This window comes from Notamacropus eugenii, chromosome 1, assembly GCF_028372415.1.
Source record: "Notamacropus eugenii isolate mMacEug1 chromosome 1, mMacEug1.pri_v2, whole genome shotgun sequence".
In the NCBI taxonomy this organism is placed as follows: Eukaryota; Metazoa; Chordata; class Mammalia; order Diprotodontia; family Macropodidae; genus Notamacropus; species Notamacropus eugenii.
Window position 1 is genome coordinate 404577029 of NC_092872.1, and position 72089 is coordinate 404649117.

At 41.1% G+C, this 72089-nt stretch overlaps 1 long non-coding RNA gene across 3 annotated transcripts; it reads right to left on the minus strand.

The window, feature by feature from the left end:
• Window positions 1-10913: 10913 nt before the first annotated feature.
• On the minus strand, window positions 10914-42962 carry LOC140518646 (uncharacterized). Of its 3 annotated transcripts, none has more exons than XR_011971974.1 (6): window positions 42410-42962; window positions 25546-26344; window positions 23703-23858; window positions 16646-16749; window positions 15803-15923; window positions 10914-11401 (listed from the first exon to the last, which is right to left on the minus strand). It is a non-coding gene; the product is annotated as an uncharacterized lncRNA (long non-coding RNA). The 3 variants fall into 3 exon arrangements; XR_011971972.1 differs by having other exon boundaries at window positions 10915-11401; window positions 15803-15971; XR_011971973.1 differs by having other exon boundaries at window positions 10917-11401; window positions 15803-15971; window positions 23703-23792.
• Between the last annotated feature and the right edge of the window lie 29127 nt (window positions 42963-72089).

The following is a 72089-nucleotide window of genomic DNA, read 5'->3' on the forward strand; positions in this document are numbered from 1 at the left end:
AGTGGAGTTAACTATCTGTGAGAGCAGGCTTTATATTAAGCTATTTCTATTAGCCATAAAACCTTATGGTTTTTTACGTCACATGTTCATGGCCACTGATCGGCTATGGCATCAGCACCTCCAATTGACTAAGGGGCTAAGGTGACTCTACTATGAATATAATAGGGTGAAGGAGGGTCACTGGACAGAATGTGGACATTGCACTTTGAAAGATAACCTTCCAAAAGTGAATCTTTCTAAGGATTTTTAAAGATGGTCCACTAACACCAACAAAGTATGGGTGAGAAGCTAAGTCATTCAAAGTGATTAAGGGAGAATAGGAAAGAAGATGAATGGGGCAGCCAAGTGGCCCAGTGGATAGAGAATCTGCCCTGGAGTCAGGAGATCTGAGTTCAAATTCTATCTCAGACACTTACTAGCTGTGTGACCCTGGTCAAGTCATTTAACCCTGATTTTCTCCATAAATAATAACTTTTTAAAAAGCAGAAGAAGATTAAGAAAGGCTTTCTTTAGTTATTGAGTCTAAAGGAACATTTAAGAAAATTCCCTTGGAACCTGCAAGGAAAAGGAGAAAGTAGAGACTGAGAGAATTAGAAATAGCTAATAAATTTGGTTTTGAGTTTCTGTGTGTGTGTTGGTCCTTCATTGCCTAAGAAGACCATGCCATCAGAGAAATAATGACATGACTTACACTTGACTTTGTTTTGAGTGAGGGAGGGCTGTGCAGGTCACCAGGCTCACTTCTCCTCCAGAGACGTCTGAGTCCAGTGACCAGATATTCATCAGGATGACTGGAGATGACCCAGGATGAGGCAATTGGGGTTAAGTGACTTGCCCAAGGTCACGCAGCTAGTGAGTGTCAAGTGTCTAAGGGGAGATTTGAACTCAGGTATTCCTAACTCCTGCACTAGTCTCTATCCACTGCACCATGTAGCTGCCCGAGTTTCTAACTAATAAATTCATCAGATAGATAGATAGATAGATAGATAGATAGATAGATAGATAGATAGATAGATAGATAGATGATCGATAGATAGATGTACAACTGAAAAAAAGAACTAGAAGACCTTCTAGTCCAATCCACTTCATTTTACAAATGATGAAACTGGGACCCAAAGAAACTAAATTACTTTTCCAAGGTCATATATGTAGTGAGTAATAGATCCAGGATTTGAACAAGGGCCCTCTGACTCCAGATCCATCACTTTTCACGCCCCTGCTACCTCTCCATTTTTCATAACCTTCACTAAGGTCTTTCTCAGATTCTTGCTTTTAGAGTAGAGCTCTCACTCTTGGATCTTCAAAAGATAGCCCACTGAGAACATAGACTGGCAGGCCCTACCAAGCCAGACCAACATTGAGTTTAGCTCAGCATCAAATTGTGTCTGTGGCTCAGGGATCAGCCTTGCTAAGTGCAGAGAAGTTCATCATGAATGAATTTCTCTGACCACAGCAACTTATGAAAAAGTCTACTAAGATATTAGAATCTGTATTGGTGGAAGGGGTGCCTGAAATGATGAAAATATGAGCTGTCTTTAAGTAGGAACCCCTGGGGGCAACTACAGTGGCCTTGGGCTGGCGCTTCTGAGTTTTCACTGAAGCCAGAGAAAAGAAGTCAGAAGATCTGGTTCAAATCCCAGTTCTGATAAAGCCCAAGACAAGTCATTTAAATACTCTGGGGTTTTTATCTGGGAAATAGAGCTGGATTTTGCCTTTCTTTGTATCCCCAGGGCTTGGTACAATCTCTGGCACTTAGTAAACATTTAATGAATCCTTGTTGATTGACTAATGAACCTCTAAGTCACTATCAGCTCTATATTCACGGTGTTATAAATTCTGTTCTTCAGAAACCCATGAATCTTGTCTGTTCTATACTAGTTGGACCTGCAAGCCAGGATCTTTTTTCAAAGGTGTCTTAAGTATCTTAAGTACCTGTCTTCAAAGTAAGCTTCTTTTCAAATAAAAGTAAATTCACAAACATTTATTAAATACTTGCTCTGTGCTAAACACTGGAGACACAAAGACAGGTTCAAACAGTCCTTGCCTTCAAGGAGTTCTCTTCCAATGGAGGAGACATGCAAATCACTATGTAACTACATGATATTGGTGGTGGTGTTCCTTCCTTTTCAAAGGGGCTAATTGGATTTAAGTGAGTCAGAGTTGTACAAAGTCATCAACCTCACTCTCTCTTCCAGAGCTATCAAAGTACAGGGACAGGATAAAAACGAAGATGACTGGCGATGGGATGCAGTGAACGACCTTGGCGTCTTTGTTATCTGACCAAGCTCTAAGCACTCCACAGTGCCTGCTTCAGACACCCTCAAGGCTGTTGGAACAAGTTGTTCTCTTCCACCTATTCTGCCAGGAGAAGTCTTCACATGCTTGGGATAAACACCCCCCCCAAATTACCAAGGCGTCTGAGGCCCATTGGTTACCCTCAACCTAATTTAGCCCATCTGCAGAGAGGGTTTATCAGGGTATGGTCGCTGCACATGCTACAGCTTCTTTGAGCCACAGGTTGGATGAAAGGTGAACCTCAAGAGGGGATGAACAGCCCTGATAAGGGCTTGGCAAGATGTCATACCAGAAGCACTAGTCCCCCTGAAACACCCCATATATCCCCAAATACTTGTGTTCAGAATATGGAAGAAGGATAACCTGGTAGGTAGGGTAAGACACTAGAAGGTAGGACATGTGGGAAAGGTCTCCTGCAGAAGGGGGAATTCAAGCTGAGACTTGAAGGAAGGGAGGGAGATGATGAGAGAGAGTATTCCAGGCGTGGAGGAGAGAGCCACAGCAAAAGTACGAGGCTGAGCTTGTACTCAGGTAATAGAAAGCAGGTCAGGGTAGTTGGATCATAGAGGATGTGGAGGAGAGTAACTATAAGAATATTGGAAAGGTACAATAAGATCAGGTTATAAAGAACTTTACGTGTGAAAGAATGGGCTTTATACAGAGTGGCCCAAAAGTCTTAGTGCCACTTTGAGCTTTGATAAGCTCACAAACGCACTAAGACTTTTGGGACACCCTATATAAGGTAATAGGACTCCTTTAGAGCTCACCAAACAGGGCATGAGATAGTATAATCTGTGATTAGGAGCATCACTGTAGCCCTAAGCCTTTTATTATAGGGATTTGTTCTGTGAAGTTTGGATTCAGTCAAAGGGTGGCACTTGAGGACCCAGAGGGCCCGATGTGGCCCCAGGACCACAAGTTCCCCACCCTTGGCTTAGGGTAAGAAGAAATGATCAGGGAGATCAATTTGGAGGCAATTGCAATGGTCCATGCCTGACAAGGGCCTCAGTTATAGTGACAGTTATCAGAATCAGGAGAAGAGTGTGTATACGAGACATGTTGACAAAGTAGAAACAAGATTTGGCAATAAATCAAATGTATTGAGTGACGAAGAGTGAGGAGTCCAGGAGGACATCAAGGTTATAAGCCTGGGGAACTAGGAGCATGATCCAGCTCTCAAGAGTAACTGGAAAGTTTGGAAGAGGAGAGAGATTGGGAGGGAAAATAACGAGTTTTGTTTTGGACATGTTGAGTTTGAAATGTCTCCTTTATTTTGGGGTGTTTTATCCTCGTCACGCCTAGCACAAAACCTGGCACATAATAGACACTTAATAAATGTTTTTTAATTGATTATTTGACCTGAGTTTGAATATTAGCACTTCTATTACTACCTTTGTCACTTTGAGCAAGTCATTAAATATTCCTAGTCACCTTTCTTCATCTGTAAAATTTAGGAATTGAAATGATGAGATCTCCTCCAGCTCTAAACCTATCCTCCTCTGATCCTGTGATCCCAAGTCATTTAGCTTCCCTATAGCCTCAGTTTTCTGTTTTCCAAATAAAGGAGTTAGATTATAATGTATGAAGTCTCTTCCAGATCTAGGGCTAAGATGCTATGATCCCAAGAAGGCCATCCCCTGGTGGCTCCTGAGTCTGGCATCTGGCACAAGAGAAGATTCATAGGAACAGCCTCAAAGAGAAACTTGCCTACTGTGTACTAAAGAGTAGAGGGCCAGAGATGCCTCCATCCTTTTCCTAAAGAAGCCTGAGGGAAATTGGCTTCACCTATTGCCACTAGGTGGGGCAAGAAGCCTATTCTATCTGTTGTGTTCCCTTCCTCAGTAGCTACAGTGCCTCCTCGATTTGGAAAATCCACCTAAAATTTTTTGGCCCTTCCTTCATACCAGAGAAATCTGAACTTTTTCTTTTTTCATTTATGGGGTAATTTACAGTACATTATTATAAAATTGGGATTAAATAATTTGATCATAGGCTCTGTGTGGTCTGTGGCTTCCACAAAACTCCCCCCCAAATTCCCGTTTAGCTTCTTATGCCCACCTGAAATATATCAAAAGCACAAAGGGGAAAGTCATGATGTGGAAGGGATAACTGTACTATATTCCAGATCCCCTGAACTCTGAGGGGCTCAGTTTGGAGGTATGGGGTGATAGTTCTGTCTGAGCCTGGGGTCCGCTAACAATCCTTTCTTCATCTAACTTTGGTCCACAGAAGGAAATCAATGCCTGAAAACCATTACCTGCCCCAACCATCTTCTGCCTGTATCATGTGATGTCAACCTTGACCCTAATAACTGGGGCAACAAACTCAGTGCGGCAGAGTGAAAAAAAGCACTAGACTAGAAGTCAGGAAACAAGGGTCCCAGTTTTAGAGAAATTGCTTAGCCTCTCTAGGCCTCAGTTTCCTCATCTGTAAAATGGGAGGGTGGACTAGAAAACCCCTGAGGTCCCTTCCATCTCCAGAGCTTTCATCCTATGACCCTACAACCTTGGGCAGGGGACAACTTCATCTTCCTCATTTGTGAAATAAGGAAGTTGAACTTAGAGATGCTCTGACATTTGGCTTTGATTTTCTGCCATTTGGCAGCTCTGCCTTCCTTGGAAAATAACTCTGGGGAGAAGAAGCATTGTGATGGGGGGGAGGGCATATAGTTAATTCAATAATAAACACTTATCAAGTGCCTATTTCCTACAGTACCCTGGGCTGGGGGTGAAGGAAATAAAACTTAAAATGTGGTCTCTTCCCTCTGAAAGTTTGCCTTTGAAGAAAGGGAGAAGACAGAAATACAGATAACTAAGATACACAATATTATCGATCAATCAACGAAGGTTGATTAAATACATATTTTGTGCCGGGTTCCAACAGGAGTTAAAAGCAGAAGAGTGATGCGAGGTCTGAGTGGGAAGGCCGTCACATAGCAGAGGTGTGTCCAGCTGGATGAGATAAGGTACCTTAGATAGAGAGTCCATTGTTTAATTATCCGTGTAAATAGACCTAACAAATCAGCAAACATTGCAAATCAGGGCTTGCTTTTTGCTTTTCTTGATTATCTAGACTTAAGAATGTGTTGGAGAAAATGTTAACAAAGCGGATTAAACTTAAAAATGTGTTTTAAGTCCATTTGGAGAGCTGGTTGTTAAATATTAACCAGCACATAACTGAGGGTTCAGGAAAGAATCACATATTTCAGAAATGAACAGGACTTTAGGTCTGTCAGATGGCACCCACTCTTTTACATGTGAAGAGTTGGGCAGGAAAATCTAAACAATCTGACAAAGTTAAAGGGATACGGTCATTGTCTGGGACCTCGATTATGTGTAAAAAGATCTGAGCCTGCTGCATAACTGCTACATGTCTCCAGAGGAAGATGAGAAGGATTTTGGCAAATATTTTAACAACCAGCTCTTCAGATATACGTACAACACATGTTTAGGATTAATACACATTATTAATATTTTCACCGTAACTTTCTTAAGTTTCCTTCACTTTCTGAAGTCTAAACAATCAACAACTAAGCACCAATTTACTCAAACTGAAAAATTAACAACCCATTAACAAACTGACTCCAGCACAAGCTTTCTGGAGCAAAGTGGTACTCAGTGAAATGTCAAGTCTTAATTGAGAATGTTATTGATTGACAATAAGCTAGTAGCAATCCTCTGAATTGTTTTGCATTTTCTGTGTGGTGAAATAAAGTTCTATTTCAGTTCTTGTTATGGGGTGCTTGCAGAGGAACTGGGACCTTTTCACTCAGAGATAGGGAGACCTATATAAGAACTATATTCTGACATTCCCAGAGGAGAATCTTGATACGAAAAAAATGAGTCAATGAGGAAAATCCAGGGATTAGCCTCCCCAACACTGAAACTAGTCCAATAAAAATCAGCAATCAATGCGCTGAACTATTGTTTACGTACAGATGAGAAAACCGAGACCCAGAAAATTGAAGTGGTATGTACAAAGTCACTTAGAAAGCAGGGAAGACACTTCTGTCTGCCTGAGGTTTCCTTCACAACTTCTGAACAGTAGCACAAGCTAGATCTGATATATCAACATGAAAAACAACCATACTAATATACAGTCTTTTCCAGGGGTAGGGAACCAAATCCAGTATTTGTTCTGTGAGGTTTGGACTTGGTCAAAGAGCCACACTTGAGGACCTAGAGTGCCACATGTGACCTTGAGGCCTCAGTTTCCCCACCCCTGGTTCTCTTCGAGTCCATTTAACTAGTCATAACCAGCGATGATCTTCAGATTCCCTTTTCCATTGTCACAATCTCAAAAAATCAACACATCCTAGGAAATTCATACAAAAGAAAAGAGGACTCTTCTCAAAATAGAAAACATTTCTATAAAGAGACTCCAGGGAAGAAGCTGTCGACGGAAATTCTGAACAAAACCATAGTTTTTGTTGCTAACAGGTATGCATAATAAAGGCAAAAATGTAGAATAAAAGCCTTAAGGCAAGGTAAGACCTTGCTGTCATCACCTATCCCTTTCTTCTTGTTCTCAAGTTTGATTCACATTATTATTGGCTTTACCTTATCTATTTCTTAACTTTTCCTTTAAGTATCCAGATGCTCTACAGTTAGGTTGATAGATATTAAGTATTCATGTTGAGTCATTATCCATGCCTTAAGCATTATGTGATTTCCCTTCTTATCTCTTTTTATCTTCTTTAAGTGTTCTGTAGATTTATCTGAAACCATTATTACTACCTCCCCTCTCCCCCTTTTGAGTTAAGCTTGTATGAACAGATTTTGCTCTGGGGCCTGATTTTTCCCCTACCTTAACCTTTGTGTTTTAGGTGTATTTCATAAAAAATATTGTCAGATTCTACTTTTTAATATATTCTGCTGTTCTCTTTCATTTTCTGGGTGAGTTCCTTTTGTTCACTTTCACAGTTATGGTTGTTAATTGTGTATTTCCCTCCATCCTCATCCTCTTGCATTTTTTCCTCTCTTGGCTGTCATCTTTACAAATAAGAAGAAACAAAGTTTGCCTGATACTTGTGATTTTATAAGTGAAACATCTTATTTCCTTTTTGTTACAGCTCTTCCCTTGCCCTTACCCCACCCTGGGTTCCAGATCTTTCCTCTTTTTATTTTTAATCCTTTCTTCATATTTCTTTCTCCCACATTTGAATGTGCTTTGTTTATGACTTATTCCCTTATCTATCCTGTCCTCTCTTTTAGACTCCCTTCTTTTTAATTTCCCTTTTGAGGTTAATCATATTTCTATACCAATATCTCTATGTAGATGGGAGGGGGGGTGTGTATGAGTAGGTGTAATTGTTTTCAGTCTTCTTTTTCTGTTTCTGATGAAGGTGAAGTCCATCCACCCTTTCCTCTATGACTATGTTCTTTTCATCTTACGCACATTTTTATTATACAATGTGATTTCCCTCTCCTTCTTCCTCTATTCTCCCCCATCGTGTGTGTGTTCATCCTTCGTGGCCAAAGAAGACCATGCCATCAGAGAAATAATGACATGACTTGCACTTGACTTTGTTTTGAGTGAGGGAAGGCTGTGCAGGTCACCAGCCTCACTTCTCCTCCAGAGACATCTGAGTCCAGTGACCAGATATCCATCAGGATGACTAGAGATGACCCAGGATGAGGCAATTGGGCTTAAGTGACACCCAAGGTCACACAGCTAGTGAGTGTCAAGTGTATAAGGTCAGATCTGAACTCAGGTTCTCCTGACTCCTGCACTGGTGCTCTATCCACTGCACCACCTAGCTGCCCACCACCTAGCTCTCCCCCATTATAGTCTCTGTCACTCCCATTTTTGTCTTCTTATATGACCATTAAAATAAAACAAAGCTACCTACAGACTCCTCAATCACTTTAACTGTTCACTGTGACCCTTAAAGATATTAGGGTTCTGAGGGACATTTGTTTCTTATTCTCTTAGCATGTAAACAATTCAACCCCACATATTCCCTTTCAAGTGAATGAATACATGTGCTTTTCTATGTCTCTTGGCTCCTGCACATCCATTTTGAAACATCTACTCAGTTCTATTATTTTAGTTCTATCTTTTTTATCAGTTCTATCTTTTTTATCATAACTGCTTGGAAATCTTCTATTACATTAAAGTCTCATTTTCCTCCATATGATTATATTGAGTTTTGCTGGATAGATTGTTCTTGAATTTTGAAATATTGTATTCCAAGGCCTCTTTATAGTGGCAGCTACTAAGTCCTGTGGATTTTTTTTTTTGGTGGCTTCATAGTTCTTTTTTGACTGCTTGTATTTTTTTATTTGACCTGGAAACTCTTGATTTTGGCTATGATATTCCTTGAAATCTTCATTTTGGAACTTCTTCTCAGGGATGACCAGTGTATTCTTTCTATTTTAACTTTTCCCTCTGTTTCTAACAGTTCTGGAAAGTTATTATTTATAATTTCTTTAAATGGGTATTCAAACATTTTCTCTCTGATCATAATGTTTTGATAGTTCAATAATTCTTAGATTATGTCTTCTTGACTAATGGGGGGGTCAGTTGTTTTTTATATTATATTTCTTACATTTCTTTTAGATCTTTTTATTTTGTTTTTAATATTCTTGGTTTATTACTGAGTCATTGTTTTCTGACTGATCCATTCAAATTTTTCACTTCATTCATTCCTTGGATGAGGTTTTCTACTATTTGCTCTAGAGTGTCAATTTTCCTTGCCATTTTTTCCTTCATAATTTTCATTTTATTATTTTTACTTCATTTCTTTCACATACCTGTCCCCTGTGGTCAAGAGATTCTTTTTTTCCTTTGCATTTCCACCTGGACTTGTGAGGTCACATTCCTCTTTAGGGTTTGCCCCTTAGATATTTCTCAAACCAAGTTATTTCTTCATGGTATTCAGAGTTTTCCTTGGTTTGATAATCTTATCCACTTCAGTATGTAGATAGAGGGGCATGTTCCTGAGTCAAGCTCCATAACTAAATGCTATGGGCAGGGCCAGCCTGGTCTCCTCAGTAAGGTCCAGATTAAGTCCTTCCTTTAAGAGCCTCTGTGCTTCTACAAGCTGGACTCTGCCTATGGGCTTCCTGTCACAGAACTTCAGGACCTAATACTGCTGTTGGCTCTGTCAAGGATCCTTCCCCTCCCTTGCTGATATCCTCAGAGGCTTGAATTCCCACCATAGGCTTCAGGGATGACTTGGGCTGGATTTTGCCAAGGGCTTTTCTCCTTCAGGGGCTCTTACCACTAGTTTCCAGCTGGACCCTTCCCAGAACATGTCCAAGCTGCTTTTGACTACTCACTTTCAAGCTGGGTGCACACACAGGCGCAGGGAAGGCTCATACTGAGCTCAGGCAGCAAAAAGGATTTAAGCTAGGAATTTAGGACTTGCCCTGAAGCTTCCAGAGGTTGCTTGTAATTTCTACCCTCCATCATCTGTCCCAGTCTATCACAGGATATCTGCAGGATTCTGGGGCTCCCTCTGTGGATTCCTGGGTTGGTGGGAGGATTGTAGAGATGAACCTTTCTAGCTCTTATAAAAATGGTGCATCTCTGAGAGATGGTGGAATGTTTGTGACTTCATACCACACCAGGACTTGGCATCTGCTGCACCTTAGAAAAATGCCATCTTCTCACAATCTCTCCCTGGGCCCCTGGGTGCCACACACAGAATATAAAAGCTTACCAAAAGAAATGACTTTTGAGTGAGAATGTATAGAAATTCAACAAAGATGCAGTATATACAATAGCTGACATAACATCCTATTCTGAGTCTTCCTTTTCATTAATTTATTCTGAGCCTTTATTTAAAGAATAAAACAGAGCAGGGAAGTCCATATAGGGAATATCCAATTGGCCATGATCTTTCCAAGTAGAAGAGACATTAGCATGATCTGGAGGAGGAAAATGAATCCCAAGAAGGCTAAATGACTTACTCAAAGTCATCTATGTAGCAGTAAGTGTCAGAGTCAAGGTTTCAAATCTAGGTCCTCTGACACTAATACCATACTATTCACATTGTACCAGGTCTTCCTCTATATGGGGAGTCTGAAGGAGAATGTTGAGTTTACTAGCCAGAGTATGTTTAACAACTGGCTCTCTAAGGAGAAAAAAAATGAAGTACAACACACTTTTAAAGTTTAATCTGCTTTCTTAGCCTCTTTTTTTCATCCTTTTCTCGTCAATAAATAGACCAAAAAATAAGTCAAACCCTAGTTTGTAGCTTTTACCATTTCTAAGGTGCTGATTTAACAATCAGCTCTCCCTAACCTGGTTGAACTGGCTCCAAAACATGACAAGTTACCGATCACTTGGCAACTTCTCCAATGGAACATTGTTCTTGTAAATGGCACAGATACAGTTCTTTAAAGGATAGAAATGTAATAAATAATAATGTATTAATAACATATACATATACAATATTATAAATATAATATATAAATGATATTACATAAAATAAACGATCATTGTTTGACCAAACCCAGGTCCTTCCAGTGATGTGCCTGAGTGGAGTCCACTCCTACGTCTCATCTTAAGCCCATTTCTTGTCTTTGGGAAAGACCAATGTGAAATGACAAAAATCCAGTGTTTATGGAGACAAGACAAGGTGCTAAAAATCAAAACCATAGTGTGGCAGATGGCCTGCAACCCCACGTGGCTCGGTGACAGGGGTGAAAAAGAAAGACACACAGGCAGGCCAGGGAAGATAGGCCAACTCCATTTATTGATCCGAGGGTCAGGGTGTATATAGACAGAAACTGCAAGTCTACAGGACATTCTGCTCATCTCCTGTCCCAGAGACTTGGCCAGTCTTATTGTCTTTAAAGACTATTAGCCTAGAGGGCATCTATTTTACATATCCTTTGTATTCTGTAGTCTTCTTGTCTATCTCACAAAGGCAGCAAACATCTGGGGGGCATGGAGAGCCATTCAGATGAGAATGAGCACAGTCTCAAAGAACAGTGTTCCCGAAGGTCTATCCTGAACTTGCCAACCACACTCCATCCTGGCCTTCAACACCACAGCACAGAAGTTCCAACAAGAGAATCTGGTACTCCAAAGGAAGAGACGTAGCCTGGATGGTTTGGAGGGGTTTTGTCAGAAGTCAAACACAAGAGGGCGCTTTCTACAGAGAAATAACCAAAAAGTCACTGGGCTGGTACCACAAGCAGATTGCATTGGAGAACCAGAGAGGAGTAGCATTCATTCGTTGATGTTACAAATATTTATTGAGTCCCTACTGGGCTAGTTTTTTAAATCATGTACAATAATAACAACAATGTTATAGCAAGAGAAATACAGCTGAAGTCTTTTTGATAACTTTTTAAGTAACTCAAATATTGCTGCTTATGTAAATACAATCTGCGTATTTACATCTGAGATTTTTCTACCAGTGGCCAGCCTCTTAATTTTTGGAAAGTTTAGACATTAACTCTTTCATATTCAAAGGCTATCATAGAAGAAGATTCAACATGGTAGAAGGGAAAGCATCAGAGATCAGAATTCAAAGGACCCGTGTCCAAATCCCAATTCTGCTGCTACTTGTAGGAATCTGGGCAGATCACTTCACCTTGTGGACTCAGTTCCTTATCACCCTTCGGATGAGAAGCCCCAGCTACTATTCCTGTGTTTCTTGGGAAAGATGAGTACCAAGAGAAATATGAGTTCAACTCCCAGCTTTGCTCTCTAGAAGACATGGACCTTGATGGAAAGGTTGCAGAGCTGAGGTAAAACGTGAAGTACCAATTTGACAGTCCTGCAAACTGCTTTATATTTTTATGATTTCAAGTCTCAACCGCCTAGGAGCATTTCATAGTAGTAATAGTTTAAGATATGCTATTTTGTATTTATTAACGCATACTTGTGAGTTTCTTATATTAAACGTTCTTTCGTGTGAAGGAAAAAAATAGCTATCCTATTTATAATTTGAGTACCTTTCTACTTCCCCCTCCCCTTTTGAGGAGACCCTAGATATAAGTCAAACTTAAAGTTCTAGATGATTATTCCTAGGGCTCTAGGAAGGTGATGTAAAGAGCTAAAGTGTGAGGAAAAGGGTCTAACCCTTCTCTTTTGGACCAATCTCCTTTTCTACCCTTCAAATTAAAATTTGTCTTCATTTGTGAAACCAGAGCTTAGAGAGCCCATTGGTGTAGAGGAAGAGAGCAAGTTCCCCAGGCCCCCTGGGTCTATTAGTTGTTATTATTGTTATAATAACATATAACATCATCAGAAAAAGAATGCTCACATTAAAAAGAGATGTGTGTTGGCAGCAGGAAGCAGTTTGATTTCATCAAAAGCACTGCACAATATCCTCAAATGCAAACCAGCCCACTCTCTTCCTCTTAATTCAATTCTGAGCCCAGGTCATCGTTCATCTGCAGTTCTCACCCCAGATAGAGACACTGATGGACTAACCTAAGGGACCATCCATCCAATTACATCTCATAATCAGGGCAATGTGCAGGCTTCATCTACTTGGTTTTTGCTGTGTTGATTGCTAGACCATTTTCTTTTAAGGTACAGATATTAAGGAGGAAGTTTTGCAGTATCCCGAGGTTTAATGTAATATGGAGAGATTGCTAATAACAGCTGAAATTAGCATCACCCACTAAGGTCTGCAATGCACTTTATATATGCAGTTTCTTTTGACCCTTGCCACCAGCCTTTGAGGAGGCATGATAGATATCATTTCCCTCATTTTGTAGATTAAGGCTCAGTGATGTTAAGGGGCTAGCCCCTGGTCACACAGCTAGGAAGTATTGGAGATGAAATTTTAATCCAGATCACTCCCAATTCCAAAATCCAATGCCTCTTTCCATTGTTGTGATTGTGTGGTTTGTCCTTCATTCTCAAAGAACCATGACACACAATTGAATTGGATTTCAGTGAGAGAAGGCTCTGCAAGGTCTTCAGCCTCACTTTCTCCTCCAGAGCCATTTGTGTCCAGTGGCCAGATATAGATCAGAAGGACTGGAGATGGCCCAGTGCCTTTTTCCATTACATCATACTTCTCATTAACTAAAAGGGATCTTCTTCCATTGGGATTTTTCAGCCTCCCTAGAGGATATCCAGCACAAAAGCCTTTGGCCCCTATTTTTTCCTTATTTTATACCTTGCTTAATATTGATAACCAGGGACCACTGAATGAAGTCATCTCTATGGTGACACCTATCATGGAATCCTTTATGATCTTAGTCTATTCAGGGAAGATACTTTGTTGTTAAGGAGAAAATGCACAGCCTTAATTCACTAAAGTGAATCAAATGAACGCCATATAGTTATGGGTAGAGATATATTAGTGGATGGATATTAATAAACACAGCATCACATTCCTGATGTCATGGTCCTCTTCCAGAACAAAGGAGAACAGCAACGTTTGTGAGTAGAAAAGGAGTTGCCCACTGGGGACCCAACTGGAACTTTTTCTTTCTTTTTAACTTTACTTCTTTTCTTCCTTCTTTCCTCCCTTCCTTCCTCTCACCCTCTCTCCCTTCCTCTCTGTCTCTCTTTCTCTCTTTCTCTTTCTCTCTCTCTTTCTTTCTTTTTTTTTCTTTCTTTCCCTCGGTTCACATAGGATATCACACCCTTGCCTATAGGTGATCTGCCCAAAAGGAATGTAAATCTTTAATCTCAGAAACTTTTTTTCCCTTCTCTCTTAAATCATTCTGCCTTTCGAAATCACACTAACTCTTATTGATTGGCTAACAATAGGTCCCAGATCAAGTCCTATTTAGTCATTGTTGGGGCCATGATTGGCTCAGAATGAATAAAAATAGCAATTATTTCTATTTTAGCCAGAAACCCTAAGGGTCTTCCCCTTCCAGATCTATTTGTTTTTCAAGAGGCTACTCTTTGCCTCATTGTCATATTAAGCCTTAATCACCGAATAGACTTTGCCTCAAACTGAGATCTGTTAAAGAAGTTAGCTTGAAAGGACCGAGGCTTCCCACAGCACCTTGGCTCATGTCTAGTCCTCCTGATCTACATTTTGCCACTGAACCCAGAAGGCTCCAGAGGTAAAAGTGAGGCTAGTGACTTTGCACAGCCCTGCCTCACTTAAATCCAATTCACTTTCCTGTCATGACATCACCTTCCTGATGGCATGGTCCTCTTCAAGAATGTAAGATAACAGCAGCAGCGGCAACTAACAACAAATAGAAAAATAAGTTGTTTGTGTCTGTCTAGACTGAGTATATGGATGAATTGCCTCCTACTAATCCAGTTGCTACAATAAAATGGACAATTGAGAGGGTATAGAGAGAAGATCTCTTCTCCCCGACTTGATGCCCTTTGATACAGGGGCAGGGATATATTCTGCATCTATCCTCAGCTCTGGACCTTTCAAATTTACCCATGGCTCAACCATTAACTCCCCTGCAGACATGGCTAACCTGCTTGCTCAATCAATTGTGTTGTTCTCTTATTGACCCAACCCTAGAAGAATTCTTTTTGTATTTGCCCTACATCTGAGGCAATTATGTAGCTGTTAAGATGTGATCTGCTGTAGAGAAACGTGTGAGAAAGCCTGCCTATTCTCTTCTCATGTTTCATCAAAGATATCTTCAGTGTGCATATGGTCCAGTGTCAAAGATTTCATATAGGCAAAAAGTAAGCCTATGGGTCAATAGTTACTAATACCTTCCCGGTCATCTATCTTTGTCAACAATACCATATGTGATATTTTCCCATTCCTTTAGAATTTTTCCCTCTATAGTATTCTGACTATCTCAGACACTGATGATTGGAAAATAAGAGACTGGAAATAATTTGTTCTATACAAATGTCATGCAATATCACTGTGTCTTTAAAAACACAACAAATATGACAAATTTGGAAACTCAGGAGGAGACTGACAAGAACTGATTCAGAATGAAATAAGCAGAGCAGGGGAAACAACGAACATTATAACTACAGAAATATAAAGAGAAAGAACAAGAAAGAAAAACTGAATTCTGGATACTTATAATGACCAAACTTGGTTCCAGAAATGAGAAAATATATCTCTTTTCAGAGATGAGGGGGTAGAAAAGGGTGGGAAAGGAGGTTCCTATGGGTATGAAATATATTATGTGTTCCGTCTCACAAAGTTAATATGTTAATTAGGGGGATGAATTTGGAAATGAAAGTTATGGGAGCATAAAAGATATCTGAAAAGAGAAGTTAAGATGGCACCTCCATAGCATGGCTCCCAAAAGCAATGTTAACAAGTCTAAAATTTCATGATTACCTGAGGGTAGATTTGAAGCTCACTGTGAGCAGAAACTGTGTCTTATATTTCTTTTGTTTCCTTTTCAACAGTCCCTTGCACATATTTAGATGCTCAATACTGTTTAAAATGCTCCATAATACTTTTTTTTTTAAGTTGTCATTTCCCAATACCAGCCTACTGGTAGAACCTTCTCTTGTAACAATCGAAACAAATGGATATGTTGACCATGTCTGACAGCAGAGGCTCCATTCAGATCCCCCCATTCAGTGGGGAGGCATGTTTCATCATGATTCCTCTGGAATCAAAATTGATTATTACCTCAGTTTGAGTCCTGATGTCTTTCAGGGTTTGTTTCCTTTTGGCTATCATAGTCACTGTTGTTCTCTTAGGACCTCTTACTTCACTCTGTGTTGGTTCATATAAGTCTTCCCAAGTTTCTCTGAAATCATTTTCATCATTTCTTATGGTCAATAATATTCCTCTTCCTCTGTAAGTTATCATTTATTCAGTCACTCTCTGATCAATGGACACATACTTTGTCCCTAGTTTTTTGTCTTGTTTTACCACCACAAAGACTGTTGCTATGGTTATTTTATTATTTATAGGACCTTTATTTCCATCATTAACTTCTTTGGAGTATAGTGTATGTCAGTAGTGGGAAGCTTTGAATCAAAGGGTATGAAAAGCTTAATGACTTGTTTTCTGTAAATATTTGAGAGTAGATTTCATTCCTCTATCTAAGTAGTCCAGTGTCTCATCATGGCGTGGAGTTGACCCTGAGTTACTAAAGACTATGTCGGTCAAGAACAGGTTCTGCCATTTTCAGCTAATCAAGCTAAAAATGTGTATGAGTATGGCTCACATGGTAAGTGGTGTGTCTGGACCCAAGGACCAGTCTGGCTAAATGTAGAAAACTCCATCTATCACCAGAGATTGGTGATTAGGTGATCATTTTCTTTGGCCTAGTAATTAATGATATCACCTAGGAGCTTAGAGGAACCACCCACATTGATGAAATCCCAGGTTGATTGATAATCATTGGGTTTGAAAAATCTTTACATCCTGGTAGCCTTGGGGAAGTTCTGCCTATGGCTCATCTTGTTTTCATGATGTCACCCATGGGTGTGCCTAAGAATAAGATTTTTCTCCTACTGTCCTTACCCAGTCCTCAGGGAATGGGTGGCTGGCAAATCCTCTCTCAGTTCAGCAGCCCATGCAGGAAATGGCCTTCTTACTTAGGGCTCATCTCTTTGAATCCATTCTCTCTGAAATATAGGAAAGAACTTGGGTCCTGGCAGGGAGGCTTCATCTCAATCAATGGAGGGTCTCTCTTGAGATGTGAGCCTCTTAAGTTAAGTCTGAGGAGGAGCCTCAGAACAGTTGCAGTTTCCTAAACCTACCCTAATCACCACTGCATTCAAAAAATCTTAGAACTGGCTCTGTGACTCACCACCAAAATAACCTTGGGCAAGTCATTCCCCCCAAAGACTCAATTCCCTCATTTGAAAATGAGAGTGTTAGCTGCAATGATCTCCAGTGTCTCTTAAAGTTTGAAATCCTATGAACTATGCACCAAAGAAGGAATCTAGTCCAACCTGTATGTCGACAGGAATCCCTTCTATAAGTGGTCAGTTATGCTGTCTTCGAGGATCTTCAGTAATGGGACACTCACCACCTTACAAAGCAGCCCATTCTACTTTGGATACCTTAATTTTTAACAAGTTTTCCTTACATAATTCTATGTGAACTTTCGAGAGTCAAGATTGGTCATTACCTCAGTTTGAGGTTTGGGGTTGTTTTCTTTTAGGTATTGTAGTGACTGTTCTCTTAGGCCTTCTTACTTCACTCTGTCTTGGTTCATAGGCGTCTTCTCAAGTTTCTCTGAAATCTTTCTTTTCGTCATTTCCTATGGTCAATAACATTGCCCTACACGTGCATATCGCTATTTATTCAGTGATTCTCTGAACCACGGACACACAGTTTGTCTCTAGTTTTTTGTCTTATTTTACTACCACAAAGAGTGTTGCTAGAACTGTTATTCATATATTTTATTTCCACCATTAACTTCTCTGGGGTGTAGTGTATGTCAGTAGTGGGAATCTTTGAGTCAAAGGGTATGAAGAGCTACTGGCTAAGGTCAAAATGAACACACTCTGTGGGCTTGGCTCAGTCACTTCCTGATTCTGTGATTCATTTTACCCATCTATAGAAGGGCATATACCAGTATATGCTTCTTACTTTCACAAATATGTTGTGAAAGTTCTTTGGTACATGACTCTGAGAACTGAGAAATACCATAGGAGCACGTACCATTTTTTTTTAAACCAAGCCCTTTCAATTCCACCTTCAAAACATCTATCAGTCTAAAGTCTCCTCTCCATCTGTGCTTCTAATACTCTAGGCCCTCCGCATCACACTGAACTATTGAACAGTTTTCTCATAGATATTTCTACCCCCACACTCCACCCACCTACCTATACCCTATGTAAGCCTCTTACTGCTACCACTAGTAGAATAATCTTATACATACATCTGAGAGGCAGTGTGACATAATGGGTTATGCTGGACTCAGGCCTGAATCATTCCACCCAACCCCCTTGTACCCCTCCTCCCCCTGCCCCTGCTATGAAAATCATGATTTCCATTTAATAAACTGAGTCCCAAAGAGGTTAAATGAATTTCCCAGAGTTACACAGTTTGGCAATGGAATTAGGATTTGATCCCAAGTTCTCTGACTTCAAATTCGACATGCCTTCTGCTGCATTTATGTAATCTTAGAAATCATATTCAGATGTGCTTAGGCCTTCTTCCCCATCTAGATTATGACTACCAAGAGGATAAGACTGTGTCATAGCTCAGTTCTGTATTTCCTCCCAGTGCCTAGCATAACGCTCTAGACATGCTGAATAAATCTTTGTTATACTGTGCTGCCTTTTCCATTTCAGAGAGGATATATGAAATAAAAAGTCAGATCTGTTGGAAACAATGGCATTCAGCAAACATTTATGAAGTCGATGCCTATCAGTTGGGGAATATCCAAACCAAGTGTGGCACATGGATATAATGGAATATTACTGTGCTCTAAGAAATGTGTGTGATGAAGCCAGGGAAGAATGGAAAAGATCTACGTGAATTGATGCAGAAGGAAGGAAGCAAAGCCAAGAAAACAGTGTAACTACACAAGGTAAATTGAAAGAACTACGCCCTGCCCCCTCCCAATCAAAAGTAAATGTAACAAAATTCGAAAGATCCAACAGGACTCAAAGAAAGAGATATGAGAAGGTACCTCCCACCCACTCCTTTCTGGAGACAGGATGCCCACAGGTTTTTACACATTGCACAGGTCTTCAGACTTTTTCAATCTATTGACCAATTTTTCCTGACTTTTTTTTCCCTCTCTAGAAAATATTTGTTCCTTGGGATGGCTTTGGTGGAGGTGGAGTGGGGTGGATACTTGGGATAAATGTGGTGATAAAAGAAACAGAAAATGTCAACAAAAACTTATTTAAAAAACAAACAAACATTTAATAAGAGTCTGAGGTGTGCAGCACATAGGACTAGGCTCTGAAGAAGCTAAGACTTTGTATTGACCCCAATGTATCCTACAGTCTAGGTTGGGAGGAGCAGAGGAAGAATGAGAGAAGGGACAGAACCGGAGGTCTGAACTACACAGGAATATTTATGGTACAAACCAATCCGTGGCAAGTGCACTAAAGAGATGCAAAGTATCCTGTCAGGGGGGCGGAGCCAAGATGGCGGAGTAGAAACACACAAATACGCTAGCTCCGAACCCACAGCCCATGAAATATCCGTAGTAAAGAGCCGCCAATAAATTCGGGAGCAGGAGAAGCCACATAATAGTGGAGCGGATAAGATTTCTGTTCCAGAGGGACCTGCAAACCTCTTGCAAAAGGTCCGTCACACTGCGGACTCGGAGCCCAGCCCAGCCCTGCACTGGCCCGGCAACGAGAGGAACAGATCCAAGCGGACTTCAGGGACGGGATCTCCAGCAGCCGCACGGGTCCCTCCACCCACAGGTGACGGGGGTCGGTGAGAAGGTCTCTTTGGTGGGTCGAGAGGGGGGTGGGGTGCTCCCATACTCAGGCCCCCTCGGAAGGCAACAGCGGAGGTGGGAGCAGACCGGGGCTCCCCAAGCAGGCAGGAGCCTGGATCCATTGTTGAAGGTCTGTGCATAAACCCCCTGAGGGAACTCAGCCTGTGAGGCGGCCCTGCCCCCACCTGAGCACCTGAACTTAATCTCACACTGAATAGTAGCCCTGCCCCCACCCAAAGCACTGAGGCTGGGAAGCAGCATTTGAGTCTCAGACCCCAAGCGCTGGCTGGGAGGATCAGGAGGCGAGGTGGGTGTGAGGAGAATATTCAGAGCTCAAGTCACTGGCTGGGAAAATGCCCAGAAAAAGGAAAAAAACCAAGACTATTGAGGGTTACTTTCTTGGTGAGCAGGTTTCTCCTCCCCTCCCTTCTGATGAGGAAGAACAATGCTTACCATCAGGGGAAGACACGGAAGTCAGTGCTTCTACATCCCAGCCCACTCAATGGGATCGGTTCTGGGAAAAGGTCTTAAAGAGCCCAAACAATTTTCAAAATCATGATAGAGAGGTGGAGGAAAAACCGGGAAGAGTAATAAAAGACTTGCAAGCAAAGTTTGAACAACAGATCAGCACCCTGCTAAAGGAGACCCCAAAAAATGCAGAAGAAAATAACACCCTGAAAAATAGGCTAACTCAATTGGCAAAGGAGGCTCAAGAAGTCAATGAGGAGAAGAATGCTTTCAAAAGCAGAATTAGCCAAATGGAAAAGGAGATTCAAAAGCTCACTGAAGAAAATAGTTATTTCAAAATTAGAATGGAACAGATGGAGGCTAATGACTTTATGAGAAACCAAGAAATCACAAAACAAAACCAAAAGAATGAAAAAATGGAAGATAATGTGAAATATCTCATTAGAAAAACAACTGACGTGGAAAATAGATCCAGGAGAGACAATTTAAAAATTATGGGCCTACTTGAAAGCCATGATCAAAAAAAGAGCATAGACATCATCTTTCATGAAATTATCAAGGAAAACTGCCCTGATATTCTAGAATCAGAAGGCAAAATAAATATTGAAAGAATCCACCGATCACCACCTGAAAAAGATCCAAAAAGAGAAACTCCTAGGAATATCGTGGCCAAATTCCAGAATTCCCAGGTCAAGGAGAAAATATTGCAAGCAGCTAGAAAGAAACAATTCAAGTACTGTGGAAATACAATCAGGATAACACAAGATCTAGCAGCTTCTACATTAAGGGATCGAAGGGCATGGAATAGGATATTCCAGAAGTCAAAGGAATTAGGACTAAAACCAAGAATCACCTACCCAGCAAAACTGAGTATAATACTTCAGGGGAAAAAATGGTCTTTCAATGAAATAGAGGACTTTCAAGCATTCTTGATGAAAAGACCAGAGCTGAAAAGAAAATTTGACTTTCAAACACAAGAATGAAGAGAAGCATGAAAAGGTAAACAGCAAAGAGAAGTCATAAGGGACTTATAAAAGTTGAACTGTTTACATCCCTACATGGAAAGACAATATTACTAACTCTTGAAACTATTCAGTATCTGGGTACTTGGTGGGATTACACACACACACACATGCACACGCACACACTCATAGAGACAGAGTGCGCAGAGTGAATTGAATAGGATGGGATCATATCTTAAAAAAAAAAATGAAATCAAGCAGTGAGAGAGAAATATATGGGAGGAGAAAGGGAGAAATGGAATGGGGCAAATTATCTCTCATAAAAGAGACAAAGCAAAATTTTTTTTTTTAGTTTGGGGAAAAAGAGGGGAGGTGAGAGAAAAACATGAAGCTTACTCTTATCACATTCCACTAAAGGAAGGAATAAAATGCACACTCATTTTGGTATGAAAACCTATCTTACAATACAGGAAGGTGGGGGACAAGGGGATAAACAGGGTGGGGGGGATGATGGAAGGGAGGGCATGGGGAGGAGGGTACAATTTGAGGTCGACACTCACAGGGAGGGACAGGATCAAAAGAGAGAATAGAAGTAATTGGAAGCAGAATAGGATGGAAGGAAATATAGTTAGTCTTATATAACACGACTATTATGGAAGTCATTTGCAAAACTACACAGATTTGGCCGATATTGAATTGCTTGCCTTCCAAAGGGAGGGGGAGAGGAGGGAGGGAGGAAAAGAAGTTGCAACTCAAAGTTTTAGGAATAACTGTCAAGTACTGTTCTTGCCGCTAGGAAATAAGAAATACAGGTAAAGGGGTATACAAAGTTATTTGGCCCAACAGGACAGAGGAGAGGATGGAGACAAGGGCAGAGAGGAATGATGGAGAAGAGAGCGGAGTGGAGATGGGGGCAATTAGAATGCTCGGTGTTTTGGGGGGGGAGGGGACATGGGGGGAGAAAATTTGGAGCCCAAAAATTCTGTGAAAATGAATGTTAAAAGTGAAATTTAAAAAAAAGCATCCTGTCAGGTCCAAAGTGGGGAAGGGGGGAATTGGAATCAAAGAAGATTTCCTGGAAAAGGTAACTTTTGAGCCTTAAAGGACACATAGGAATTCATTAGGCAAAGGAGATAACAGGGTATTCTAGGCACGGGGAAGCAAGGTCATTGGAGGCGGAAGAGCAGGGGGCAGGGATAAGGGACAGATACAAGACTAGGGACAGATTGTGGAGAGTTTGAATGCCAGATAAAAGTGTCTGCATTGCCCTCATTAGTAAATAAGGAACCATTGTTGGGTTATGAGCAGGGAAGTGATATGGCCAGGTGACATGATGACAGGTATGAAGGATGGATTGGCGGGGGAGAGAGTGGAGGTGGATGACGCATTAGGAGGCTATTGCAATCATTCAGGTAGGTGAGTTAATGAAGGCCTTTACTGGGTGGTGGCCATGGGAATAATGAGGAATGAATGAATGAATGAATGAATGAATGAATGAATGAATGAATTGAATAAGTGAGTGAGTGATGCATCTATCTGGAGAGAGCTCCTGTTTGAAGCAGGGCAACAGCAACGTTATTCTTATGGGCCCAGTAGATGGCAGAAAAGGATATTATTTAATTGCACTAAATAACAATTTGGTCAATGACAACTTTTCTCCCTCTAAGGACATCTGACTTGTAAAGGGAATAATATAGAGCATCTTCCAGGGTACCAGGGCATCCCAGAAGCTTTCTGGCATTCTGGCTAAAACAATCCAGATCTGCCTCAGTCTTCCTGGGGCTTTATGGAATGAAGGGATAGGGAGGAAAATAGGCCTGAAAAAATTGAAACATCTTGGTAAACTTTGGAGAAGTCATTTAGCATTTCTGAACCTCAGTTTCTTCATCTGTAAAATGACTGGGATTTGGGGGAAAGGTTGGACTAAAAGATGTCTATGGTCCTATGTAGCTCTAATTCTTATGATTTTCAAACTTATTCGTTTTTTTTACTGACTTTTCTGCATCACCTTCATTTCTGAATATAACTCTGCCTCTCTCCTTTCCAACAAGTCCTCCCTTGTAACAGATTTAAAAGAAAAGAGAAAAGAGTTACCAAAAGAAAAATCAACCAGAACAACAGCCATGGCTAACAGTGTTTGCAATTAAATCCTATGATTTCTAAGTCACCTAATCTCACTAAGCCTCAGTTTCCTTTATCTAACACAACTCTGTGACCTTCTCCCCCAACTTGACTCACAAGTTTGCAAGATAGGCTCCTGCTATGTGTTAAAAGAGTGGGTGGGACTACAAACTTCTGAGTTGTGTGGGACTTCTAGTGTTGTCAAAATATAATTCAAAGGAGACTCAGATCGTATTAAGGTTCTATGTCCAGTCCCCTCCCCAGAGCTGCCACAGATGCTGGAAGAAAAGGGAGCCCCAGGGAGATACCTAGGCCTGATCACAATCACTTGGCTAGAACTGGGTCAACGTCAGCGTATGGCCCATTAAATTTGTGACGCCAACATCCTGTGGTAATGGTTGTGAGGCATACTGAAGACAGAGGGGGAACCCCCAAGTAGCTCCTGTCTCTGCCTAAGTATGGCATCCCTAAATTCTCTGCACCACACTAACATCTGGGGAAGGAAGTGACTCATCACCAAACCCCAGGGGTTCCTAATATTGCCCACATATTTGATTCACAGCCCTCTAAAGGACCTATCTTCTCTTTTCCCCCTAAGCAAGGAGTTCTTTACCTTCAAGAAGCAGACAGCTCTTAACCTCCTGGGCAGGGAAGTGGGAGAAGGCAAGGGAAATGATTTTACGTTGGATATCCTGGGCCAGATCTAAGAAGCAGAAGATGAAGATGAGAATGAGAGTCTTCCCCTTTCTGGGTCACAGAGCTTCCTCACCTGCAAGATAAAAGGTTAGGACTAGATGCTGCCTAAAGTCCTACAGTTTTAGAATAAGTACCATTTACTGTGGATGCCCAAGACATCTGTCAGCAGGCTGTATACATTCTGCCTGTTATCCTCGTCTCCCCTCTGTAAACTTGGCCTCTGCCATGGGGTCCCTGGACTCTGAGAGGTGAACTTTTGACTTTTATTGCTGAGAACCAGGCCTCTACTCCACTTCCCAACCATCTCCCCTGACCAGGCCAGTCTGTTCCCCATCCCTCTTTTCAGTTCCCTTTTATGTATTATGCTTCCCCATTAAAAAAAAGTAAGCTGGCTGAAGGCCAAAACTGACCTGCTTGCTTGTATGGGTATCTCCAGCCACTTAGCACAGTGCCAAGGCATATAGTAAGCATTTAATAAATGTTCTATCTATCATCTATCTGTCTGTCTGTCTGTCTGTCTGCCTGACTGTCTATGTCTATCTTTCATCTAGCCATCTAGCTAGTTATGTTTTCTATCTATCTGTCTATGTGACCTTGACAAAGTCAAGCTTTCTCATTTGATTGGACTAATCTATAAGATCCTTCCCGGTTCTTACTCACACACACACACACACACACACACACACTACACACTACACCCATAGATACACTACAAAGATACCACATACATGCACATATGTACATTTCTATGCATACTATATAATATACACAAACATACTATACACATATACTCTATATACATGCACATGCTACACATATACTACATGCACGTATAGGACACACTATAATGCACACTATGCCCATATATACTATACTCACTGCACAGTGCAAACATGCATACATACACAATATACACATGTATATACACAACACATATACATACTATACATATATACATTACACAGTTAGCATACATAACACACACAGGCACACATTCCTACTTCGATGCCTTGTTTTTCTTTTTTCCTCACCTGGAATCTTTTTTAACTCGATTCAATAAACATTTATTAAGTCCCTACTATGAGCCCATTATAATAGGCTCCAGAGATACAATGATGAAAATTAAACAATCTCTGCATTGAGGAAGCTTACATTGCCCTTGAGGGAACAGAGCATGTAAACAGATAAGCAAGTAGATCATAATTTGATGATGCTAACTAAGAGCACTGCACAAGAGGGAGGTGGAGAAAGGAACAGGAATTATAAAAGGGCTTCTTATAGGAGATAGTGTCTGAACTGAGCTGGAAAGAAAGCTACAAATTCTAAGGGAGAGTTGAGGAGAGAGTGCCAGACATGACGGACAATCAATAGAGGCATGGAGGTGAGAGTCCAAGGAAAAGTAAGGAGGCTAATTTGTCTAGATTGTAGACCGTCTGGAAGGAAATAATATTGAATAAAAATGGTAGATAGGTAGAGTAGAACTAGAGTATGGAGGACTTTGAATATCAAGCTTTCCCTATAGAAATACATAGGTTTGCAGATTCAAGGTTGGATGAGGACCTCAGAAGTTATCTAATCCAAATCTCTCATTTTTTTATGTAAATCATGGAATTGAGGCCCAGAAGAGTTAAATTATTTCACAGATAGATAACAAATGGCATGGATTTGAGCTCTGGTCTTATAACTCCAGATCCATTTGTCTTCTCACTTCTCGCTTCTCATAATAAGTCATATTACCCAAGAAACAGTTCAAATCTCACCTCTTCCATGAAGTGCTCCTTGACAAGTTCAGTTCTCATTCCTTTCCCTCTTCTCTAAATTTTCTCCAACATTTCATAGATTAATAGGATCATATCATTTAGAGCTGGAAAGAAACTTGGAAGCAGGGGTGTGCTGGAGTCAGTTTGATCCTGCTCACAAGAGCCAATTAGTAAATTTTTTCAGTGTGAACATTTATACCTTGGAAATCAGCTAATGCTAAAAATCGGGGCTTGATTTATTTATTGATTACCTAGTCCTACACTTAAGAGAATGACAGGAAAAAAAATGTTAATAATACAGTTAAAGTCAAAAGTTGGTCAGACCTACTTTTTTTTTAGAATGAGGGCTAGTTGTTAAATATTTACCAGCCTATCCCTGCTTTGGGGTCCTGGAATAATAATTCTAAAGCTGAAAGAGACCTCAGAGGCCATAAAGTCCAAATCATTCATTTTACAGGTAAGGAAACTGAAGTCTTGGAAGGGCAAGTGACTGATCTGTGGTTACACAGGTAGTTAGGCAGGATTTGAACACAGGTCCTTTGTCTGCAGAGCCAGTGGTTTTTCCATGTACATACTCTTCCTCTACTGGTCCACCCTCTCATTTGAAAGATGAAGAAACTGAGATCCGGAGAGGTTACTTACCTTGGCAGGTATAGAAAGAGTAATTAGCACTTACTTGATAGCACGCAGCTCATTATATTTTTTTTTGTTCCCCACTATTTAATATATATTTACAGAATGTAGTCTTTCATTTTTTTCCTTACTGTTACTGAATTGCTTAATGAAGCAGCAGAGCAACCTGAAGGAGAGAAAGGAGGAAGCATGTGCCAAGTAAGTCAAAACACCACCGCCACACTGACCACCATTTCCCCTTCACCCCTGATGGAGACAGCCCAGGATGCTGAGTTCAAGAGACTGAGGAATAATCGTACTCCCAAATCACCAGACCTGCTTCCATACTGACCCCCACAGCCATCAATGAGGGGAAAAATCATTACTGACCAAATACCACCAATGGTTGGAGATGGCAGCACCTCCTGGACCTCCTCTTGCTTCCAGCCCAGCCCTCACAGTGAAGCAACTCCTGTGGAGAAGGGGCAAGCCATCCCCACCAATTGCCCACCAACTGCCACCCACAGAGCAAGCCAACCAACCTGGCTAAAGTAACATAGCACCCTCAGGAGGCAGCACCTTCCAGGTAAATCAAAACAACCCCATGACCTTGGCCACCATCTCCCCTCACACTCCAATGGAGACAGCTTAGGTTCCTGAATCCAAAAGCTTTGGGAATATCAGTGTTCCCAGCCCAGCATCCTCTGCCATCATCCTGGGAAGCTATCCCCATGGAGATGCAGATTGGCAACAGTTCTTCTAAGTGTTATAGCCATAGCTACTAAAGACCCAGGAAAGACTGTCAACAAATTGCTTGGCACTATCAGATAGTTCAGCATCTGAACTGATAGGATTTTATTAGTGGACATTAAAGAAGAGGAATTGCCATCTCCTTTGTACCCTAAAGACTATGGGGCCTCTCCATCTGGCTTGCAGCTGTAACCTTCAATATGTATTGTCTCCCCCATTAGAAAATAAACTCCTTGAGAAAAGGAACTGTCTTATTTTCCTATTAGTACCTCTTAGTATTTAACACAGCACTTTTTTTTTTACATTAAGGGTTAATAAATGTTTTAATCTTTTTTTGTTTCCTTTGTCCCCTTAACAACATGAAAAGTGCCTTGAAATATGATTCTGGAGCCCCCAGAAACCAGCTCAGAAATTGTTGTGTTTGCCCTTCATTCTCAAAGAGGACCATGACATCAGGGAATGATAACATGACTTGCAGTTGACTTGGATTTGAATGAGGGAGCGCTATGCAAGGTCACAGGCCTCACTTTCTCCTCCAGAGCCATCTGAGTCCAGTGACCCAGATGTCATCAGGACGACTGGAGATGGTTCAGGATGCAATGGGAGACCCTAGCCCTTTCAGGCTCAGGTCTTCTCAGGTTCTCACTTAGAGTGAGGTAACCCCACTCAGTGAATAGGCCTCTTTAAGAAGTACGTCAAGGGATGGCCCCTTTAATCATGATTAAAGGGGCTCAGAAATAAACACACAGGAATCACTGAAAAATACTTGATTGTGGGTTGGGTCTCTAAGAAGAAACATGGAGGTTGCTGGGGACAAACATGAAAGCAGAGGATGGAGAAGATGTAGGTCTCTTTTTCCTACTTCTCAGTTTTCTCTGCTTTGAAATGAGGTAAATGGACTAGACTATATCTAAGGTATCTGCCAGCTCAAAATCCTAATATAAACGCAATGAGCAGAAAAGACAACTTTGCCATTTTTTTAAAGCAACTTTTGCAGCAGCACTAAGGGGAAAAGTGTGCAGAGCTGGAAAAGAACGAAGCTGAAACACAGGGGAAAGTCCTGGGTAGACTGAGGGGTTTTTGGCCTGTACACTCTGGCTAACTTCTGGTTCACTGAGCACCACCCCAAGTCAAACTCCTATTGTCTTCGTTGGCAGAGTCCGCCTCACACCCACATACTCCTTTTGAAAATTTTTTTTTTATTTATTATATGGGTCTCACCCACTCACCTTTCTGCCAGGATTCTTGCTTCTCTTCTTCCCAGCCCACAGTTCTGGAATTTCTGTCCTTCCCTTCCCATCCTTATGCAAATGAGCAAACCCTTCTGAGTTTTTCTACTGATTTTTTTACTGTTAGTAACCAGAGGGAACTGGATGAGCACAAGAAAGATTTCAAGTTGTAGAAATGTTCAAAGCTTCTTAGTAATAGCTAACCTAAGCCTTCGCTGGACTAGGGAGTGATAATCATTAAATATCAGTTTGAATCTCAATAAGGGCCAGAGCCTGAACTAATCAACCAGAAGAAGAGCCTGGACCTAAACAGCTTCTTTGTAAACTCAGAGAATACCTCTTCCTACATCAACAAGGGCAGATGGGGTTGACTTAAGAGCATTCTTTCATCTGTTTATGAGACCTTTAACCTAAGACATGATCTTGAATAATGGAACTTTTTCTTAATATTTTTATGGACAAATACTATGTTATGACATGTTAATGGTAAAGAAAATACAGATATCCTGGATTGTAATTTCAATTGACAATTAGTGAACTCTCTTATCTTATTGTATTTACCACCTATTCCATTAAGAAAATTCCTTTCTCATAATGTAGTTAAACATACATGGAGATCAAAAATTTGAGTGATACAAGGACCCTGAGCTGAGATTGTTCTAAAACATATTTAAGCCTGGTCACTTTTGTATCAGACAGAACTTATGTTCTGGCTCCATGAAGCATGTATATGCTAACTTTAAGGTAATAAACAATATAAATTTACATATCACCTAACCTGTTTGCCTCCCTCCTTTAACTAAGCTTTCAGATTGACAGGAGCAAGACTTGGAACCTTGCATAGTTCCCTTTACTCACTCATTTTTCTGCTTCTTCTGAGACTAAACACTTCATTATGTCCTGGCTAGCATCCTAGAGTTTTTTCTTCCATTCACTATGGAAGCCCCTTCTCTCTTCCCTGTTTTCTTATCTGCCCTTTACTCTTTCATTGGCAAACTTGGGAAGGGACAAGAGTTGATTGTGCAAGGGAACCTCATTGGCAGTACAGTGTAGACTGAAACTCAATGTCCACGTACTATTTTGTCATCTTAGCAGGCTTATAACCTGAGAATGCAAAAGTCAGAAAAGATTTTGCTGTAATTCTGGGAGAGAAAATCAGACTCTGAATTAGAGTAAAGAATAGTAAAAATAGAGAGGAAGAGGCTATTTCATGTAGATCTCATAGCAGCCTGGTTGGGTAGAGCCAACAAGAATGAGTCATGAAAAAATGGCTTTGGGGTTGGTGATAAGGGGGCATTGCTCACCTTTGTAGGTTTAAGAATTGAGGAGATGTCAGTGGTGACACATCCAATTTCAGATGTGTCTTTAGAGCATTAGATCTCAGAGGGAAAGTCCGTGAAGCCACAGAATGTCAAAGCTGGAAAGGACCTTAGAATCAAAGACTGTTAGAACATGAAACATGGACTTGTAAGAACTGAGAACAACTGAATATTAAATGTTAACATAGAGGAAAGAATGTCAGAGCCTAAGAGACCTTTTAAGATGAATAGTTCTAAAGAATCCATCTGACCTTTCCACTCTCCCACCCAAGAAGCTTCAGTGGCTCCCTAGGGTCTAGACTCTGAGAGATTCAATACAAATTCTTTTATTTGGCATTTAAAACAATCAAGCCCCAGGCTACCATTCCAAGCTGATTACACATTAACTCCTTCTTATGTTTTCTTATGTTTCAGTCTATTGTTCAATCTTCTCAGTCCCGGCACACTCTGTCATTCCATTTTGGAGTTTTCTTGGCCAAGATACTAGAGTGATTTGCCATTTCTCCTTTTCCAGTTCATTTTATGGATGAGGAAACTGAGGAAAATAAGGTTAAGTGACTTGGCCAGGATCACATAGCTAGTAAGTCTCTGAGGCCAGATTTGAACTCTTAAAGATGAGTTCCTGATTCTAAACCTATAAACTGTGCTACCTAGCTGTCAAACTGACCTATTGGTTGTTACCCATTAGGTTTGTAGTCAAAAGACCAGCATTCAAACCTAGCCTCAGACACTTATTAGCTGTGTGATCCGAGGCAAGTTCCTTAATCCTGTTTGCCTCAGTTTCCCCATCTGTAAAATGAGCTAGAGAAGGAAATGACAAATCACTCCAGTATCTTTGTCAGGAAAATCCTAAATGGGATCACAGAGAATTGGACACGTCTGAGAACAATGGAACACCACAGGCAGGCATTCAATTTCCACAAGTCTGTGACATTCTCCTTCATCACTTCTGCCTTTGCCCGAAGTCCTTCAAGCCTTGGCTCAAGTGATGTTTTCTTCAAAAGGCCTTTTCTGATGCCCTGATTGTTAGTCTGTCCCCAGCCCATCATTGTGTATTTATTGTATATCTGTCTTGGATTTACTTATCTATAAACATATTTCATCTCAGTACAGCAGTGGTGTCAAACTCAAATGAACACCAGGGCCACTAAACCTTGAACGAGTATCTTTGAAGCTGCATATTGACTTAGAAAAGCACATATTGATCTATGTCTTGTTGCAGTTTTACTTATTTTGTTAAATATTCCTCAGTTACATTTTAAGTTGGTTTTGTATTCAAGAATGTTGCTGGGGGCAGCTACGTGGCACAGTGGATAGAGGACCTGGAGTCAGGAGGGACCTGAGTTCAAATTTGACCTCATACACTTACTAGCTGTGTAACCCTGGGAAAGTTACTTAACCCTGTTTGCCCCAGTTTCCTCCTCTGTAAAATGAGCTGGAGAAGGAAATGACAAAAAACCCCTAATGGGGTCAGGAAGACTCTACACGACAGAAAACAACTTAAAACAAAAGCTGAAAAAAAGGGCATCAGATCAGAGGATTAAAGATTTAGAGCTGGAAGGAAACTTGGGGATTATAAATCCCAACTCCCCCATTTTATAGTTGAGAAAACTGAGGTACAGAGAAGTTAATTGATTTGCCCAGTATCACATAGTACTGTTTCTTCCTGACTCCAGGCCCAGTGCTCTATCCCTGAGGCCATGCTGGTCAGGGAAACAACAGAAAAGAGGATAATCTGACCTCTAGGTGCAAGTCATAGAGCTGGGACATCAGACATAATCCTATTGGCATCCCAGGGGTAGTTTCAGCACTTAGCAATATGGCTTGAGGAAATGTCAGTTTAATTAATTTAATTTAATTAATTAGTCAATCAATGCAATCAATAATCAACAGCATTTATTAAGCAATTACTATGTTTGAGGTATTGTACTAAGTGCTAGAAATAAAAAGACAAAGTTGAAATCAATCCCATCCTTCTGGAGAACAGAGAGCATCTTCCATGTACATAGATGGATAGCACACCTATGTGCTTCTCATTTCAACTTGTATTCATCTTCTTGGGCTGAGCCTCAAAAGAATAACTATTAAATAGAATCCTAGGGGTGCCCTCTAGGATGTTCAGTCATCTTTTTCAGTTGTGTCCTACTCTTTGTGACCCCCTTTAGGATTTTCTTGGCAAAGATCCCAGAGTGGCTTGTCATTTCCTTCTCCAGCTCATTTTACAGATGAGGAAACTGAGGCAAACAGGGTTAAGGAACTTGCCCAGGGTCACGCAGCTTGTAAGTGTCTGAGGCCAGATTTGAACTCAAGAAGATGAATCTTCCCAACTCCAGGACCTACACTCTATCCACTGTACCACCTAGCTGCCCAGTGGTACACTGTACCATTTTGTACGTGTAAGAAGACTTTGTAATGTGTAAGACTAGAACGTTTGGAAGGGACTAGGTTGTGACTAGCTTTAAATGTCTAAGAAAAGAAATTCTATTTGATCCCTGAGGTAACAGGAGCCATTGGAGTATACTGAGTGGGAGGGATAGAGAATGATACAGTCAGACCTGAGCTTTAGAAAAAAACCTCTTTGGTGACTACATGAAAAATGAATTGGATTGGGAGGGGATTGATTCAGGGAGATCAAATAGGATGTTATTGCAATAGTCTAGGACAGTGGTTCCCACTGGTTCTCAATGATGATCCAAGAGTTCACAATAAAAATTCTTCAGTGTCACCTTAAGCAGTAAATTGCCCAAACTGTGCTACAAATGGGCAGTTAGGTGGTTCAGTGGATGAAGTGTTGGACCTAGAGTCTAACTGCTTCTCACTAAGTACAACATGTTCTTTCAGTTTCTCAACCTGTCATCAAACTGTTTCCAAACTATTACAAAGTTCAAGATTTATAAATCAGTTTCCAATGGATGGTCCAATATATACACATACTCTCATTTTTTTCTGTATACCATACTAACATAGCCCTCCTTTGTTACCCTCTCTTACCCTGTAGTCATGTTTCATTAGCTGTATAAGCACATGATCAAGACTCATTCCTGCAGAGAAAATGTCAGGCTATTTGAAAACCATGATCACTGAGTTGATGCATTATAAGTCATCTTGAAACCATCATAAACCATCTCATATTCAACAAAATGTGTAAGATAAATTAATTTAATGTGGTCTTGAAAGGATATGAGGACTTACTGGATTACTTCTATTAATTCTTACAGGATGTCCCACATAAAATAAAGGGTAAATAGGGTTACCAAAGTGGAGCTACTCTAGCATAGTGCACAGAACATAATGAAGGTATGTGCATACATCTGACCACTCACTGGAAACTGATTTTCAAATGTTGAATCCTTGTGCTTTAAGTATTTTATAATTAGTTTTAGAGTTTTATATTTAGAGTTTTCATATAGTTAGAATACAATTTTATATTTTATAATTATAAATGCAAATTTTTAATTTGGAGGTTTTGAGGCAAAAGTTATTATAGTTATTATAAGCAATTAATTAATATATCTAGAAAAATCATCATAATATTATTAGCATATTAATTTCCCTTGGGGTTCACAACACATTTTTTTTGTTGTTGTTGAAGGGATTTGTGTGACAAAAACTTTGGGAATCACTGGTCTGGGCTGAGAGGTGACAATGGCCTTAACTTAGGGTGGTGGCTATGTGATCAGAGTCCAAGAGACTTAGTGAGAAGTACTATGGAGACAGAAGTGACAAGATGTGGCAACTGATTGGATATGTTGGGTGAGTGCGAATGAGGCATAGAAAATGACACCAATGTTGTGAAATTGAGTGACTGGAAGGACAGTGATGCCCTTTATAGTACAGGGAAGTTCAGAAAAAAGTGGGTTTGGGGGGAAAGATAGTAAGTTTTGTTCTGACATATTGAGTTTAAATGCCCATTAGACATCAATTCTGAATGGTCTGTTAGGCAGTTGGTGATGTAGGATTGGAGCTGAGAAGACACATTAGGGCAAGATATATGGCTCTGGGAGTCATGTGCTTAGAGATGATAAGTGAGCCCTTAGAAACTCATGAGGTCACCAAGAGGGAAGAAGGGAAAGGAATGATTATTTATATAGCACCTAGTACTATGCTAAGTATTTTACAAATATTTTTTCATTTGATCCAAGACCAAGAGTATAGAGGGAAAAGAGGGTTCAGGACAGAGCCTTCGGGAACACCCACACTTAGTGTATATAATATGTGATGATTAAGCAAAGAAGACTGAGGACCAATTCTGTCCAAAGCTCCATCTAGACTGCCCTAGATATTAGCAGGGGATTCACCATAGATACTTGTGTATTTTCCTATGCATTCGTGTGTCCCACAGAGGAAATTTTATGCAGAACAGGTTGGTTTCTCACCTAACAGTGAGGGTCTTCTATCCCTGTTTATGGGCTTTTACGAGTCCTTTGAGTTCCTTGTATGTTTTTGTATCTGTTTACGCGCTTTTAGGTGACTGTGATAGATTACTATGTTGTAAGCATTTTTTCCTTGCTTGAGGAAATAAAAACTTTCCTATACTTGATACCTACTTTATAAATGGAGGAACTTTTCTAGAAAAGACATCATATCCGTTAGTCCCTTTTAGAGGGAATGGCTCACTTTCAAATACAGAAATCTGAAGGGAAAACCACAAGAAGAATTACAAGGACCATGGATACTCTGGGAAGAAAACTCACCCCACCAAGCACCTGGAGAAGGGGAGGAATGCTCCAAGCTCCTGGCTTCTCATTATTGTTCCCAAATTAAATATAGCTCTACTTCATACCCATACTATTTCATGCCCAAGTAGTCTTAATAATCTCCTACTCTGTTCATGCCATTCCCCTACTCAAAAGCCTTCAGCGGTTACCATTATCTAATGGATAAGTTATGTCACTGATCTTGGCATTCAAAGGTCTTCTCAGTCTGAATCCTATCTTTCCATCCTTAGTTCATACTGTTCCCCTTTACATACTTGGCATTTCTGCCAGGCTGAGCTGCTCTCTGTTCTTATCTTGCTTTCAATGGACTCCCTCAAGTCCTTCTCTTCCTTTACATAAAGGATTAAAATCCTTTTTTTCTAGTCTATAAAGGAAATAGTTACACTGACAAAATGAGTCCTTGAAGTATTGATCTAAGAGGTTGAAATGCAAGCTTTTGGGGTGTAAATTAGCCCTTGCCAATTCACATTCACGATATGGGGTTTGAGCTAATATCAGAACTCCTCTTGCCACTGTCCATTGAGCATCCCTAAAGAGTCCCCTAGAATTCCCTTGGGTTCAGCGTGGATCACTACCTGCCTGAAATGCCAAATTACCAGTTTTCCCCTAAATTCCTCAATTAGCATCCGGTTAGAGATAAAGAAAACAAATACACTCATGACGACAGGATAGTAAAGTCCCTATCTCCCCATCACCGCCATGCCAATCAGCATTTCAGTCACCAAGGAAACTTCCCTAACAGCTCCCCTCAATATTTAGACAACACGGGTTGGCCAGCTGCCGTGTTCAGTAATAGTGCCAGCCTAGGCACATCAGTCATGGAGCAGAGGCAGGAACTCAAAGACTCATCCGATCAGCTGCAGGGCAGGAAACTCAGCACCCAAGGAGGGAAGATCTAAGGATTCTAGAACCAGTTCCAAGACTCTTTAGTAACACTGTGATATAGTAGAAAGGATACAATTTGGAATCTGGAGAACTTGCTTTCAGACATGAGCCCTGACACAGGAACTCACACTAGCTATGACCGAAGCTTCTTCCGACCCCAGTTTTCTCACCTTAAAAATAGGGTCAATAATCCTCGGACATACAGAGTTAGGGGGAAGAAAATGTCCTGTAAGCCTTAAAGTTCTAAAGAAACATGTATTGTTAGTGTTTAAAGGATTAGGCTCAATGGGGCTAAATATTTAGGTTTATTAGGAAAAATATCTTCTCTTCAGTTTCTATGTGGAACAAATTTCTTACTCCCAGTTAACAGGCATTGTGAGCAAGGTAGTAGAGCGTAAACAGTCCTGGATTTGGAATCCAAGAACCTGGATTCAAATCCTGACGCTGACACTTCTGCTTCCCTGCTGGACAGCCTTGAGTAAGTGATTTCATCTCTCTGGGCCTAAATTTCCTTTTCTGCAAAGGGATGAGTCTGTCGTAAGTGACCTATTACAAGAATGTAAGACATTGTCCTTGATTTCATGGGATCTATAGTCTAGCTGGGGAGATGACTAATATTCAGGAAAGATACTTAAATGATAATGTGGTATACTGTTGCTGTCTGAGCTCTGTTTTCAAAGAGGATCGATGACATCATAGGGATGTCTTGACTTGCCTGTGCATTGGATTTAAGTGAGCCAGAGTTGCACAAAGTCATTAGCCTCATTCTCTTTCACTGAAGTCCAATGGCAGGGGACAAAATTCAAGACGACTGGGCTTGGCCCAGGATGCTGTGGGTGACCTTGGCGCCGTTGATGTCTATCCACCGTCTAAGTGTTCCATGAGGTCTTCAGCCCCGCCCCGTGGCCATTGGAACAAGGTATTCCTATCCACCCATTCTGCCAGGGGAAGTCCTCACATGCATGGAGTAGACAACCCCCAACTCACTGATGAGTTTGTTGGTTCCCCTCAACCTGGTTTAGCCTGCCTGTCTGGACAGAGTTACCAGGGTGTGGCCACTGTACATGCTACAGTCTCCTGGATGCACAGGTGAGAGCTGGATGAAACTGGACACCAAAGGTGGATGACGAGCCTTGAAAAGGGCTCAGCAAGCTCTCATACCAGAGGTGATAGTACTTCTGAACATCCCCAGAAACTGTTAGGACCCAAGGAGTTCAGGGGTGAGTTTGATGTCAAAGGAAAGAACCCTGGACTAGGAGTCAGGAGTCCTACATTTGAATCTTGGAGACTTACTACCATGAAACCACCCACTTCACCTCCAGGGCCTCAGTTTCTTCTGCATGATCTCTAAGATTCCCTGGATTTCTAACAATATTTGAAATTGCACAGAGACCAGTGAGGGCTAGAAGGTAGAGAAGGCTTCATTCAGGAGGCAGGGCTTGGTGGGCTGTGAAGGATAAGAAGCTAAAATGATTCCAGGTAAATAGGATTAAAAATAAATAAAACAGAAATAAATAAATAGGTAGGATTTCCATTCATAAAGAAAGTTACTTCAACAGAATTTTTTTTTTTTTTTTGCCAAAACAAGTCAAAGGATGGGTCACTAGAATAACCCAAGGGTCAAACAGATTTTAATGTGTCTGAAGTGTTTCATGTCCATACAATAGAACATTGTTTATTTAGCTAAATCAGGAAGGGAGTAATTCCAATGAGTAATGATCTAGAGGTCTGCATCCTCCAAGCCACATGGCATAGTGGGAAATAGCTGGGCTTGAGTTGGAAACTGAGCTCCAATCCTCTATAGTCACAAGATCATAAGCAAGTCACTGCCTATCTGAGCCTCGATTTCTATATCTGTAAAACGGGGGTGATTAACACTTGACTATATGCTTCACAGGGTAATGAAAGCTCTTTGTACACTAGAAACATGAGACGCTATAGAAATAAGAAAACTGAGTTATTTTCTTTTTTTTCAGTTCAAATTTGTGAATTCATCATTGGAAGGAATTCTCAGTGTGGAAACACTTTCTAATGATAGACCAGCAACACATCTGTAACTTAAAGGCTTAAGAGAGTTGCTTGAGGTACCAAGGGTTTGTTCCTTACCCAAGACCACACAGAAATCGAACTTGAACCCAGGTCATTTGGCCTCTAAGGTCTACCACTCAACATTATACTATGCTGCTCCTCATTAGAATCACCACCATCATTCTTGTCTGTACTCTACCCCTAGCCTTTGTTTGCACTTCCTAACCCTGTCGTCTAGCACCCACAACCTTTCTGGATCTCCCAAAACAAAGGTGTCAGCATCAGTAGATGTGAGCTGAGGAGCTGGCAAAAGCAAAGAGACTTAGAGCTGGAGGGAGGGCCAGATAGGGTGGGCAGGACCTGGAAGCCACCAGAAGTAGAAAGGCAGAAACAAGGAAGTAAGGATGGGCAGGGCCAGACAAGGCCAGGCTCCAGCAGGGTCTATACTTCCCCTGCCCCAGTCCAAAAAGAATCACATAATAAGGAGAACCTAATAGGTGGGGACCGGAAAGGGGAGGGTCTGCTCTAGTTCCTTGTTTTTAAAGCGTTTACTTCCTCTTGGGAAATTTATGTTTTTGACTCTGCTTAGTAATAATAGTAATACCTCACATTACTGTAGTTTTTCTATAAATTATCTCACAACAGTTTTATGAAGTAGGTAAATATTATGCACTTATTTTTACAGAGGCAGAAACTGAGACTCAGAAGAAGAAACCTCTTTCAGGTTGTGCAGGTATTAATTTAAGCTAATAAGGGCAGCTAGATGGCACAGTGCTGGGGTAATCAGGAAGATTCATCTTCCTGAGTTCAAATCTACCCTCAGATACTTACTAGCTGTGTGACCCTGGGCGAGTCACTGAAGCCTGTTTGCCTTAGTTTCCTCATCTGGTAAAATGATCTGGAGAAGGAATTGGTGGACCACTGCAGTATCTTTGCAAGAAAACTCCAAATGGCGTCACCAAGAAGTGGCCACTTATGAAAAATAACTGAATCTCAAAGACTAGTTTTCTGACTCCAAGTATAGCACTCGTTTCATTGTAAATACATACTTTTTTTATCTTTATTCTAAGAGCTTCTACCTCTGACCTTAATTATTCTGAGCCAGACTGTCCTGTTTCTTGCTGTTACTTTCCAGCCATCCACAATTAAGCCACATCGTTGGAAACCACGATTTTAGTATTTCAGAGGTTCTAGGTCAGACTGCTATCTGGGTGATCTTAGGCAATTCAGGTTCCTGATCCATAAAATGAGTGGATATCATTGGTCCTCTTTGAAAACAAAAGGTGAACAGCAACGATAATATCAACAAAACCAATCACAGTTGGAGGACCCTTCTAGCTACAGATCCATGACCTCATGAGCTCCATTATGTCCCTTCTGCATTACTTTAATTGGTCATGACAATAACTACCTGACTCAGCTGCCACGGGTCCTCCAATTACACAGAAATAGTCATTGCTTTTTTGCTTCCAGTCTACCACAAGATTTTAGTGTTGGATTTTAGATGAGTAAGGAATCTTAGAGCTCATATGGTCCCTCATTTTTACAGAGGAGGAAACTGAGGCTCAGAGGGAAAAGTGACACCTCCCCAAGCACACATCAGGAGTCAGCGGCAGAATTGAGTTTTGAACCCAGGTGTCCTAACACTTTTCACTTCAACAAGCTGCTGCATCAGCATTTTAAGGCTATTGTTACTCATCCTGCCCTTTGAGTAGATATTCTGAGAGAGTGATTAAGTGGTGGAGGAAGCCATATATCTGCTATCTTGGTGGGTTCAACTCCCACAATAACCCAGGAGGTTGGATATGACCCCTATTTCAAAGGCCTTTTTTGACTCATTCTCTCTTGTTCTCTTTTCAATTTAGTAGACCCTGTAGAGTTCTTTCTATCCCTTCTTCCATCTAACTTGAAGCATTTCTATGTTCTGGGCCTGAGAATGTACCTGATAAGATCATGAAACAAAGTAAGAAAAACAATATATAGTCTATATGTCTCCATTGAATTCCTCTTCAACTTATGGAACCCTGATGAAATTTTAGCTATTAAAGGTGTCACTGGCACCATCCCCTTCAACAGGAAAAGGTAAGAAAAGTGACTGTGGAATCTGTATTTCTCTGCTCTCCATTCCTACAAAGAGCCAGGATAGATTCTTCTTAGATCAACCCCTGGGAACATAAGCTTCCAGAATCACAATATGAATTTGTGTCCACAGCACACCACAAGGAACTATATCAGAATCTCTCTCTAATGTCTAGTGATTCTCAAGAATATGTCTGGCAGTGTTACCACCCAAGGCTTTGGCCACCATTAGGTAATTTGGCCATCCTGAAAAAATTCTCAGGATCTTTAAAATCTCTGTTTGTATAGTTGGGGCACCAAGCAGAAGGTGTCCTGTCTTACTTCTTCATCATCATGAAGGGAGAAAAAGATAAGGAAGGAGAGGATCAAACCCAGGTAACCCTAGTATTCCAGCCCACAGAATAATTTCAAGCTTACTCAATGTCCTCTTTTCAACCAGACCTGTGAAATCAACAAGCTACTTAGGAGCTCAACTACTCTGATGGATTGGTGAGTTCATTCATTTGGATGTCCCTTTCAAAGCTGCAGGTTACAACCTATTCATTCCTGCCAATCCCATGGGACTCTTATCCATGTCCTCCCTTATGCTCACCATAGGAATCCTTTCAGTGTGCAAGAATTGTTCCTCTCCCAGAATCATGGGGCCATCATTGGAGCTCTCAAGCCATCCACTCCATAGACATCCCTCACTTTTGCCACATGGCCAGCCCCTCCTATATTTTGCTGATGACCTCAAAGCTCCTTTTTTTCTTAGATGTTGTAGCCTGATCACACCTTCATGTATATGTCTATTGCCCTCTTGCTGATGCTCATTTTTAATTCTTCATAGACCATAGCAGAAAGAACAATGGCTCTGGAAGCAGAAGACCCAGGTTCAAATCTCACCTGAAACATTATCTAGGTGACCTAGGGCAAGTCTCTTAACCTCTCAGGGACTCAATTTCCACAATTGTAAAAAGACAGCATTAAATGAGATGGCCTCTGAGGTCTCTTCTGGCACCAGAGTGAAGACCTCAAGATCCCAGTGCCCCATAACTCAATCAAAAACACCATGTAAATGTTGGTATTTTAAGAAATGATCCTTTGCTTCTGGGAGAGGTTTTAGACTCATTAAGGGAGCTGCATAAAATCCTGAAGGAAATCAAGCTCATTCTCTTCTTTCTGTTTAATTTAATTCTGGGCTTAACTCATCCTTTTGTGTTGGCATGTGTGTGTGTGTGTACACATACATATGTGTGTAGGTAGGTATATACATACATATATGTCTATGTGTATGATGTCACACCCATGTGTATATGTATGCATATGTATACATATATGTGCATACACCTGTATGTGTATATAATACATATATATTATATAGAACTATATACATGTATATATATATAGAGAGAGAACAATATAATATATGGAACAAGACTGGAAAAGTATTTGAGGATCAGATTGTGAAGGACTTTAAAGCCCCTAAGTAGAATTTTATATTTGATCATAGAGGAAACATAGAAACACTGGAGTCTATTGAATAAGGGTAAGACAAATACATATACTTAGATCCTAAAAGTCTTAGTGACATTTTAAGCTATTAAAGTTTAAAACTGCATTAAAACTTTTGGGACATCCCTTAATGAGTGGCCGTGATATGTACAGATTCCGCTCCATCCTGCCATCAATTAGACAGAAGACACCAGCTACTTCCAGTAGAATTTTGATGATGTATGAGAGGATTCTGTAACTGTTTCTTATTGGCCTATGGCATCACTGGGAGGAGCCCTTTCTTCCCATTGGTTGCATAGTCAGAACTGTTGACATCTTCAAAAGGGCCTAAATCAACTCAATCTGTCTCTTGGCCTCGTTCTCATCTGGGAGAGTGAGGTGATTCCTTTAGTTACAGTGTCTGGTGAGAGTACCATGCTAGAAGGACAAGGCCCTTTTGAAGATACTGATAGATCTGACTGCACAGACAATGGGACTTCCCAACCACATGCTAGGACAGATGGAACCAGTTATGAAAATTCCACAATGTACATCCCTCACACATCATGATTCTCCGGGACACACCTCCCTAGTATCTTCCATTTTAGTTGATGAGTTCTTCACATACACCAGACCCTACACACACAAACACACACACACACACATACACACACATACACACAGACTCACACACGCGCACAATTAAGGACAACTCTATATATGTCATAATCTGGGCAATAGATGTTCTTTAACCATTTGGTCTTTCCTGATTGTCATCATGCTCTTGAGTGATTACAGATCTCTTTCAGAAAACCCTTGAAATATTCTAGGATTTTATGCAGCCATAATGATGCCATCAGAAAACAGGAATAATCCCTCTTCAACTTGGACTCTGAGCTGGATCTCCTCCATGATAATAGCAAAAACCTTTAGCAGAATATGCCTCCCTGTTTCATGCCTTTCTTGGTATTCATGATCAGGGTCATTGAAAAGGTTTATCTCTATGGTTATGTCTTTCAAAGAATCCTGAATCATTGGAATGCATGGATGGGAGTCACCTTTAGGTCTGTTTTGTTCTATCAAATCAAATGCTTTTAAAAAATAATCAACAAGCAATATATACAGTGGGATCCTTCCCTGGGTTATATAATGGCAGACCACCTTTAGTCTGCTCTACTAATTCTCTACTGATGCCTAATCCTCAGGGTTTTTTTTCTCTATATCTGTCTCAGCATCTAGTATACCTGGTGGCATTATAAATCGTCTCTTATCTGGCCTATTGCAATAACCTTGTAATCGACCTTCTCCATCAAGTCTCTCCCCACACCACATCATCCTCCTTCTAGCCACCAAAGTGATATTCCTAAAGCCTTTATTCAAGAAATTCCTTTGTCCTCCTATTTCTTCTAGGATCAAATAGAAAACTCCTCTTCTGGGCTTTAAAGCCCTTTACAACTTCACCCCCAAATACCTTTGCAGAATTGTTATGCATTGTCCCCCTTCCCATGTTGTACAGTCCAATCAAATAGGCCTTCTTTCTATTCTTCACACACAAAACTACGTCTCCCATTTCCATGCTTTTGTACTAGCCATCCCCCAGGCCTAGCATGCATTCCCTCTTCACCTCCCTTTCTTTGAATCTCTTGTTTCTTTCAAAAAACTCTGCACAAGTATCATCTCCTACGTGAACCTTTCCTGATCTGCACTACTCTGCTGACTCCCTCCACAAATTACCCTGTTATATATTTTTATAAATTCTGTATATACTTACATATGCTCATGTTGTCTCCTCCAATAGATGTCAGCTCCTTGCAAATAGAGACTGTTTCATTTTTATCTTTATATTCTCATTGATGAGCCTGGTAATAGTAGGCACTTGGGAGGGTCCAGGAACAATATATTTGCAATCTATTCACAGATGGTCACTTCCTTAAGGGCACTCCCTGATCCCCATCAGAGCAGCTAAGTGATGCAGTGGATAGAGTACGAGTCTAAGTCAGGAAGACTCATCTTTTTAAGTTCAAATCTAGCTTCAGATACTTACTAGCTGTCAAATCACTTAACCCTGTTGGCCTCAGTTTCCTCAGCTATAAAATAAGCTAGAGAAAGAAATAGCAAACCACTCCAGTATAATTTGCCAAGAAAACCCCAAATGAGGTCACAAAGATCTAGACACAATTCAAATAACTGAATAACAACAAGAACTAGTCCCTATAACCTTGAAGTCAGAGCTGGGAACCACTTGCCTTGGCCTCAGAGTCTCACTTGGTATAGAAACTCAGGACTCAGACTGCAGAGGGATGCTGGAGTCAGCTCTCGACAAGTGAGAGCTGATTGTTGAATGTTCAGTATGAGCATTTATATCTCAGAAAATGGCTAATGCTACCAATGAGGTTGTGGTTTACTGTTTAGTTCTTTGCATAAACTAAAGGAAGCGATGGAGAAAATATTATTCATGCAGACTAAACGTTTAAAGTACTGTGATTTTCTGAGAGCTGGTTAAGACATTTACCAGCAAACCATTGCCCCAGAGCAAAAAAGACCCCACAGCCTCAACTGGAACAAATGCCAGCTGTCCCTCACAGGTCACTTACCCTAATAGGTACATGTTTTATACAGTATAGTGAGCATTTGAGCATCAGCCAAGTTCTAGACAACATGCCAAGTGCGGAGATGGGTCCTTCCTTTAGGGCTCACGCTATGAATGAGTGAAAACAGAAATCTCAGGAGGAAATAGGGGAGAGTATATCTGAATCAAGTGAAATAATATGCATAAAAGCACCCAGCAGACCTTACAGCATCAATAAATATCAACTATTTTGATTGTTCTGGAGACAGAAGACCTTGGTTCAAATACCAACTCTTCTACTTTACACCTGTAAGACCTTGAACAAGTCATTTCTTCTCTCTGGGCCTCATTCTTCTCTGTAAGATAGAATAGTTGGACCAGATGATCTGTAAGGTCCTTTCTAGCTCTAATTCTTTTTTTCAGTGATACTTCTCACCTACTGTAAATTGGGCATGTATCTCACTATAAATTCCACCATAAGGGATAGACTGGCACTGAAGTACCTACATTCCCTTATTTTATTCCCCTTGGGTACAAAGGAACCATTTGCAAGTTGACTTGCTGAAACTAGAGGTGCCATCTGTGATCCTGGCAGGCTAGAGCTAGTTAGCCCCACAGGGGATTTGAACTCACTACTTCAGCCTCATTTGCCCAGATCTCTGACCAATAGAATTAACAGAGCATGGGGGAAAGGGAGAGGACACTTGGGAAACAGCCAGCTAGGTCAGCAGTGAGGATAGGGAAATTACAGGCAAGTGAGAAAAGATTTCCTGTGGCAATTTTCTCAAGTTCATTCAACACCAAGTTGTGAATATGTAAAGAAGTAGACATAATGACTCATTCCTATCTTTATATTTTATGCTGAAGAACATTACCCCCCACCTTTATTTTTGCCAAAGATGACAATGGTCAGCATTGAGATTTTTTAGTTACTATTTCCCTTGTGAACCCATCCTTGGAAGCGTGACTCTATAGGGGACAGTCTTGGGGACATAATGGTCATACTTGAGTGCCAAAATGAAACCTCCCCCACTTCTTTTAGATGAAGAATGGGTTACATTCTTTCCTAATGGCCCCAAGAGAGCCACAGCAAGGAAATCAAGTACAGTTATCCCTTCCACATGGCAATTTTCCCCATTGTGGTTTCGATATCTTGGGTCAGCATAAGAAATTAAATGGGAATTTGGGGGGAGTTTTGTGGAATCCGCAGATGACACATGGAGGCCAACAGACACCATAGAGCCTATGACCAAATATTTAACGCAAATTTTACAATAAGGTACTGTAAGCACACACACACACACACACCACCCAAAAAAGAAAAAATTCAGACTTCTCTAATACAACAGGAAGGTCAAAAAATCTTACACAGATTTTCCAGATAGGGGGTTGGTGATGTGCTATGCCCCTAAATGTGGAAGGGACAACTGTAAATGTCCATCAATTGAGGAGTGATGGAACAAACTGTGGTATGCTATACCTCTTTGCCTACCCCAGGAGCTCTCCAGCTGGGAGAAGGATAGTGACCTGAGTTCTTGATTGGTGAGAATTCTCCATAATTAGGTTGGTGAGAATTCTTCTTAAATAATCCAAGCCAAGTCTACCACACTACCTGCCACTCTCTGGACATCTTCATTTCCTCTTCCCTCACCATCTCCTTGCACTATTTTCATGTCTAACTCTAAGAACAGTAATCAAATCAACATTATCATTTACCATTCCTAAAAAAGATGTCAATTTTTTTGTGACTGCTCTCACCATAAGACCTCTTCCTAGCCTCACCTCTCCCACATGTGCTACCTTACCATACTCAGATATGGCTTTTTTTGAGAGGGAAAGGCAAGGCAATTGGGGTGCCCAAGGTCAGACAGCTAGTATCAAGTGTCTGAGGCCAGATTTGAACTCAATCCTCCTGACTCTAGGGCCAATGTTCTATTCATTGCATCACTTAGCTGCACCAAATATGTTCTATATTATTGTCGATTTTAATAATGTTACCATATAATAATACTATCTAGCATCTAAATAACACTTTACGGTTTATAAAGAATTTTACAAGTATTTTACTAGTCTTTCACCACAATGACCCTTAAAGGTAGGTGTCATTATTATCCTCATTTCCTAGGTGAGGAAACTGAGACCAACAGAAGCTAAGTGATCTACTCAGGGTTACAGAGCTAGCAAGTCTTCCTGACTCCAGGGCCAAGTTTCTATCTACTGTGCCCCCTGTACCTCTCATTGATTTGAAATTAAGGACTGGCTTGATTTTTGCATAGGTATACCCAGTATTTAGGACAGTGACTGGAACATATTAATAATAATCTAATAAATGCTTTTTTATTCATTCATATGAATGCAATGGAATATTATTGCACCATAAGAAAGAGTACATACGAGGAATTCAGGTAAAAGATTTGGATGAACTGATACAGAATAAAATACATAAGACCAGGAGACTAATAAACAAGGTTATCATAAGTTAACACAAAGAACACTCAAATGAAGCCAAATGTTAAGTAATTGAAAGAGGCAAGGGGGAGGGGGGGTGGAAATGGCAGAATATGAGTACAGATTATGGCATACAGTGTCAAACAAGGTCAGTGTCCACTGGCTTTGCTTAACTGTTTTTCTTTGTTGTAAAAGAGCCCATTATGTTTATGGGGGGAGAGTCGATAGCAATTACTGTGATGTTTTAAAAAAAAAAAGGCACCAATAAAACCTAGAAAGAAAAGAAAAATAGAGAGAAAGAATCTAGGGCCCTTTCAGTTTAGGAGGCGAGACTCTTATGGAAGGACCCTTTAAATATAACTATTAGAACTACAGAGGTACCAAAAGTCTTGAAGGAAGTCTTGACAGTAGAAGTCCAAGTCTAAGAGATTCACTGATCCTTTCAGACTTCAAGGCTTCACTACTGTTAAACTAAGATCTTCTGACTTTGAGCCCAGCCTCCGATACCTGCTAGATAAGTGGCCGTAAACACACCCCAGACTAACTTCTGCACAAAGAGAATAATATCTCTATCCCCTAATCTCACGGGGCTTTTATGAGGGAAGTACAGTGAAGCTTTAAATCACTTTATAAGTGTGAACTCTTATAATAGCGTTATTATTATTTCTGACTCATCAGAGCTCTTTAGCCAAAGAACTCTGGATTTAGAATCACAGGACCTGAGTTGGATTCTTGAGAGTTTGCCATGTACTGCATGTAAAATCTCAGCAACGTCACTTCTCTTTTAGGGGCCTCATTTTCCTCATCCACAAAATAAGAGAATTGAATTAAATGATCGACAAGGTCCCTTTCCAGCTCAAAATTGACATTCCTATTATAAACTGCCAAGCACTGAACTAGACTGCCAGGTAACAGAGGATCATTGTTTGGGAAAGGAGGTTGGACTTTTGGCTGGTAGCAGGAAGCAGGTTAAAACCATAGTTGTTGAGAAGATGCAATGGTAACCACCACAAGAAAAGCCCCTGAGTCCCAGCGTCAGCTTTCAGTTCTCCAAAACTGTGCTCTATATTTGGGAAAGCACCAAAGCCATGAAAAACAGGTTCTGCCGGCTCTCTTGTTGTGCTGTTGCTATGCCCCGCTTTCATTAGCCAAAGCCCTATTCCTCATTGCATGTTCTGACGGGAACTGTGCAAATCTGGAACTAGTTAAGCTCGGCCGCAACATTCCAAAGGGTGTTACTCGTCAAGTTCCTCCTTGGCCCGGAGCATGCTCTGTGATTATTTCCTCCATCCCTCCCCCATGTTGGCCTGAGTGTAGGACAGAGGGAAGAACCTCATTTGCAAACCCTGAGAGAAAGATTGTCACCAAGAGACTCAAGAGCAATTCTATGGCTTGATGTTGGGAAATCTGATGTCTCAGTGGAACCCAGCATGATCTCAGCAGAGAAGCATAGGGCCAAAAGAAATATTTGTTCCAAAGTCCCCTACATCTGGTATCACAGAAACTCAGAGCTGGAAGAGACCTCAGCTGTCATTGATTCTACCTTGTACCCCAAAAGGAATCCTTTCTACAATGTCCTCATTAAGTTGCTGGGGGGCCATCTCCAGTCATCCTGATCTATATCTTTCCACTGGACCCAGATGACTCTGGAGGATAAAGTGAGGTTCACAGCCCTCCCTCACTTAAATCCGATTCAAATGAAAGTCATGGCATCCCCTTCCTGATGTCATGGTCCTCTTTGAGAACAAAAGACTAACAGTAACAAGAAGTCTCTATACAAACTCATAATAAAAGCTTTGAGGGACAATTTTAATTGTTGGGAAGTCTTTCCTTACTTGGTGTAATCAATCCAAATATTTTTCTCTACAATTGTGTGCACACATGTGCGTGCACAGACATACCCTAGTTCGGCCTTCTGAGGCCAAGGAGAATTAATCAAATGCCTCTACATAGGAGGCCTTGATAATCCTTCAAATAGATAAGAATAAGTACTATTTATACTCTAAACCTTCACTTACTATGCGCCTATTATGTACCTTCTAGACCTCCAAGAACTGAAGTACTTCAAACTGAGTTTGAAGGGACCTCAGCGGCCATCTAATCCAAACCCTACCCAAAAGGAATCCCCACTATCCCAACGACAATTGGTCATTCAGACTCTACCTGAAGAGCTCCAAGGAGGGGAAACCTACTTGAGGTTTACAATCCTTTAAATACTTAAAAAAATACTTTTACAATCCTTTAAATACTTAAAGCCAACTATCATGTTGCTCTAGGTCTTCTCTAGTCTAACCATGTCCAGTTCCTTCAACTGATCCCCACCTGACATAGACTCAAAACCCTTTACCCATTTTCCCTTTTCTGGACACTCTCCAGCTTTTCAACATCCTTCTTAAACTTTAGTCCAGAACTGAATACCATACTCCCCAGATGAGGTCTGATGAGAGCAGAGCACAATGTAACAATCACCTCCCTATTCTTGGAAGCCATGGCCTTTTAAATGCAGTTTCCTCTTAATGTAGCCCAAGACCAAATGAGCTTTTTTTGGTTACCACATCATAGTGATGAATCATATTAAGCTGGTAGTCCAGGACAATCCCTAGATTTTTTTGAATAATTTTTCTCCCTCCATTCCTGGACCCTCATCTTATACTCATAAAGTTGATTTTTTGTACCCAAGTGCAACTGAATTTAATCTTGTTAGATCTGGCCCAATGCTCAAGCCTGTCAAGAGCCCTTTGGATCCTGACTGGGTCATCCAGTATATTAGCTCTTTCTCCCTATTTTGTGTCATCTGCAAATTTGAAGAGCATACTATCTTTGCCTTTATCTAAGCCATTGATAAAAACGTTAAACAGCACAGGGCTGAGCACAGATCCCTGGGGTACCCCACTGGAGACTTTCTGCCGCATTGACATTGAACTATTAACAATTTTTAATCCAACCACTTCTGAAACCATTTAATTACATTATCTAGTCCTCATCTTTCTCACACAAAAGCATGAGATTCTTTATCAACGATTTTGCTAAAATCTAGGTAAACTCTGTATACAGCATTCCCCTCACCTACTAGTTTAGTAATTCTGTTACAAAAACGGAAATGAGGGTGGTTTGGTAGGACCTGTTCTTGATGAAATCATGCTGCCTCTTTGTAATTACCACTTCCCTTTCTATATGCTAACCAGCTATCTCTTTACAGACCCATTCTAGACTTTTCCCAGGAATCAATTAGGCTTACTGACTTTAGTCTACAGAGTCTATTCTAAAAGTGAGACATCATTTGCTTTTTTTGAATCTAATGGTACCTATCCTGTTTTCCATGTTCTTTAAAATACTACTGATGATGGTTCAGTAATCAAGTCTTCCAGTTCTTTTAATTCTCAAGGATGTAGTTCATCTGGGCCATGTGGCTTGAGTTCAAGAGCAGTGAGGTGCTCTCTTACTATTCCCTAACTTATCTTGGATATCAACCCCCTGGTGGTAATTTTTATTGTCATTTCCAGTATAAAGGTCATTCTTCTTTACAGGAAAAACAATAACAAAATAAAAATTGAGCAATTCCACCTTACCTCTGTTGGTCTTATTCATCCTAATCAAAATCTTATCCCTTCTTTGATATGCTTTTTTCTCCTAATATAAGAACAAACAAAAACGCAGTCCTTTTTTGCTGTTCTTAGCTCCTCTTGGCAGCCTCAGTTCATTCTGAGCTTTAGTACTCCTCATAATATTTTACAAGATGACCTGGCCTTCCTATCATCTGCACATTTCTTTGAAAAATACAAATGAGTTTTTTTCTCCATCCAGTCTACTGCAGTAGCATCTTAGTTGCTCTCTTAGCCTCAAGTCTCTCCCAGGCCTACAATCCATCCTCCACAAAGCTTTTCCTAAATTTTAAATGTGACCATGTCACTCCCCTCTCAATAAATTTTAGTGGCCTTTATAGGATCTGATAGAAAGCGCATCAAAGCCTGATTCCCCACCTACTTTTGCAGCTCTGTTATTTATTACTACCATTTCCGCACTCAACAGTTTAGACAAATTGTTCATTTTGCTATCCTTGTATACAGCAGTCCTTTGTATTAGCTATCCTTCACCCCTAAAATGCATTCTCTCCTCACCTTCACCTATGCGGGATCCCTTGTTTTCTTAAGAACTCTGCTCATGCATGTCCTGTTTCATGAAGCCTTTCCTGATCTTGCCCTTAGCTCCAAATTATCTTGCCTTAATCTTATATATATTTAGGTATGTATAAATTGTCTTCCCATATAGAACATAACCTTCTGTGGCATTTTTGTGTTTCTGTTCCTGGTGCCTGGCATATAATACGTCCTTTAAGGTTGCTTTTTTGGTTAATGGATTGATATTCAGGGTCCTTTAACAATCCATGAGATAATTTATATAAAGTACTTTGTGAGCTTTAAAATGCTATATAAATGCTAGCTAACTAACTAACCAACTAACTTGATCTCTTGTCATGCTTTTATTTGGACCATTTGGTCCCCTGCACCTGACTTTCTGGTTCCCAACTCCATTTTCTTCCTCATTCTCTTGCTTCCATTTTCCCCCTCCATTTCAGGATATCCTACCCCCTTCTCTCTACCGATCCATTTTCTCCTTCAGTTTCCAAATTCAGAACTTGCCTCCTCTCCTAGTTAGTCCCTCCTCTGAACACTCCGCTATTCTACATTCTCTCTACATTCTACAATCCCTGGTACCTTATGTGCCTCTCCCAATCAGCTTCCTCCTAAGTTTTTCATGTGTATATATAGGTGTATGCATGTGTGTGTATGAGTGTTCTTAGTCTTCCCTAATAGACTATAAGACCCCAAAAGATATTAGAACATTATTTATGTTCTCTTATTTATGGTGGAATGACTCCTTTCCTGTTAACCTTTAAACCACTGTGAAAATGACATACTTAGCTTTGTATCATCTTATCTTTTGTCATAATTAATAATAATAATATAACTGACATTACCTTTTAAGATTTAAAAAGTGCTCTACATATATATTATTTCATTTGATCCTTAAAATAACTCTCTGAGTTAGAGATCATTGATTCCTTGTTATTAATAAGGAAACTTGGGCATAGAAAAGTGACTTGCACAAGGTCACTAACAAAACCAAGTAATGAAATCATCTGCTATCAGTTAGCAGAGATCATATACTCAAATATTCAAGATCATTCTAATCTTCTTACTTCCAAAACGAAGGACAAACACAACAACAACCGCTAAGGAAATTCAGCCTCAGAGAGATCAGATGAATTGTCCAAGGTTACCACTGACTTTGATGGCACAGCTGATTTTGTCTCCTAAACTTCTTGTCCAGCAATTTTTTAAAAAATTCAGATCTAAATGAGATTCATAAGAGCAAGGAAAATATGACTTTTTCTATTTGTATTCCCAGCGCTTAGTGGTGTTTTGCACATAGTAAGTAGGCACTCAACAAAAGCTTCATTCGTTCATTGATTTATTGATTCATTTGTAATTTCATTAATGTAGGCAATCCCACTGAGGAAGCCAATGTAGTTCTGAAGCTATTCTGCAAATCAGTCTTAGAGAGTTGCCAGGCTACCAAGAGGTTAAGTGACTTGCCTTGAGTAACACATCTTGAATATGTCAGAGGCAGGCCTTGAACATGAGCAGACTCCCGACTTATAAGGTAGGTCTCTTCTACCCAAGGAACTTCTGTTCAATAGGGGGAGACAGTAGGTTACTATGGGGATGGCACCAGCATCTCCTACCCATTGTACCACATTGTCTCCCATCAGTGATTTTTTTTCACTACATCAAAGCTCTGTCTTCACCCAGATTTGTTCCCCCTGTAAGACTTTGGAGTCCAAAATTCCCATTTCTGAAAATGAATTCTTATCCTCACACCTCTGTTGTTACTGGTTAGTCATTTTCAGTCACGTCCAACTCTTTGTAACACTTTTGGAGTTAACTTGGCAGAGACACTGGAGTGGTTTGCCATTTCCTTCTCCAGTGCATTTTACAGATGAGGAAACTGAGGCCAAGAGGGTTAAGTGACTTGCCCAGGAGCACACAGCTAGTAAGTGTCTGAGGCCAAATTTGAACTTAGGTCTTCCTGATTCCAGGTCTGGTACTTCATCACCTCACTGCCCATTATACCTCTCCTGTTCCTTTATTCCTATTAAATTTACTCTTCACACTCCTCTTAACCTTCAATCTCTTGATTATCTATCATTCTGTCCAACTATTTCTGACTTCATTTCCCTCCCACACTATTCTGGATAACCATTTCAACAAGGCTCTTGCTAACCCTCTCTTCCTGTGAGTCATTCCTGCATCCCCCAAGTGACGCGCTAGCCTGGAGCTGGAAGGGATCTTAGACATTGCATCCATTCCCCTCATTTTACAGATGAGGAAACTGAGGCGCAGAGAGGTTAAGTTATTTTGCTCAGGTCACCACTTCCAAACGTTGAAACCACCACCCTTCTTTCCTCCTGCTCCTACTCCTGGAATGGCAACTGAATAAAGGCATAAAACTAGATTGATTCTTTCCACTACAAATCCACGCTTTCTTGAACTTCAGTGCCAGTTGGCAGATCTTTTATTCATCTTTAGCAGATTTCTCTATTGTTTTTTCCACACTGATATTCAGACATCCAACTCAAGACTTTTCCCACCATATCATAGTGGCCTTTTGCGGGGTTACCTTTCATAACTCTTCCTTAGCTGTTCATGTGTATGTGTGGATGCATGCATGTGTACATATAAGTGTTCTTGGTTTCCCCTAAAAAGAATTTAAGACCTTCAGTCTGCCCTCTCAAAAGCAGAGACTTTGTATTTTATCTAAACCCCAACCCTTCCACAGCAGCACCTAGGACAGTGTTCTGCATACCTTCCCCCGCCCCCCCCCCCATAAAAAAATTCGGAATTGAACTTATTGAATGAGAGGTTGACCTACGTCATAACAGAACTATCCTACTTATCTGCCTTGGCTTTTGATTGGCAGCCTTTGGCCAGCTGTAAGGGTGAGTGACAAAGACAGATGGTCATTCTGAGGATGGAAATGAAAGGGAATCATGTGAATGTGGCCTGGGTAGATGGATAGCACCCAAGAAGCATGCAATTAGTAGGATGCAAGTTAGTAATGGTGAAGAAACAATCAGGCCATCCATGCAGGAGTCAGCATCCAAAGTGATGAAGACTCAACAAAAGTTAGAGCCACATTCTCATCTTGGGTCTGTTAAATCCATTCCAGTGCTGAAGTACTAGGATTTTGTCTTTTTGTATGTTTTTTTCTAGAAGATGCATGGTATAGGGTATAACACACTGTTTTTTGGAGTCAAAAAGACCTGGGTTCAAGTTCTGATTCTAACAATTCTCAACCAGATGACCCATGGCAAGTTACTTAATCTCCATGTTGTTCAATGAATTCTCTAGGCTTTCTCTACTCAAGAAGAAAGGAGAAGAAACAAGCAGCTAGTATGTGCCAGGCACTATGCTAAGAGGTTTGCAAATATTATCTCATTTGTTCTTTACAACAACCCTGGGGATGGGGATGAGGGTGGAGTGGAGGAGGGGAGGGAAGATTCTAGAAGACAATTTGTGATCTGCTGTGGTGGAGAGAGCTCCCATATGGGAAGTTTCTCAGCCTGACAAAACCACAGATCCTTTATGTATAAACCTTCTTAAATGGCATCTCTCTGCTTTTTTTCCCTCTTACAGCTAGATAGGGCCTTATGATGCCCCTCCCCCTGCCTTTGGTGCTGATCCTAAGGGTGACTGCCTTCTTCATTTGGGTATATGGTTCCTCAGCAGCATCATGACCTGGGCTTCAAGTGTCATCAAATCATAGAATGCGGAGTTTGAAGAAAACTTTAGTGATCATGCAGTCTGATCTCTTCCTTGCACAGATATTAATAGGAAAGAAGAAAGAAGCATTTGTTAGTCACCTACTTTGTGCCAGGGACTGTTAAATGCTTTAAAAATAGCTCATTCGATCCTCACAACAACCCTGGGAGGTAGGAACTGTTATTATCCCCATTCTACAGATGAGGAAACTGAGGCAAACAGAGGTTAAGTGACTTCTTTAGGGTCACACAGATAATAAGTTTCTCAATCTAGATTTGAGTTCAGGCCTTTCTAAATTTCAGGACCAGAAATCTATTCACTGTCTGTTTAGCTGCCTAATAATATTTCACATTAACATAGGGCACCTTCCTTATAATGACCAAAAGAGGCAAGGAATGCAAGCATTATTCCCCCAATTTACAACTGAGAAAACTGAGACTGAGAGACATTAACTGACTTGCCCAGGGTCTCACAGGTAATACACGGCAAAGACAGAATTATAACCCAAATGCTCTGATTCCATAGCTAGTGTACTATCTACTACATCTCTGTCTCTGTCTCTCTGTGTCTCTCTCTCATAGAGTGAAGCTGTTTCCCCTCCTCACTCCCACCCACTGCCAAAAGAATATATTCTGTATTTTAGGAAAAAGTCTGCCAGAACCAATTTTTATTAATTTATGCCCTTAGATATCTTTCTTTCCACAAATAATTTTGAAGTCCCAATTAATAGAATTTTTGAATGTAGAAAAATTTCATGATATGGTAAAACAAAGTTACAAAGCTCAAGGTTAATATTTTGCTTCATTAAAAGAATCATAGACACTGGAGAAATATTTTTCAAAAGAGATTCCATTCCTCTATGACCGGTCCCCTCTCTCCTTACCCCACCCCTCAGACTTTCCTTCTCTTAGGTAGGATTATCCTAATCCTTTCAGGATATGAGAAAGAGGAGACTATTTTGGGGTGGACAAATCAAAGGCCTGACCTGGTCCTCGTTCTAATTATTTCAAGCAAGGAATCCTTCCTGGGCTGATCAGAGAAGGGAGTAGGCAGGACATGGTTGCAGAACTGATAGCTAAAGAAAGACATAAATCCAAAGGCTTCAGACTAGGATTCTCTTGAAATGCTTTCATAATATTTCTAAAGGGAGGAGGATGGTGGTTCTACCTGCTTCCACACTGCCCCCAATCTGCCCTCAGTACTGGTGATCTAGACAACGTGTGGCATTCTATCCCATAGCGTAGATGTTATCTAGTCACGTCAGAACATGAAAAATGTCACTCCTGCTCAATTTAGCAGATGCTTCTTCTCTCCTTCAACAGTCAGGATAGATTCTTTTTAAAGGAGACCTAAGGCTAGCAAAGTATTGACTGGTCACCTGGAGGATGGTCTCAGACCATTCTTCTCATCTGGGTTTGTTTTTCTGGATCCCTGAGGTCCAAATCTAAGCCAGGTGGCAGAGAAAAGCATGTCCTATAGATTCTCAGCTGTCGATGCCAGCTGTGAATTAGCTGCCCAAATTCCAGAAGTCCTTAATTTAGAATCATTTATATAGGAGTGAACCAGACCCTACCACGATAGCTTCACCCCACTTCGCCCCATGGCTCATGACCTCTGTGGTTAGCCAGGGTGGAAGGCACAGAACTTTTGGGTTGAGGACTCAGGCTCTGGAACTTAATACCTCCAGAGAGGTATTATGTCTAAACCTCATTCTATTAAAGAGAGCAAGATGCTTTCCTGACCTTTCCAAAATATCTTTACTGAAGGTGCCAACAGCTCCTAAATCAGATCCCGGAATCAAGAGCCCTCTAGTTAGTCCTCAGAAGAACTCTGGCAATCGGATTGTAAACACCTCGAGGACTAGGATTATCCTTTGCCTCTTTCTCTATCTTCAGTGCTTAATGAATGTAAATTGATTGACTGGTTGTTTTGAAATGAAGACCAGTTAGAAAGACAAGAATTAATGACAATTTTCCCGTGTGTCTTGCCTGTTTAAAAGCAATATCGATTAAGGTCCATCAAAATTCCAGATTACTGAGTTTAGACTTTTTTTTTTCATTCTAATCTGCTGGTCCCCTCACACAGGTGTAGGAAATTTACATTCACCATTCCAAAGGGCTTTAGGATTTGGGTTATATTTATTTAGAACATTCTTTTATCTTTGACATGAAACCTATTTTTAGTACATGTGTGACCAAAAAAGGAAGTGGTCAGAAAGAGAGACAGAGAAATAATCCCCATTAGTATCCTTAATATATTATAATAATAATAGTTTTGTCCTGGACCTGTATTTTATTAGTGTGGGGAATTCCTATTATGAAAATGCTCTCCACAAAGGACTCATCTTTAACTCGTTGTCTTACACAGGTGCCTCTGAGTTGTTTACCCTCAATAGAATATAAACTCCTTGAGGTTAGGGACCCCTACATTTTTGCCTTTGTATTCTCTGAACCTGGAATAGTGTCTGACACATAGATATCACTTAGTAAATGTTTGAGGAAGGAAGGAAAGAGAGAAGAAAAGGAGGGAGGAAGAAAGAAAGGAAAGAAGGAAGGAAAGAAGAAAGGAAGGAAGGAGGGAAGGAGGAAAGGAAGGAAAAGAAAGGAGGGAAGTAGGAAGGGAAGGGAGGGGGAAGGAAAAAAGGAGAGAAGTAGGAAAAAAAGGAAGGGAAAGAAGAAGGAAGGGAGGGAAGAAAAAAGGAAGGAAAGAAGGAAGGAAGAATTTATGGAGAACCTATTATGGCTCCAGGCACGGTGCTAAGTACATTACAAATACCTCATTTGATGAGATAAATGAAATACCAACCCAGGTTACATACAGGGCCCTCCCTTTTCTTCTCATTCTTTGTGCCATCATAGAAGCATGAAGCTCTAGGACTGTAGCTTGGAGGGAGAGGCCATGTCTTCAGCCCATAAAACTCTATTTCTCTCTGGGGGAAACGCTGAAAATGGAGGAGTGATATGAAAAAAAGACCGTCCCTAGGACTCATCTCCAAGTCCTCTGCTCCAGGTGCTTCAGTTTGGGGCACTAGGAATAAAATGACTTTGAGAGTCATTGTTGGGGTGGGGGTGGGGGGTTTGAAAGGAGCCTGTACCAGGGTCCGGAAGGCCTGGTTATGACTTTAAGTTCTTGGGCATCAGTTTCCTCATCTGAAAACCGGAGACAGAGACTTCTCCCCTGCCTGCCTCCTAGGTTATAGGGAGGATCAAACTAAGTGGAACCCCTAAAATTCTTTGTAGATTGTAAAAACAAAACAAAACTTTATATAAATCTATATCCTCTTCCTCCCCCTGGTCAATTTGGCTTTTTACTTGGGAATAAATGGGATCGAAAGAGAAATTGAGTTTGGTTTTTTTAAGTCTTTTAAATATCTTGGTTTCACAATCCAACACTTCAAATTAGTTTACGACAGGAATTTTCCCCCTTTTCTGACAGTTTCTCACTCTTTTCCTTGACCTCGTTTTGTGTATATCCTCACCCAGCCTCTATCTCAGCCTTTTCTGCTCTCCTTTTGGTCTTCTGGGACCTATAACCCCTACTCTCGTTCCTTGGCCTCAGCCCTGCTTCCCCCACCCCTACCTCCACTGTCCCCTTCCTTCTCCAAGAGCCCTGCCTCCTCTGGGGGCCTGCCAGCTTCCAGATGCCGATGCTGCCACCTGGCCCCAGAAGATTGCCCAGGCCCAGGGTTTTGTTGTGTGTTTGCAGTGTGCTCTTTGCCAGGGTTACTAGGGTATTCGGGTGACTAATTCGGTCTGAATTTTCAGTTTCAGCCACATGTGCTATTTTCTCCAGAATCTGGAATCTATTTACTGTACAGGGAGAAGCTGGCGGCCAAGTGGAGGATACACCAAATTAGAGCAACACTTTCCACCCCCAACCCAACCTCGATCCTCCATAAGATCTTTTGTCCTAGGTTCAGAGAGGAGATGGGCTCAGTCTACAGGGAGAGAGATAAAAGGCTTTCTTTCCCTTTGGCTGCTGACTCTCTGCTTAGCCCAGACCACAACTTAGAAGGCCCAGGGAAGGTAAAGAGCAGAGAAATAGAAAGGGGAAGGATTCATCAGTTGATAATTCAACAGCAATTCCTGTTTTGTAGGCCTTAAGATTCAAGAAGCATTTTCTTACAACAAATCTGTGGGGTAGGTAGTCTTAGAGAGGTGAAGGAGCTGGCATCATCAAAGGAACATAGACTGAGAGTGGGGAGGTCTCTTTAGAGGTCACGTAGCTGGGAAACATCAGAGCTAATATTTGAACCTGGGTCATTCAAATCCAAGGAAAACTAGATGGCTCAATGGATATAGGACTTGGCCTGGAGTCAAGGAAAACCTGAGCTCCTAGAGCAGACACTTACTAGCTGTGTGACCTTGGGCAAGCCACTTAACCCCAATTGCCTCAAAAACAAACAAATAACAACAGCAAAAAAATGAAACAATGAAAACCTGAGTTCATAATCTAGCCTCAGATACTTACTAGCTGTGTGACCCTGGGCAAGTCATTTAACCTCTGATGACTTTAATCCACTGGAGAAGGAAATGGCAAACCACTCCAGTAACTTTGCCAAGAAAACCCCACGACAGCATCAGACCACAGGGTCACAAAGAATCTGACACAACTGAGCAACAGCATTCAAATCAAAGGCCAATAGCTTTCCATCACAGTATAGTGGCTCTTTTTTTTAAAAATTCTTCTGTGTCCAGAGACCTCGGGTTCCCCTACCTCTCCCCTGCTATCACCTGACCTACTCTTTGTCCACCTAAGCACTTCTGTGACATGCCTTTGCCACTTCCATGTTTGCCACCTTAAAATTCACATGTTAAGAAACTGGGGCCAGTTACAGTCATTCCTAATCTCCTGATTCCTAAGTCCCTCCCTGGGCTTTCTAAATACATTTTAGTTTTGAGCTGATTCTGGCTTTGGGTAGGCCTCAATTCAATTCACTTCAGGGAACATTTACTGTGTTCATGTAATCACTGGCTTTTAAAGCTGGAAGAGAACTCTGACATCCTTTTGTTTTGTAGATGAAGAAATTGAGACCCAATACATGGGGTATATATGCCTGAGGTCATTCCAGGGAATAAGCGGAGAGCCTGAGCCTCAGCCCACTTCCTCTGACACAGAGTGCTATAGGGAAAAGAGTCAGAGGACCTAAATTCTGGTGCCACTTGTGTGAACTTGGGCAAGTAACTTAACCGTTCTGGGCCTCAGTTTCCTCATGTGTAAAATATTAGACAAGATGACCTCTAAATGCTAAGTCTGCGACCAAATAACTTCAAATCCAGTGTTTCTTCCTCTATTCTAGGCTATCTCATTTATGCTGGGGATAGAGAGATAAGATTCAACACAGGCCCTGTCCCCAAGGGGCTGACACTTAACAGGGACAGGCTTGTTGGGATACTTGCTTCCTGGGAACCCATTTTTATCCTGCTATCACTCATCTTCTTAGGAACTCATTCTACCCTTATACCCATGGCCACATGACAAACCAGAGTCAGAAAGTCATTGGGCAGGCTAAGGAGACCCGCAGTTGGCATCGGAGATGAGACTGTTGGGGAAAGATCTTGGAATAGGATCCTCAGGACTCTGGAAACTTCTTCTGTCACATACCCAGAGATAGGAGGCAAGGTAGTCTTATAGAGACAACACTAGATTTGTAATCAGAAGAACCTGGATTGGAATCCCACCTCTCATCCTAAGTAGGTATGGGACCAAGGAGAATAGAAGCAGCTATCTCAGAGGGTTGTTGTGAGGGTCAATCTTGGGGACAAAGTGCTAATTACAAGGGAGAAGCACCAACTCCCTACCATCAACCATGTGGAAGTTGCCCCCTAAATAACAATGCTTAGAGTGATTGAGGGTTTGGGCAAAAATGATGCCTCTTCTCACTCTCCTCTCCCTCAGCCCTTACACAGACCCAGGATCTTTTCTGACCCTAGGGCTATCAACCTCTTCTCCACTTCCAAAAGTCTTAAATCCCATAGACATTAACCCAGTCCAGGAACCTTAAATTTCAGCTAAACTTAGGAGTAGGGGCTAGGAGGATGAGACATCTCATTTTTAAACCCAACTCCCTCCAAACACTTTACAGATCCATGTGAGTCAAGTTGTGTCTCACCTATTCCCCATGCAGGCAAAATAGGCCTGTTCTCATCTAGAGACATGATGAACTCAGGCCCCAAAAAAGACATACCCTACCCAGGATCCCATCTGAAGGGTCACAAGACTAGCATTACAGGCAGCTAGATGGCTCAATGGATAGGGTACTGGGCCTGGAGTCAGGAACACCTGGGTACAAATCTGACCTCAGATGCTAGCTTGCTGTGTGACCCTGGGCAAGTCACTTAACCTCTTTTTGCCTTAATCCACTGGAAAAGGAAATGACAAACCACTCAGGTATTTTGACAAGACAGCCCCATGGCTAGGATGATCCAAAGGGTCACAAAGAGTCCAAGGGGTCACAACTGAACAATAACACGGCTAGCAGGCCACAACCTTTTGCCATAAAGGATGGGACTAGAAGGGAACTGACCACCCAAACTCAGTGCTTTTTCCCCCTCCCACTTGAGAGTGCCCCAAGACAGCCATATCAGCAACAAACAACATGACAGTGAAAAAAGTGCTGGTCTAGGACAGGCAAACCCTGAGTTTTTGACTCTAGTTAGCACTGCATAGCTATGTACCTCACATGGCCTGTAGTTTCCTGATCTTTAAAATGTAGGAGTTGGGGCATGGTTCAATGGAAGGAGCACAGACTCTAGAGTTAGAGGAGCTGGGTTCAAATCCTGCCTCTGATACTTACTACTCATGTGCAAGTCAGGTTAAATGTGCTTCAGTTTCCTCATATATAAAATATATATATAAAAGTAAAAAATATATGGATGGAAAGGAAGTGTGGAATAGTGACTAGAGAACAGGTTCCTTAGACGCAGGATGACCTAGGTTCAAATCGCATCTCTTACTCATACTGACTGTGTGACCCTGACCAAGTCACTTAATCTCTCTGGGTGCCTTGGTTTTCTCTTCTGTAAAATGGGGCTAATAAAAGCACCTACCTCCCAAGGTTGTGATGGAATCAAATGAGACAATATTGTGTAGAGCTTTGCAAACCTTAAAGAGTAAGTAAATAGTAACCATTAGTATTATTAAGGGCAATAATAATTGCAGAGTAGGTGTCAATCAATTTACATTGATAAAGGGAGTATATCATTAGGAACTCCCTATCCTGATGAAATCATAGGTCCTGTCCCAAAAAAACGGGGTGGGAGAGAAATATGAAAGGGCCTCAGTGTCTTTCTGCTCCCTTCCTTACTGAGGACTCTAATGGATACTTGGAAAGGAGGAAGAAGAGGCAATTAATTATTTAAATGTGAAATATTAAAGTTCTTTTGTCATTGGGCCATTGGAAAGCATCAAACGAGCCATTATTGGATTTCAGCAGGACAGCAAAAGAAAAATCTTCTCAGCTTGAAAATAAGACAAAGTTCTGCCTCAGCAAATCAGGAACCTTACAGCTGCTTTCAACCATCAGCTCTCAAAGACATCTTCGCAGATCTGCTTTCAGATATTTGGAATTAGTTGTTTACCCAGTTTCCAGGTACCCATTTTGCCCAGTTTGCCATATCATCGTCTAGTTCAAGTGGTCTAATTTTACCAAGTGTCTCAGCAAGATGGACCAAGAAGGCAAGATGTTTCAGCTATATCTGATGTCCAGACTCTAAAAAAAGATAACACTGACTGTCCTAAGGGAGGGCAGACAGGAGGGGAGCTGGCAGAGGAAAGGGCTGCCTTTGATGGAGCCACTCAGAGGGGACAGATTGAAGCTTAGATGATGACTAGTCATTACACAGGCCAGGGAAGCTACAGAGTGGAGAGGGTGTTTAGGGAAAAGACAAAAAGGTGTCTTTTTCTGGGGGGGGGGGGGGGGGTAGTAGCCCTTTTAAGACATTCTGGGAATGGAGTCTGGATCTGAGAAGGTGAGAGAGGAGAGGAGGAACCTGAGAAGGGCTAAGGGAAGGGGGATTAGGGAAGTGATAGAGGGTTTTGTGAGAACAGTTCTTCTGAGGACACAGAGCATCTAGGGAAGAAAACTAGGCCCTGAGAAGGGAGACAGCCCTGGGATCAGGGAAATGTGGTCAAGTCCTAGCCTGAGAGTCAGTAAATCTGGAGGTCCTCAGCTTCCCACTTGTTCTGTGGGAAAGTCACACTTTGGCCTCAGTTTTCTCATTTTAGGGTCATAGAATTTGGACTAGGAGCTACCTCAGAAATGATCTCATCCAAGCCCCTCATTTTACAAAGGGGTCACTTAGTCACAGAGAGGCTAACCTTCCCCACCCTCTAACTCTAGCTCTCATAGGTATGAAGTAGCAAGGCCAAATTCAAACTGAGCCCCCTTGACTGCCAGCAGTGTCCCTTAAACAATCATCTGTCAAATGGAAGTGTAGACTAGGTGACCTCCAAAGGTCATTCAGACTCCAGGTCCCCCCAGTCTGTAATTGTGTGAGATCAATACTGGATTAAAGGGAAGCAGAACTATGCCTACTCCCCACTTTAGACTCACTTTAGTGAAAGCCCCAATATGCCCCTTAAAATAAGTCAGTTACCTGCACTCAACCAAAGGGCAGATGGGGTAAGGGAATGACCTAAAGAAAGCTGGCATGAAACCCAGGGAATCACCCTTTAGAACTAGGAAAAAGGGCATATTTCCTAGGAGACCTGTGGCCTTGACATTCATTTCTTTTCCCACATCCCCTTAAGGAGGGTAGTTCCCATAGGATCCTGTGGTCATTTGACTAGTCCCTGTGCAGAGACGCATTGAAGCATGAGGAAAGCAGAATCACCAGTGGAGGAGGCTTATACAGCCATGTGATATCACCAAAAGGGTCCCCAAAAGGTCCTCCTGCCCACTGGCCTGGAATAGAAGCATTCCAGCGAAACAGGCATTGAAATCCATTCCTTGTTCAGTCACAGATTTAGGGAGTCACAGAAATTTCAGCAGATAGCTTAGAGAGACTTTAGAAGGCAGTTAGTGGGGTAGTTAGGAGGCTCTATGGGTAGAGTACTGGCCCTGGAGTCAGAGGGATCTGAGTTCAAAACCTGACCTCCAACACTTGACACTTACTTGCTGTTGTGTTTGTCCTTCATTTTCGAAGAAGACTATGACATCAGAGAAATGATGACATGTATGACCCTGGGCAAGTCATTTAACCCCGATTGCTTTATTTAAAAAAGGCAGCTAGATAATATAATGGATAGAGCACTGGCCTTGGAATCAGGAACAACTGAGTTTAAATTCTGTCTCACATGCTTATTAGAGGTCTCAGCGTCAATTTCCTCATCCTTAAACAGAGAGAGATAGATGGGGGCCTCTAAGGTTCCTTCTGGCCCTAAATCTATGGTCAGCGTGCTGTGTTGGATTCAGCACTGAACCTGGAGTCAAGAAAACCTAAGTTCAAATCCTCCTTCAGACACAATGGAAAGGGCATTGCCTTTCTGGGCCTTTATTTTTTCATCCCAAAATGAGGGTGTTAGTAGACTCAATAACCTCTAAGGTACTTTCCAGCTCTAAGTCTATGATCCTAGGAATTCTTTCTATAACACTCCCAAGACGGGGGACATGTGACCACCATCCTTTGAAGGCCTTTAGTGATAAGGAACTCCTTTCCTCCCAAGGCAGCCCGATCCATCTTTGGACAGCTCTAATTGTTAGGGAGAGCAGCCAGATGGTGCAATGGATGGAGTACTGAACCTGGAATCAGGAAGACTCATCTTCCTGAGTCCAAATTCAGCCTCAGACACATATCGTGTAACTCTGGGCAAGTCACTTAACCCTATTTGCCTCAGTTTTCTCATCTGTAAAATGAGCTAGAGAAGGAAAAGGCAAAGCACTCCAGTATCTCTGCCAGGAAAACCCTAAATGGGGTCATAACAAGTGAGACACAAATGAAAAACAACTGAACCACAAGGGAGATAAGGAATGTTTGTGAGTATATATATATATATGTATGGATAGATATATGTATATGTGTGTGTGCATGCAAGTATTACCAAAACATGATGAACTCAGAGGATATTATGTGTGTATATGTGAGTGTGTGTATAGTTACATACATAGTTATATTTTTAATATATACATATATATATGCACATGTGTATGACATGGCTAATGTAGCTATCTGTTTTGCTTGATTATATATATTTGTAATGGATATTATTTTTCTTGCTTTCTCAGTGATTGATGTGAGAGAATTTGAAACTGAAAATATTATTACATTTTTTAAAAATTAAGTATTATAAATTTAATAACCACATACAAATAAATCCTACCTCTTAGTGCTTACCTATGTAATCTTGGAGAAGTTACTTACTGGGGCTTCAGTTTCCTCAAAAAATGTAAAACTAAGGGATTGAACTAAATGATCTCTGGTGTGCTTTTCAGCTCTATATCTATAAGCCTGTAGTTTTCTTAACAGACAGCTGGCATGTAGGTGGCACAGTGGATGGAGTACCAGTCCTAGAGTAGGGAGGAGCTGAGTTCAAATCCAGCCTCAAACATTTAACACTAGCTGTGTGACCCTGGACAAGTCACTTAACCCTGATTGCCTTGCAAAAAAAAGCAAACAAAAATTAATTAATTAACAAACATGAAACAACTAAAAAAATATGTTTGCTCTGTGTTCCAACTCCAAGGCCTGAAATTCTGCCATCTTTGTCTTTGCATTCTCATCCCTGGGCTCTCCAAGTCTCTGCCAGGGAAGCTCAAGCTCTGACAGGTTCTAACAGGCTGGAAAGTCTTTAAAAATGGACTCAGGTGGGGATTATACTACACATGGTTTTCGAAGGGCCTGTCCTGCCTAAAGCAGGAAGGTTCCTCACTAGAATGTGGGCCACCAGGGAAGGAATTTTTTTAACCACAACAAGTCATGTAGCGTGATTATCTATCAGCATACAGCACAATGTAGTGGAGAAAGTGCTAAGCCTAGTGTGACCAGGAGTCAAATATCGTGGGACCCAAATTTGAATCCTGACTGCCATTTAGCACTTATTTGACCATTTAATCTCCCAGGGGCTCCCGTTTTTCATCCGCAGAACTCACTGATTTCTGAGACCCCCTCCAGTTCTAAGATTCTGTAATTTTGTAGGTTTCAGTCACTGAAGAAAGAACATCATGGATCATAGGATTATAACTCTAGCACTAGAAGGGATCACAAAGACCATTTAGTTCATTTTACAAAGGAGGAAACTGAGACTCAGAGAAGTTAAGCAACTTCCCCAAGGTCACACAGGTACCTAGGTTCTCTGGCTCCAGAGTTAACATTCATTCCACTATTCCATGCTGCTTCCCCATAGATTAAGTTAGAACTGAAAATACCTTAAAGGTCATAGGATCTTAGATTTTGTTCTGGAAGTGTGCTCAGAGATCATCTACACCAGAAGTGTTAAACATGCTGTTGGTAGGCCCCATTGAGGTTGGCGATATACCCAGGGTTTCCTGAACAAGATTAAAATGTAGTTGGGAAATATTTAACAAAATAAATAAAAGTACAATAGAATATAGATAATGTTAATCTGTGGTTTTCTAAGTCAATTTGCAGTCCACAGTTTAATAGACTCCTTTCTATTTGAGTTTCACACCATTGCTCTTCTCCAACCCTTTCATTTTTCTTAGAGATGAGCAAATAGAGACCCCAGCAAGTAAAGCAAGATCAAGGTTACCTGATTATTAAGAGCTAGTGGCAGAATTCAAACATAGGTCTTCCAATTCCAAATTCAGTACTCTTATCTCAGCCATTCTGGGAGCGTAAAGGAGGGCTCTGAGTTTTAGAAAAATCAGCCTCAGTTCAACTCCCTGACAGGACTCAACCTATCTTTCCCATCTTATTGCACTTAACTCACCTCCATGTCCACAGCAGCTCAGTCAAACTGGCTTTCCCACTGTTCTTCATCCCTCTTTATCTCCTGTCTACATGCCTTTTTGCTGACTGTCCCCTCATGCTTAGAATGAGGACCTCCTCCCTCCTTATATCAGTCTCACGATCCCATTTCCTTCAAGACTTAGCTTAAATACTACCTTCTATAGGAAGCTTTTCTTGATTCCTCTATTCCACCTTCACTAAAAAATCAATTTCTATCTATTCATCTATCTCTCTCTATATACCACATATGCATATATGTACACATGCATATATATTATACTTAAGTCATTAGAAACCATTCTCACCCTGAGCTGACATAATTCGGAGGTACACAGTGACTCTAGTGGAGAACAAGTCAACAAAACTGACCACTTAGCTCATGTCTTATGAGCATGGGCAGAAGAAGTACCTTATGCAACTTCTGTATGGATTTTGGAGCATGTATAACCTTTCTGTAACTGGCTCAGATCTTCTAGCATGGGGGGTTTGCATCACTTAAGCAATCTAGTCTCACTCCCCCAGAGGAAATTAAGCTACATCACCCTGGGGTTCTAGGCTATCACTAAGAGGTTAGAATTTTTCTCTACTGCTATTAGCTCCAACTTCCATTTCAGTGTGGTAAACTGCCAGTGATTAGAATTCCAGTTCCATTGAGCCAATGAACATCAATTAATAAAATTACAGCAAGAATGAAAGTATAAACAATCCCCCTTTCCCTAATCCTTTGAGAACACATTTTCCCCTATACCATCCTGGTCCCTGGGGAGGAGGGTTCTGGAGTTCCTATATAGCATTGGCCCTATCAAATTCACATCCAAACGCAGTAAACAATCAGGAAAAACATTTATTAAGCACTACTATTGGATGAGTCTTTGTCTAAACTACCACTAAGCTGGGTCCTAAGGGTTGACCCTTGCAACTCTCAAAGCTATACTGGCTGCAAACCCCATCTGAGCTCCACTTCTAGACTCTTATATCCAATAGCCTTCATCTTCAGTAAAAAAACAAGCAAAACAAAGAAAGGCTGAGGCCTGTCCCTTCATGGGTCACACATCTGTCTCAGATGGAAAGAGCCTGAGGTCTCTTCCCCGGCAGTGTTGTCTCTCATTTTACCATGAGTCACACCAACAGAAAGGACCAGGCCTGGACAACTAATGGCTTTAGAATACACCCCTATTTCTGATTGTCAGCCAATCAAAAAGGCTCCTCTTCTTCATGTAGTTAGCAGACCAGAATCAATTACAGAAAGTCTATACATGCTCCAAAGTCCACATGATGGTTTCTTCAACCAAGCACTCTGCATATATTCTTTAGATCTTTAAAATTAACCAGGTTCATTGGTCCATCCCCACGCTTGCAGTGTGTTGGTGGTTTCATGCTAGCTCCTGATAAGAGAAGGCCAGACTGGATTGCACCTAAAACTGTACAAGTTGTCTCTCGTGGCTCGACTGGAAGCTTTTGAGGGCAGGGGCCGTTTTCCCTTTTTCTTTGTATCTCTCATGATGAGCACATTGCTATGGCACTTAGCAGATGTTCAGTAAAAGTTTGATGACAGACTGAAAAGTAAAAGCTCCTTCTTGACCTTACCTGAGGGGCCCTCTTTTCTTCCTCCTCTCGACACTTTTCTATAGGCTCCTTAGAACCAAATCCCTAACTCCCTTCGCAACCCCTTCCTTGTCCACATCTGGGTACTGGAAACCCCTCAGAAAAGATACCCTGTCATCAGCCCCAGCCCTGACTCGAAGTTGTCCCTGTAGTAGAGTTAATCTCACAAAATTAAGAAGTCAAGTGATCCGAGGAACCAGAGACCATTGTTCCATGCACTTTCCGTGAAAGAGGGGATTGTTTATGGGAGGGCAAAGCAAACTCCATTGCAGAGAAGGGTGGGAACCTGAAAGCCCCAGTCTGCCCTTCCTGCCTGTGGGTTGGTTTTTTCTTTTTTTTTTCAGGGAAGCAATGACGTTACTACCTCAGGAAGGAACAGCGTGTTCCTGGAGGGAGTTGTATACATTCCATTCATAACTAAGCCTGCATCCTGCACGTCCTTACCTCCTGAGCCCCCTCCCCTGTGACTGACCCACTCTGGCCCATAGGACCATTCTCAGCAAGAGGTCCCAGGGGCGGCTGCGCTTTCATTCCTTTTTCTTTTCTATTTTTTTTTAATTTAAGTAGTGAATCTCTAGATTTGGGGCCTTCTTGGGAAAGAGAGAAAAACTGCAAACAATAGAATTACTCTATGGTAAAATGCAACTGAGCCCCAAACTAGTTGTCAGTAGAGCTGTGTTCAAATCAAGATGTGTCCTATTTGATCTTGGGGCAAATCACTATCTCTCTCAAGGCCTCAGTTCTTTGTTCTACAAAACAAGGAGGTTGAGCTACATTAGCTCCCCGTTCTAATGCTGGTTCCATGAGATGAGGATTCCTAGATTTAGGGCTAGAAAAGGATGAAAAATCTACTCCAAGTGCCTTCATTTTATGCATGAGGAAACTAAGGCACAGAGAAATGAGGTAATTTGCCTACAATTACACAGGTATTCTTTAATAAGTGGCAGAACTGAGATTTGAACCCAGGCCTACAAATCTAGTGCTTTCCCACTAAACCATGTTGCATCAAAATCAAGTGAATAATAACTACAAAGGATCCCAGGGGATAGAAAGAAAGAGAAAATAATTTATGTTCATTCATCTGAAAAATAAGTTCTAAAACAGAATATAGGCAGGGCAAGCAGGGGTAGGGTTAGCATGGCCTTGTTCCTCAAATTCCTGAAGTACGTTATTATCCCCTTGAAAGAGGTGGAATCATAAAACTACCAAGCCAGCAGGGTATTTGGAGATCACTTATTCTAACCTCCCCCAATTTTGTTGATGTTTTTCTCAATTAGTAACTTTTTTGGTCCAGACATGTCCTTGATTCCATCAATTTAGGGTAAACTCTATGCACTGCAACAGATCAACAACCCTTCCATAATTTATAGTCTTGGAGAATTTCCTGGGACAGTGAGACATTGTGACTTGCCGAAGGTCACATGGTCAGCCTGTGTCAGGGACAGGACTTAAATCCAAGTATTTCTGATTTCAAGTCACTCAGTCTCTGTGGGCCTCAGTTTCTTCTCAAGGGTGATGTTCTATCCAACATTGTTAAGCCATGTTGCCTCTCAATAGCTTTAATTTGGAGGGGGAAGCAGAGGAACAAGTACCTATTATATCAGGCAGGGGCAGCTAGGTGGTGCAGTGGATAGAGTACCAGTGTAGAAGTCAGGAGGATCTGAGTTCAAATCTCACCTCAGACACTTGACACTCAATAGCTGTGTGACCTTGGGCAAGTCACTTAATCCCAAATGCCTCATCCTGACTCATGTCCAGTCATCCTGATGAATATCTGGTCACTGGATTCAGATGGCTCAGGAGGAGAAGTGAGGCTGGTGACCGGCACATCCCTCCCTCACTCAAAACAAAGTCAAGTGCAAGTCATGTCATTATTTCTCTGATGGCATGGTCTTCTTTGGCAACAAAGGACAAACACATACACATTATATCAGGAACTGCACTAAGTGTTTTACAAATGTTTTCTCATCTGATGTTGTTTGTTCCTCAAAATAACCCTGAGAGGTAGGTGCTGTTATTATCCCCATTCACAGATGAGGAAACTGAAGCAGACAGTGGTTAAATGACTTGCACAGGGTCACAAAGCTGGTAAATGTATGAGGCTGGATTTGAATTCAGGTCTTCCTGACTCTAAGAGCAAGGGCTCATATAGAAGCAAACCCCCCGGAGCATGTATGGAGACAAGTCTGTTCCCTGTTTACCACTACGCACACATGTGTTCTAGCTCAGGCATTTCTCATGGAGTTGAGCCTTCATCTGGCATGCCTAATGACACCATGTGCTCTGTTCTGGCTCAGCCCTGAAAGATTTATGCTTTGGGGTGACACAGTAAGTAAGCCCCTTGATGATTTTTTTTGGTCCTTATAGTAAGGGGAATGTTGTAGGGTAGGGGTGGGGTCGGAGGAAGAGACTTTGTCAAAGCAGATTGGCCACTGAACCAAGAGTAGTCTTTAAAAGTAGACTTTAAAACAAGGTTTCCTCAAGTTGTGGTATATGATTGACAAAACATTATTGTGCCATAAGAAATGACAAGAGGCAGAGTTTTAGAAAAACCTGGGAAGATTTGTGTGAACTGATGCAAAGTGAAGTGAGGAGAACCAAGAGAACATTGTACACAGAAATAGCAATATTGTAATGATGATCAACCATGAAAGACTTGCCCACTCTGATCAGTGCCATGGTCCAAGGCAATTCCAAAAGACCCAAGACAAAAAATGCTATTAACCCTGCCCCCACCCAGAGAGGGAGCTGATGACCTCAGAGTGCAGACTGAAGCATACATTTTTTTCACTTGATTTTTCTTCCTTTTTTTCCCCCATAACATAGTTAATGTGAGAATATGTTTTGTATGACTTCATATGTATCATGAGTATCGTATTTCTTCCTTTCACAGTGGGTGGGAGAAGGAATGAAATGGGGTAAAGAATTTGGAACTGACAATAAAAACTGAAGAAAACATTTTTAAATTGTGGTTCTTAAACAGAAGGTTCATAGACACCCTTCCCCCCGCTTCCCCACCAAACAATTCATGAATAGATTCCATGGGACCCATGAATTTGAATCAGGGGGAAAAAATTGCATTTTTATTTCAATGTAATTTGTTTTCTTTTGTACTCCTATATAATTTGTGTTATGCATTTAAAAACATTACCCTAAGAATAGGTCCATAGGCTTCCCCAGACTGTCAGTGGGCCATAACAAAAAATTTAAGAACCCCTGCTTTCAAAGGACTTACTCTTCCTCTTTTGCTCTTTCTTCACACATCTTGAGCCTGTCAAGATTCACATTCCCCTTCATAGTTCCAACAAAATAAGGCTGGGGAGAGAGTGGGGTGTAGACAGAGGGGGGAAGGGAGAGCATCTCTCTCCTTTTAAAGACTGTTGAGTAGGTGATGCTTACCAATTCAGTGACCAGTCTTCTGTAGACCAGCTAACTCCCTGCCCCTCCAACATCATACCCAAAGGGCTTCTTCTATTGGCTCAAAGTGCAAGATCTTTCACACTGAGCCAGTGTACATATGTCACTGGAAGTGGCCAGGGAACCAGCACAGCTCCCCATTGTTCTATGGGATAGCTCATCCTTTCCAGTTCATCTAACCTCCTCCTCCACAACACTCCCATCACAAACATAACTGTCTTTTTTGCAGCATCAGAATCATTTCAAGATACCTTCGTACACACACACACACACACACACACACACACACACACACACACACACACCCTAAATACTCCCTGGTAACAGGGAAAACTTTGAGCAAAACCAACCACATTTGTCAGTATGTACAATATTCCCCACCCAAAGTCTTCCACTACTCTATCAAGTAAAAGACTGAATATTTCCTCCCCTTTTCTCTAGGACCAGGATCGGTCCTTATAATAAATCTGAGTTTGGCTCTATTTTAGCATTGTTTCCTTTTATGTTATCGTCATTACTGTCTATATTGTTGTCTTGGTTCTTCTTTATTTGTGTCGCATCAGTTCATACATTTCTTCTCATGTTTTTCTCAGATCCTTGGATTCATACTTTCTTTCAGTGCAATAATATCGCATTTATTCAAGGATGGCTGGATCCAACTTGAACTTCTCTCTCTAGAGCTTATGATTAAATTTTCAATGTATGCAGTTACATCTCAGAAATCAATAACTATTACAAATTAGGACTTGATTCATTCCTTTCTTGATTGCCTAGATTTAAGAAAGTGATGAAGAAAATGTTAATAATGCAAATTAAACCTTAAAAGGATGTTTCTTTTTTTTTTAAAGAGTCAATTGTTAAACATTTACTGGAACACTCAGTTAACATTTATATACTAGAATTTGTTCAGCCATTTCCCAACTGATGGACAGTCATTTTGTTTCTAGGTTTCTGAAACCACAGAGATTGCTGCTATGAATATTTTTTTTTACTATATGGAACTTTTTTTTGGTTAATGACCTTGTTGGGGTATGTGCCCAATAGTGAGAACACAAAGTCAAAGGGTATAAACAGTTTACTGACTTTTCTTGCATAATTCCAAACTATTTTCCAGAATGGTTAGACCAGTTCATACCTTCATCAACAGTCTGAATACTTATTTTAAATACAAACAAACTGAGAGCCACAAAGGGGAAGTGACTGGCCCAAAGTCACACAGTAATGAGTGGTACTTCTGAAGCTAGATGTTTTGATTCCCAAGTCAGTGTTCTTCCTACTATAACACAATATGCTGCTTTTAGTCAGGGCAGAGCAGACATCTAGGCTGTGGAATAGGGTAGGCTTGGTTCCATATGATATCATGGAAAATGCCCTGGACTCAGAGTCAGAAGAACTGGGTCCAAGTCCCAGCTATGCTACCTACTAATAATCTGTGTAACTAAATTAGGACCACTCACTGTAGCAACTGGAATGAGGGCTCTGTGAATCTGAGCTTACAAAGGAGAAGAAGACTTGACCTATTTCTCCTACCCATTTCAACTTCTACATTTGGTGGCAAATGCCTCTCCAAATGAATAAAATGTAATAACCCTGTGTCTACACAAGGGAGAGAAAGAAGTGGAAAGGCCTACACAGAGACCTTACATGTCCTAAAGGATATTCTTTATATTTGTTTAGAGA